The sequence below is a fragment of the Abrus precatorius genome, unplaced genomic scaffold (assembly GCF_003935025.1).
Source record: "Abrus precatorius isolate BTA unplaced genomic scaffold, Abrus_2018 Scaffold11, whole genome shotgun sequence".
NCBI lineage: Eukaryota > Viridiplantae > Streptophyta > Magnoliopsida > Fabales > Fabaceae > Abrus > Abrus precatorius.
The window spans coordinates 11,181,855-11,253,943 of record NW_020874303.1 but is presented as its reverse complement, the minus strand read 5'-3'; the positions used below and the strand labels follow the sequence as shown (position 1 = coordinate 11,253,943).

The following is a 72,089-nucleotide window of genomic DNA, read 5'->3' as shown; positions in this document are numbered from 1 at the left end:
CTCCAAACGTGATTCCAACCTTCAATCTCGCTCACAACGGCTTTGAAGGCAGTTTAATAGGTGAAAACGGGTCAAAAGTTGAGAGAATTGAAGAGATTTCCAAGAGAAAAAAATGAAAAATGAATTTTTCAAACTCTAAACCCCTCAAATACCTTTCTGGTCGCGACCATCTCGCTACATTGAGTCATCTGTCGCTGCAGCGACACCTCCTCTCGCTACAGCGAAAATCTCAGAGGAAATTGCACACTAGTTTTTGCAGAATCTTTGTACAGCGAGATTGCAACCAAAAAATGCACCCCTCTCTCTCCGAGGACCTTCTCACTATAGCGAAAACACCCTGCAACACACACTTAGCCAATATTTTCAATCAATCCAACCACATCTAATCTCCTAATATACAACCAACATCCATAATTATACATATATATATATATATATATATATATTCATGTACACGTATTCACACATATACACATACATTCACATTATCATACTCATCAAATACCCATTCAAATGAAAATTCACAATTTATATTAATATACGAAATATTATTACAAAATTCGAGGCATTACATGATGAATCTGTTCAATGTAATCTTATTGTTGGTGGTTTTGTTGGGTTAATTTGAGACTATTTTGACCCATGAATTTGTTTCTTATGTTATCAATTAAAAATTATAACATTTTTGCAAATTTATTTGTATGTTAAATGACTTGAGTTTGAGAGTGTAGGCTATAGAAAGATTCATTATTTGACAAATCATGTATAAGCAACTCATCTACTTGATGGTAATGGTGTTACATTTCACATGTATAGTTGAAAATTAAAATTTTATTTAATATTAAATAAAAAAATCTAAAAATTACTTCAAATGCTGAAAATCTAAAGTAATTAAAATATAAAAATTAATTAAAAAAAATTCTTAAATTAAAAATAAATTATTTTGTAACTATCCAGTTAATTTTAAAACTTTTAAATTGGTTAACAAATGATTAAAAAAGAATTTGCATCTTTTATTGATGTTTAGTTTGATTTTTAAATTCTATTATTAAAATGAAATCAAATCAAACCTTATATGTAATATATTTATATTTTTTTTATGCTTTGATATAAAATAAAATATTAGACATAAATTAAAATAAGAGGAATTGATGATAAAAAAATAAAAAAATAAAAATTAGACATAAATTAAAATATAGAGATTAAAAATATAATTAAGTATTGATTTTTGTTATTAATTCAGTGTTATTGACTTTATTGGTTAATTACATGATTAAAAAAATTAGAATCATCTTAAAAGTAGGTAAGAAATAAATAAAAGTTTGATCTAAATTGTAACTTTGTTGCATAAAACCAACGCTATTAAATTTATATGAAGTTATGAGCAAAAGAAAGCCCTTTTAATAGAAAATAGAAGGGTTCATTTACATTTGAAACTGTATAAGGTCGTTTTTTTATAAGCTACGTTGCATTCTAATAGATGCAACAACTAGGCAGTTACACAAATTTAATTTTGTTACAGTTATACTAAAGCGTTATTAAATGCTTATTACAAAATACTAAATGCTAGAACGTCATTAAAGTCGATTTACACTTTAATCTTAGAACGTCACAGTTTATATTAGTTCATACCTTCACCCATGTAAAAATATTTACTTTTCAGACCGAACTAACAATTGATATAAGAAAATAGACTTTTGAAACCAGTTACACGAACAATAAGTATTGTAGAAAATGCTTTTAACTAATCGTATCACATGATGTCTTGGTCATTACAAATAAAGTTGGTCAAACTTAATCTCCAAATTCGAAAACTATTTGATAAAGTGATCACGAGCATCTATATCCTCTCTCGAATCCGAAAAGGAAAGAAGATGCCTATGCTCGTGGTGGTCGCTGGTCTCCAACCACATACACGGCATATATTATATATCATTTGATTTATCTTTCAATTTCTCTTGTTTATGGTGATTTTTTTTTACCAAATAAATAAATTTAAAAATAATTTGGAATTGACTTCTATATCTTCTTAATAGGTTTTTTATAATCGATTTTTGAATAGAATTAACTAATAACGTCGCAAAGAGAAGATAAAATAAAAAGAAAAAGAAAAAAAAAGGAGAACTGGGGAGAAATAATAAAAACAAATATAGATTAAAGGAACATGATATATAAAAGCAATAAAAGACTAAAGGAAATAATTGAATTGAAAGTAAATTGCAATTAAAACAAATGGACATCTTTCAATGATCAACAATAGGGTCAAGCATTCATAAGTGTTTTAGTAAAAAACTCATAACTCTTCAGCTATGTTTTGAAATCTTATTCATAGACAAATACAATGTAACTGCATAAAACACATATTTTATAATGTAACTGTCTACAATGTTTACTTGTAACTGCTACCACATACTATTCATGATCTTGACCACATATTTTCATATATAATTGCTCCTAATGTATTTGTATTTTTTTTCACAAATTTTCTATCTTCTCTAAAGCCTTTATATTTGATAATTTTTATTTAGATATATCTAGATTCAATTTCTTTGATGAAGTAATCTTCAACCAATTCTTGACCATAATAAATGAAAGTAATGTTTTCTAAAAACATCTCGAAACATCTTTTTTTTTTTTTTTACTAACTTTTTGACATTTTATACCTTGCAATTTTATCTACAAACCATTCATAAATTTATCAAAAATTTGTCAAAATGTCACTTTTTGACTAAAAATCATATTTCTTTAGTCAAAAGTTTCTTGTGAAAAAATAGTAAAAAATATCCCTATACTAAAATTCCATATTTTTCACTTTGACTAAAATTTCATGTTTACTTTGACAATCATCTTTTCATGAAAATTTGTTGAAAAAAAGTCAATTCCTTTTATACTAATAAGTGTTTCTTTGACCATCATAATTTCATAAAACTTGTGGAAGAGTGAAAACCTTTATAAAAGTGATGTTATACAAATTCTATATACTTAAGTTTTATATAATATATACATCATTTGTTAATAATGTGTAATACATTTTATACCTTATATTTTTTTTTTATCTAAATAATTCAAACATACTTCAATCAAATTGAAAACTTTATTTCAAGCAAATCATTATAACTTGGAAAGTTTTTATTTCTCCCATGTTAACTTTTTTAACTATTTTATTTTATTTTTTTAACAATATAATCCTTTTGAATGTATAAAAGTAAAAGTACTAGCAGAATTTTAAATTTTCTTTAAGTTTGTATTGAGGTTTGGAGACCCTTGTTATTCAATCTTTTTAATAAAAATTACTTATTGATAAAATAAAATCTTTAGACAACTATATATACATCCATAATGTGCACATATTTTCTATTCCTTATTAAGAGTGAAGTAAATATGGCTCACTCTCAACTTCAAAAAGTGGAAATTAAGGCGCATGTCAAGGCTACTGCTCAGCAGTGCTATGATGTTTTATGGCTTAGTGTCTTTAGTTGTATGTTGTGTCTTTTTGGCTTCTTTGTTAGCTAGAAAACTCGGAATGCCTTAGTGTATGTTTTGGCTTAAATATTCGATATTGATATTATAATATCATATTTTAATTAATATAAAAGTTTTATAACAATTTTTCCTTAAAATTTATTACAATTATATTTTTATTTCTGAAACTAAAATTACACCACTTTTATTTAATATAATAATTAAAGATGAAATATTTTTTATAAAGAATAAACAAGTAGTGTTTTTATAAATAAAAATATATTAGTATTTTTTTCAAAAGAAATAATATTAAAAAGAATATTTTCTTATAAAATAAAATAAATAACAATTAATTGAGTATAAATTGTGAATATTTTATAGTGTTGATCAATTCAAAATAGAAATAGCCATATGCAATAATGCAAAGTGGTTAGTTATATCATTATAACCTTTTTAAAATCAAATTTCAATTCAAAATAGAAATAGCCATACACAATAATGCAAAGTGGTTAGTTATATCATTATAACCTTTTTAAAATTAAATTATTCTCTTTGTATATATAAAGAACATAGTTTCACTTTATGTTAGCTACGTTTATTGGAGCTTGCCCAAATGGTTCATTTAATCTTACTTTTGAAGTAACGATGAATAATAGGATATATATATTTTATTGTTTCAAAACAAAATCACAATATTTCTGATTTTCACTTTTATTTGCATATCGCAGTTAAGATGAGCAAAGACATGAATCTTAATCCTCTTTTAAGTTTTGGCGCGAGTTTGACCCTTTAGTTCAATTTTATTTAAATAGATTTTACCTTGCTTAAATGAAATGGAGCAATATTTGCTTAAGCAAAGCTTCATTTAAGCAACTACAAATTCGTCTAATAATGTGTAAAGCTCGCCTAAGCGAGACAAAAGTAGGCATAAGATTTTCTCACTTAAGTGATCTCTAGTTTGCCTAAGAAATGATATTTGCTTAAGTGCTGCTAAGTGAATTTATTTATTTTTAAGTGAATTTGGAACAAAGAGCAATGGATGTAATTCCTATCATTCATTTAAGCGAACAATGATCCGCTTAAGCGAGGCAAAGCAAAAATAAAATAAAATTTAAACTTAAGCAAATTTAGGACAAAGAGCAATGAATGAACTTTCTATCATTCACTAACGTGAATAATGATTCACTTAAGCAAAATCAGTATTAGATCGCTTAAGCCAAATTAGATAAAATGCAGCGAATAGGGATCTGCAAGCATATTTTATGTTGCTTAAGTGAATAATGGAGAAAATATGATTATTATGCAAAAATAGATAATATACAAGATCGGGCCAAATAATTTGATGACAGAGTATTTCAACTTACATTTTATATAGAAAATGACTTGATACACACACACACACACACACACACACACACACACATATATATATATATATATATATATATATAATTAAGAAACAAAAGAAGTTTTGGTAGTTGTGCAATCAATTTTGATTAAGGAATGAACCATAGGTATCATGAAGTTGTTCCTACAAAATAAGAATAGAAATAACAAAAATGAATAAGAAAAAAAAGAAGAGAATTTAATTTGTGTAATATTTAAGTTGACAATTATTGTTAAAAAAATTATGAAACTGAGTTGATTGACTAACGTGTGAAGGAGATCATAACATGGAAGTGTTGAACAATGTACTTCAAATTGATTACAAAGTATTGGTTGATATTCCTAACATATTTACGTAAAATACATATATGGTTATGATAAACAAGTTAAAATACATCTATTTATTGATATTAAAAATTATTACAAAAAAGTACTTGAGATGCCGATTGCCAAAAATTGGAATTTTTTTTTTGTAACTCAGCCCAACTTTTTAATCGTTTATACCTATTCTTCTTGATATTTTAACGTTGCTTGAATCTCTTAGGTTGTGTAACATCATTATTGACTATATTCATTGAAAACTAACTCGTAATAGTATTCTTGTGAAATAGATGCCTTATACGCCAACATAATCATTTTACATGCAAGGTGATAGTATCAACATGTGGTACTAGATTTAGGATTTCCTTCCACCTCTATTCCTTTTATGTTGCAAATAATCTTCAAACACTTCCAATGCATGAGAACAAAGTATGTCAAATATTTAAAACTTTTTACAAGTGTAAGATATAGCAGTTCAGGAATGATCAAATGTAAATTATCCATAATCTTTGTTGGGTGACTTTAGTATTGACATATTCAATAAAAGAAGAGTTTCAATCCTTTCTAATATACAATAAGCCAAGAATTAAACAAATTCTTATTGGAATAAGTTAAACAATATGTGTGTAAACCTTGGCCATTTGTTTTAGTATTAGGGACAACTCATATTGTAACATGGTTAGTTTATGGCAGGAATCATACTCATAAAGTAGCCCGTTGTAATACTTGTCTTCAACAACCTATTCAGAGTGTTTGATAAATTGCTTTATATCAACATCAAGTTTCATACAAACTTTGAAATTAAAATTTAAGCGTTAACTTAGTTGAGCATTCCAAGTGTGAACATATCCTTGAGGTAATACACACTTATCCCTTATAGAAAATAAATGTGCACCTTTATGCTCACATTGCAGTTGTAAGGGTAGAATTAGATTCTAACTTTGAAGAAGTTATTTGCCATGAAGTTACTTAGGGTATATTCTAAGGCATGGTGTCAAATAGGTTCTTTCCTTACCCAATCTTCTAGAAATATATATTAGTTTAGTGTTTCATAAAATAGGAGCTTCCAAATGCATATTTCTACACTAATACATCAATACACTTAGCTTTCACACTAAAACATCACATCATTTGCTTAAGCAAGATATTATTGCTTAAGTGCATTTAAAAAAATTATTCACTTAAGTAAGATAATCTTCGTTCAAGCAAAAATTGTGATAATTAGAATTTTTAAAAGGAAACTACAGAAGGAACAATTTCACTTCTTCATTTATTCCATAAACTCTCCTTTCAAAACATGTTCCTCCCAACCATAACCCTAAACTAGAATCACATCAAAGCCAAGTTGCATCCTCAGGCACTTCCTCTCAAACACAGTCTTTTCTTAGTTGTTGTTATCTCTTATGATATATAATTGCTTTCAAAATATAATAAAACTTTGTTTTATTTGGATTTTATGTCTTTCATGTCTTTTCATTTTTAATTGATTCCATTGAAATGATTGAAATAGGTTATTTAGATTTTATATGCATGTTTCTTTGTTCCTTGCATGCTTGGTCTCTGCACTGACAAATTTGCTTAATTGCAATGAGCTCGCTTAACCAAATTTTGAATAGAAGGGAAACCATTGAAGGAGTCATTTTTGCTTAAGTAAATAATTTTTGCTTAAACGGATTGATTCGCTAAAGCAAACCTTTGGCGCGTAAGTGAATATATCAAAAATATTTCAAGCTTAAGAAATCTATTCCTTAAAGAAGAAAGCAAAGGCCTAAAGTTAGCCAAGGTTCCCCCCAACATGAGGAAGGAGTAATGACCAATAACAACCATCACCATCACCAACATCTACATTAACATAAACACTAACAATTGCCACAACTATGCATGCATCATGGGATAAGTCTAGGTTAAAAAACAAGAGAAAAGCTAAGTGATATATTGATTTGGAGCCAAGCAAACTGTACTAGCTTAAGTAGATTTTGCATATTCTCCCTACAATGGAAGGAGAGAGGGGCTATGTATGGGGAAAAGGGGGCTGAGATGGAGAAAGTGGTTGTATAGGAGTGGGGATGGGAGGAGAGGCCGTGGGAAAGTTGGGTATGGAGATAAGAGGGAGTGGGGATAAGAAGAGAAGCAATGGAAAATTTGGGTACGAGGAGTATAGGGGGAAGATGGGTATGGGGTGAGAGTGAGAGTGAGGGTGAGGGTGAGGGTATGGAGTAAAGAGTGGAAGAAGAGGAAGTTAGGGCAAGAAGAAAGAAGTTGGGTATGGAAAGAGATGAAAGAGGTTAGATATGGAGGTTGAGAAGAGAGTGTTAAGCATAGGGAGAGAGAGATCAAAAAATTGCAAGGAGAAGGCGCAAAATTTGTTTAAACTAATTTAATTTATTTAAGCAAATTTTGCATAATTTTTTTTTTTATCGTTTTTCTCATTTCACTTTAGAAAAAATGAAATTGAATGTCAACTTCCCTTGTTAACAGGAGAGAATCTAGATCCGTAAATATATGCAGTAGCCTATCTTGCATAGAACAAAAATTAAGGATCAATATTTAAATAAATTTAAACATGGATATGAATATAGATATAGGTGTTGTATATTTACATTTTCACCTTTTTATTTTTAACGTTTAATATAAGTTAGTCATTCAACTCTCTACTTCATTTTAAATCCTAGTTATTCATATACCACTTCATTAACTTAATGAGCACAAGTAATCTACCACTTTACTTTTTGAAATGATAAGAAAGATGATAGAATCTACCGTTTCTTATGACTAATGTAGTAGCTTTAGGAAAAATTCAGCATCAACTTTGGAATGACTATTTCGATTTTGCATTTCTTTATTAACAAAGAGAAAAAAGAGTCAAATATAAAGTAGAAGGTAACAGAGAAGATAAGAATATGATGAAAAAATTTTCAAGAAAAAAATTTAGATGTAGTTGCTTAGATGTTAATTGTTATTGAGTTTGTCAATTAAATTTAATTTTTTATAATAATAATAATAATAATAATAATAATAATTAAATATTATTTCATTAAGTAAAGTCAGATCTCGTAACTCTATTGAATTTTTAAAATATACAATAATATTAAATATAAATATTTTACCAAAATAAAAGTTTAAATTTAATCAATAAATAATACTAATAGTATTTAGAAAATAACACTTAAAATTTTCTCCTCTGGTCAACTCGTCAAAACTTCTCAATAAACTTATGTTTTTAATTTCTAATGAATTATTTAATTATAACTCTTTTTATTCAAATAAAACTTTTAGAAATTCAAGGATAACTAGTTTAAGTGGTTTGTCAGAAATTTTTGAAGTTCTGCACGCAATAATCTCATATAAAGTTAGGTCCTATTTTGCTAGTTTGAAGTTTGTGGATGAGAAGGTAAATTATCAAGAGACCTAACACGTTGAGAGGGTTTGTTGTCTTATATATATTGTATTAAAATGATAAATAAATATAAACATTAAAAACATAAAAGAGAAAATAAAGAAAATTGATTATTTTACCGGTACAAGAAATACTTTATACATTAAGATTTTACATTAGTTTTTTTGGAAACGATGTAGAAAAAGATATGGTAGCATTTTTTAAATTTATGCAAACATTTTTATATTGATTGTCAAAAGAACTAATGTGAAAAATACTTTCTACATCAGTTTTAAAAACAATCAATATAGAAAAAAATATGGTGGCATTTTTGAAATTTGTCCAAACGTTTTTACATCGACTGTTAAAAAAACTAATGTAGAAAGTACTTTTTACATCAATTCTTTTAACAACCGATGTAAAAAAAAATTCTTTTTACATTGGTTATAAAAACAACTAATATAGAAAGTCCTACAATTCTACAATTTTTCGTGTTTATAGTTATAAACTTTGAATGGACATAATTTTTAGTACAAGACTGTTTGAATGAACTATTTTTCCAAAACTTCAAATGTTTTCTCTCCCATTTTTCTATTTTTCAATGTTTTTTCAATTTCTTATAATTCCAGAACTTTCTACATTAGTTCAAAAAAATTGATGTAAAAAGTACTTTCTGTATCAATTATTTTTGGAAATAAATGTAAAACAATTCAAATATAAAATTTTAAGATACGCACCAATGAAAACCTGTGAAGTAGCATAAATTAGAGACGAACAAAGATTTTTCAAAGTTTCTAAAGCTTCTATTAGCTAGAAACATGTGGACAGTGAACACAATAATGGTTTTCCAGGTTCATCAATGGTTTTATCTTCTTCATTTTGTGTATTATTTTCCTTATTAAACAATTTGATGAACACTACATATTCTTTATGTACAGATTCAAACAAAGACGAACCTAATGAAAACGATGAATGCAATGAATACAACGAACTTTAATTTAAACAATGTTTTAAATCCTGAGAAAATATATTGATAACATAACAAACGCAAACATTAAAACTGTCAGAGAAAAGAAACACCGAAGCCATTGATGAAGAAGAACATGAACAGGAAGAACATTTTCGACATTGGTTATTATGAACAACTGATGTAGAAAGTAGTAGAAAGTGATATTTTCTACATTAGTAATTAACAATTAACAACTGATGTGAACTTTTTACATCGCCTATATGTACATCAGTTGCAGAATCGATGTAAAAGCCTTTTTTAATCAATGTCAAAAGTCTTTTTTCTCTAGTGTTATTTTCAAATGTTTCTCATGGGAGATGGGTTCTCTACCCTAGCGAGGATGGAGCAAAAGAAGTTTTGAGAATTTAAAAGAAAGTAATAGCGAGATAAGCCATTTCTCATTAACGATAGGTGTTAGGTGGAAGTAGTTTGACCCTTTAGGCCTAGGGAAACGTCTACTTAAGCTGTTGTGCAATCTTTGTAGTGAATTGTGTATAGGAAATTACCATGATTTAACATCAATGATGATTTCCTGATAACTTAGTCAAATTTGATTCGATGAATAGGAAACAATGGCAGAACGAGGTGGTCGATTGGCTTCTTCAGTGGAGAGAGCTGCAATGGAACAGGACCGACAAGCTTGGATGCAACAGGACCATGTACCTCAAGGTGCTGATGCCTTGATAAGATTGGACTTATTCGAGAAAAGGAACCCTCCTCGATTCAAGGGAGGATGAAGGTGCACAAGTTTGACTTAGAGAAATGGAGAAGATCTTTCGTGCCCTACGATGCACAAAGAATAACAAGGTTGTGTTTGCTGCTTATGCACTAACGGAAGATGCTGAGTATTGGTGGGACGGAGTGAGACAAAGACTGGAGAGGGAAGGTGTAATGATTACTCAGACCTAATTTCATAAGATATTTTTAGAGAAGTACTTTCCAGAAGATGTTTAAGAGAAGAAAGAGATGAATTTCTTGGCACTGACGCAAAGATCTATGAAGTTTATTAATGGACTTCACCCTGAAATCATGGAAGTCATAAGAATGCAAGAGATTCAGGAGTTTTCTACATTAGTAAACAAATGTAGGATTTTTGAAGATCATAAAGCAAAGATTGCCAAGTTCAGAGAACATCATTCTAAGTCTTCAGGAACGAAGAACTATGGGCCTCAACAAAATTAAAGGAGAGGGTTTGGAAGATGACAACCATATCAGAGGCAACAACGTCAAAGGGGACCCACAATTGAGCTTCCTTAGAACCGTGGTAATAGTGAAAACTATATGTTGGTCTCACCTAAAGGAAGATGTTTTGTTTGTGGAAGAGAATACTACAGGAAAGATTGCCCAGTATAACCGTTAATATGCTTTAGTTGTAACAAATCTGGGCATATGTCCCGTGACTGCCCGATGGTGAAGAAGGAAAGAGATAGAGGCAATGAAAACTATCACAACTGAAATCCTAGTGAAGTGTAGCTAGCAGGCCAAAGGCTAATGGTAAAGTTTTTGCAATGAGCGAAAAAGAAGTATATCTCACTCTGACATGATGATTGGAGGTACGTGTATCATCTGAGACACCCCTTTATCTGTGGTGTTTGATTCAGGCGCATCGCATTCATTTATTTCTAGTAGTTGTATGGAACGTTTGAGATTGCCTACCATAGCATTACCATTTGATTTATCTGTTCATATCTCGAGTAATGACCCTGTTATCACTGCTAAAGCATATTGGGAGTGTCATATTAGTATAGATGGTAGAAACTTTATAGTGAATCTCTTCTGTATTCCTTTAAAAGGATTGAAGGTTATTTTGGAATTGGAACGATTATCTGACAACCATGTCATCATAGACTATTATAGGAAGACTGTTGTGTTTAGAGATTTTCAACACAACAATTCTGAGCAATCAAGGATTCAAAGAGTCAAATACGAAAATGTTCCTTTAAAGGAAGAAGTTTGGGGATTTGTAATGTCCTTATTGGTAGAAGGAAAGGAAAAAAAGTAAGATGATTTGCCAATAGTGAGAGAATTTCCTAATGTTTTTCCTAATGATATTCCAGGGTTACCCCCAAAACAAGAATTAGAATTCAGCATTGATTTGGTACCAGGAGTGAGACCTATTTCTATAGCCCCATATAGAATGTTCTCGTTGGAACTATTAGAACTTAAAAAGCAACTAGAAGAACTCTTAGAGAAGCAATTTGTTAGGCTAAGTGTATCACTATGGGGAGCACCAGTACTGTTGGTAAAAAAGAAGGATGGGAGCATGCGACTATGTGTTGACTACAGACAAGTAAATAAAGTGATGATTAAGGATAAATATCAATTACTAAGAATAGATGATTTGATGGATCAATTAGGCAACAGTATTTTTAAAGATCGATTTAAGATCGGGGTATCATCAGATCATAGTACAATATGAGGATATACCAAAGACTGCTTTTAGAACACGCTATGGATACTACGAGTATTTGGTTATACTTTTGGAGTGACCAATGCCCCAGCTGTGTTCATAGATTATATGACTAAGATTTTTCATCCTTTTTTGGATAAGTTTGTGGTTGTATTCATTGATGACATCCTTATATACTCTAAGAGCAAAGAGGAGCATGTTGAGCACTTAAGAATTGTGCTACAACTCTTGAAGGAAAAGCAATTGTATGCAAATTGTCCAAGTGTGAGTTTTGGCTAAATAAAGTGAATTTTCTTGGACATGTCATTAATGAAGGAGGAATAGTTGTTGATCCATCTAAGGTTAAGGCAGTTTTGAAGTGGGAACAACCAAAGACAGTCATTGAAATAAGGAGTTTTCTGGGATTAGCAGGATACTATCAAAGGTTTATTGAAGGTTTTTCTCGATTGGCCTATCCGTTGACCAAGTTGACACGAAAGGGACAACCTTTTTTGTGGACCCCATAATGTGAGTTTAGCTTTCAAGAATTGAAGAGTCGTCTTACTTCCTCACCGGTGTTAATTTTTCCAGAACTTAATAAGAACTTTGAACTGTATTGTGATGCATCTAAGTTGGGATTGGGTTGTGTATTGATGCAAGATAGAAAAGTAGTTGCGTATGCCTCTCAACAACTACGATCGCATGAGATAAATTATCCCACCTATGATTTAGAATTAGCTGCAGTAGTGTTTGCTCTGAAGATTTAGAAACACTATTTGTATGGAGCACGATTCATAGTGTATAGTGACCACAAGAGCTTGAAATATCTCTTTGATCAAAAGGAATTGAATATGCGTTAAAGACGGTGGATGAAATTCTTGAAGGACTATGAGTTTGAATTGTAGTGTCATCCCAGAAAAGGGAATGTAGTTGCGGATGCACTTAGTAGGAAATCTTTACATGCATCATTTATGATGAAATGAGAAATGAAATTGATAGAAGAATTACAAAGTCTGAATTTATCAATGGAGTTCTGTCCCAAAAGTGTTGTGTGTGGTACTCTCATTATCACTAATGATTTTCTATAGCAAGTACAAGAAGCTCAATCTAAGGACATTTTTCTCTATGAGAAAAAAAAAACTAAACAAAGGAAAGAAATAAAGTTTATGGAAGGAATAGATAGAATTTTGCGTTTTAAAGGAAGAATCTGTATCCCTTCTCGTCAGAAATTGTGAAAGACCATTTTGGAGGAAGCACATAAAAGTAACATGAGCATTCATTCTAGAACAACAAAAATGTATCAAGATTTGAAGAAACTATTCTGGTGGCCTGGAATGAAAAAGGAAGTGCTAGAGTATGTCACAGCTTACTTGGTGTGTTAGAAAGCCAAAGTAGAACATCAAAGACCTTTAGGAATGTTAGGGTGTGCCAGAATCAAAATGGGATAGCATAGCTATGGGCTTTGTAACTTCATTTCCTCGAAAACCAACTGGTCACAATTCTGTGTGGGTAATAATTGACAAATTGACGAAGTCTGCTCATTTTATTCCCATCAACATTCGTTATTCCTTGGAGAAGCTAACTCAGTTGTACATTAAGCAAGTGGTAAGATTGCATGGCATACGTGCTAATATTGTATCAGATAGAGACCCTCGTTTTACCTCAAGGTTATGGACAAGTTTACATCAAGCCCTTGGAACAAAGCTTCGGCTAAGCTTTGCTTATCATCCTCAAACTGATAGACAATCAGAACGGACCATCCAGTCTTTGGAGGACTTACTGCGGGCTTGTGTGTTGGATCACAAAGGAAGCTGGGATAAGTTCTTGCCACTAATTGAATTTACATACAACAATAGTTTTCATGCTAGCATTGGGATGACCCCATTTGAAGCTCTTTATGGGAGGAAATATTAGACACCATTGTGTTGGTTTGAGACAGGTGAAAACTTACTTATAGATCTAGAATTTTGGTACAACAGACCACAGAGAAGATTAAATTAGTTCAAGAGAAAATCAAAGCAACTTAAAGTTGACAGAAAACTACTATGACAAAAGGAGAAAGCCTCTGGAATTCCAAGAAGGAGATCACGTGTTCTTGCGAATCAAACCTTACGATTGGAGTTGGATGGGCAATAAAGTCAAGAAAACTCATGCCCAAGTTCATTGGCCCCTACCAAATATTGAAGCGGATTGGTCCAATAACTTACCAAGTGGCTCTACCCCCTTTTCTTTCCAACATCTATAATGTTGTCCATGTGTCACAGTTACGAAAATACATTTTGAACCCTTCTCATATACTTGAGCCAGACATCGTACAAATTAGAGACAATCGTACTTATGAAGCACCACCTACCCACATCGATGATCGAAGAATTAAACAACTCCACAGAAAAGAAATTGCTTTCGTTAAGGTTATTTGGAGTGGAGCGGGAGATGGGAATGCTACTTGGGAGTTAGAGGAAAAGATGAAGGAATATCATCCTCAGTTGTTTACATCAGGTATGTAAATTTCGAGGGCAAAATTTATTTGAGGGGGGAGAGTTGTAACATCCTAATTTTCAATACCTCTGATCTGCTGAATTTTGACAAAACCTTTGTCAAAATTTTTAAAAAATTAAATTATTAGAAATTATTTAAAGTGACTTTAGAGTTTTATATTCATTAGATAATTTGTGATTTTCTGAAATTTTTAGGAAATACTCAAAATTGGCCTATTTTGTGGGCGTCTTAGAAAAAAAAAATCAAATTGAATCTAATTATATAGCAAACAAAGCCGTAAAGAGAGAGAAGATGCATGAAAAATAACTTTATTCTTCAACAAGCTTCTCGTAAGTTCTTTCCTCTATTTTTCTCTCAAATACTCTCACTTTCAAGCTTGATTTTCAGGGCCAAACTTTGATTTTTTTGAGAAGCTTCAAGAGGTAAATTTGTTACCCTCATCCTACTCTACACTTGTATAGTTTTATTTTTCAAAATGGTGCTTATTTAATTTTTTCTTTTTACTTGGATGAACTTGAATAGGAATGGGAAGGGTGTTATCTTGCTTTTATTGTTGTGGTTTTACACCTAGGATACTAGAATCATGCTTGAAATGGAGGATTAGAAGTGGTTGAGCTAAAAACCTAAGAACCCAAATTTGCAAGTCACTGTTCACTAAGTTCTGGGACTTGTATGGACTGAATTGGGAGTTTATGTCTTAATAAAAGTTATATCCCTTTTAATACTTGAAATTTAGCCACTGGTTTCACCTCAAACAGATATTTATAACTCAAGTTATGTCTATTTTACTAACAGGTGTTTTAGCTGTCACCTTAGGAGGTTGTCCTGATCTAACAACCACGAATTTTGATCTACTGAGACTGATGAATGTAAAATTAGGACTTGACTCCTTCATGGACGTTGTAGGAAATTGTATGCCTGAAAAGAAATTGGTTTCATGTCAATAGCTTATGTGTAGCATGAGATATGGTCAAATTACTAAGGTATGTTCAGAGTGTTAGTGTAGTTGAGCCTTGTAATAAACAGCCACTGAAAACTGGCACTATTCTGTAGGGTATTTGAAGTTAATTCCTTCATAAAATTTGTAGATAAATGAATCCTTAAAATTTAGAAACTGGTCTCATGTTAAAATATTAAGTATATCTTGAGTTATGGCAAAAACACTGAACCTTGTGCACTCTACTCAAAAATTTCCCTGTCATGAATTTGACCAACTTTATTGTACAATCTATATCGAATTATACTTTGACCTCTCATCAATATTGTAGATAATTACATTATTGAAATTTAGGCTTTGACCTCATGCCAAAACAGTCTATATAACTCTAGAAAATTCCAAAATACTGAACCTTGTTCATGTTCACCATTAGGATTCTTCCTACTCTAAGTGTGTACCAACTACGATGATTTTTTTAAGTGTAAGGTGAATGTGAGCTTAACATATTACCAAAAATGGATAAACAAAACAAAATGAGTTTAAATTCTTACGAGATAAAATCAAAGAATTATAAGGTTCTGACTAGCGTTTCATTACATATATAGATTTCGTCAAAAATCAACTTCAAGCGTTGGAGAGAACAAACGTGGATGTAACAGGTAAGGGGTGAGTTATGTAATAAGGATTATATCATAAACTTGTTTAACCTTATTTGTTGAAATTGTCTAAATTTTGTTATGATTGATGATTGTGATTTCTTTATATGCTTAATTTTGATAATGATTTGCTTATGTGTTTGGTGGTGGAAATATATGTTTGATACTTCATTAAGACATAAATTGTGTTATATGATATGAACTGTCTTTGAGTGAGCATTTATGTGCATGGTGGCTTTTCATGGGAAAGTTTAATGAAAATAAATTGAAATGATTGAATGATGGATTGAGAACCCTTATAAATTGTATTGTGGGAAGTTTTCTGATTGTAATAGGTATTTGAAAAATTTTGGGAAGTCCATATTACATGAGAAACTTTGTCAAAATTTTGAAAAATATTTAGACTTAGAAAATTTTTAATCATTCTCAAACAAATTTAGTAATTTGGGAATATGGGACTTTTCTAAGAAAAACCACTTAGGAACTCATACATTAGTCATCCAAAAATGGTATTTTGTGCAAAATAGGGAATCAGAGACTATGGACTCTGGGAATACGATAGGGAGGCCCTGAGGGAGGACTTGGGAATAGGAAGGGTAGTGGTTGGAAGCCCTAAAAGACTTAGGCTCGCTATCTGTTGTCGGGGATCCCACTGTACAAACTCTCTTGTACTTGACTATACTCTTGCCGTATATTATGGTCAGTGAGCTACTAGGTTCATATTTGAGCATGAGTTTTAACAATCCCATGGGTAGATTTTCATACCTAGTAGTGTCAACTCCTGGCTACCCCAACACTGATTTAAGAAATGATTTGGGCCCGCATGCATGGACATTTTAGAAAAACAAACTAGGATCATGCACCATCATCATCATTCATTTGAAATGCAATTGATCTGTGAATATTTATGATGTTTGATTTTAACATGATGTATGAACTATGGCTCACCTTATTATTTTTCTATTTTATTTATTTTCTCTGAACCTGCGGTAGTCATTGGACCTGATCGGTTACCACTTGTAGTAGAGGGAGATGGCACAAATTCCACATCAAATGAATATAACGATCAGGCTCATTAGCCCAGAGCCAAATCGATGGCAGCACGATTGAGATAGACATACCCATACTTTTGTGGGCAAACTTACTATATTTTTTAGGAGAGCGGCACTAGGACCCAGAGGTGGTGTCCCTATTACCATAAGGACTAGAGTAACCTTTGACTTAGATAAAAATAATAATCCTTTTCAGCCCATACCACAACTAATTCCCTCTCCAGTTGAGGAAGAGGAAATGAATATTGATATTCCAGAGGATTATGATTTTTTAAACACTGATGAGTCTAGCGACTCAAAGATGGACTCAGATGAGGGAGATTCATCTCTTAAGTCTGAAGATATAGATTCAGAGTAGGACTGATACTACTTTGTATTTTTTTTTTTTTGATATAGTGGCAAAGGTTAGTTATAGACATTCTTTTGTTGTACATAAGCCTTTATGGTACCGAGTAGAAGCCACTCTTTTTGTTTAGTTGTGCTACTTTGTAGGAAGTCATTTCCAGTATTGCTCTTATTATTTTGAAGAACTATAACTAATATTTTATCTGTATGTAATTATGTTGCTAGGTGAAATGGTAATTGAGTTCTCCAGTATACAGTATTGTGTAATACAGGGAACTTATTGACCATTTTGCCCTTTGTATTATTGTAAAAGGATATCTAAATACTTATGAAAGTTTACCTTAAGTACTTTATGCAACGATGAAATTCTGAAATGTATTATTGAAAATTTGCATGTTAAAGTTTATTTTTGTGATTAATGGTTTAATACATCGACATTATGTATGAGGGGAAGATTATTAGTATAAAAAAAAATTTCTGCTAAAAAAAATTACTAATTCTCTAATTGAGAGTTTATAAAGTAGGATGTTGTAACACCTTAAATTTAATTTTCAATAAATAAGAAATTTCACAAATTTTTAAAATAATAAAATTTTTATTTTAATTCAAGTTTCATCAACCATTTCAAATAAAGAAAAGGGTTACAAATTATATCAAATAGTGGCTACATGACTTATTCTAATACAACAAATTTTCAAAATAATGTCCTAAGTTCTATAACAATTCCATCCACTCCTGAGCCTAGTGCTAATCGTCTTGATTACTTAAAAAATGAATGTAAGGGTGAATACTCTACAATACCCAAAACACATAGTCAACATAGAGTTTCACCTTCAGAACCTTCCCAATACATTCAACAAACACAATCATAGGCAGCAATTCACATCCATAAGTCCAAAACACAAATCCATACATACGCATACCAGTCACACTCACTATAGTACTGTGATAACAGATTTACACTATGAATGGCCGCCGGTTACTCCCGCCTCACGGATACCACGTGGGCAGTCACAGGTCGCTCAGTAAAGATAGCGGTCAGAGGTCTAGTCAGGAAGAGAGTGTGTGGCCCGTGGTGCATTCGTTCCACAGTCAGTGTCACCACCACTCTTCCTTCCCCAAGGTATTTTTACTGTTCTCATCTTCTACATCCCCAGTGTATCATTGAACCATTCACAGCGACAGCGCTAACACGCCCATTTACACATATTCCATTTACGCATGCAATAATCATGCTTACACATGACACACAACCCACATTACATTCAAATACATGGCACTAGGCCCACATCCATTTCACAATATACGGCGCATAGCCTTTATTTATTCATAACAACATTAATTCACCAATCAAAGGCATTTCATCACACACAATCACCCACACGAGGTCTAACTATTCCAGCACACATCACATTGCACACTAATTTCCATCAAACACACAATTTCTACTCTCTATTTCAACCACATTGCATGATTCATTGAAATACACAGAAATTACAATACATTGAGATAGGGTAGAGTCTTCCCTTACTTCGGATTGAAGACCCACACTCGGATTTGACCACGGACATGCTCCCTACACAGATTTCGGCCTAAAACACACGGAAGAACTCCATGAGAACTCCAAGAAACTGAGAAACAGAGAAATAAGGATGAGAAACGGAACCCTAACAATTAAAACTCACCTCCAAGCGTTCCCCACACAGATTCAACCTTCAATTAAGCTCCCGAACGGCTTTGGAGATAATTAATCAGTAGAATAGGGCTTTGGGAAGAGAGGATCAAAGGAATTTCGAAGGGAGAGGGAGAAATAACTCTCCCTGAACCCTAACCCCTTTTAAATCCCTTTCCGGTTGCGAAACTCTCGCTGCAGCAAGATTTTCTCGTTGCAGCAACACGCCCTCTCGCTACAGCGAAAAAACCAGAAAAAACTGCACTCTGGTTTTTGTAGAATCTTGCTACAACGAGACTGCACCCAAAAATGCACCCCAAATTGTCATTCTATCGCTAAAGCGAAAAGGCGACAGTTTTGGTCCTTCCTCCCAGGGCCCTTTCGCTACAGCGAGAACAACCAGTGTTACGCCCTACATTTAGGCACTTAGCCCATTTTCAGCCTATCCAGTCATACATACACATATATACACACATCCATGTACTTAATACACATAAAACATCATTTTCAAATAAACCAACACACACACACACACACACATATATATATATATATATAAGAATAATAATAATTAATATTACCAAAATTCGAGGCGTTACAGGTGTTACAATTTCAACTTGATTGTCTAAATCATCAATATCTGTTTTTATATTTCCACATCTTAAAAATATACTCTAAATATAAAGAAAACATCTAAAGGTGTATCCTCCAAGAAAAAATAACTTTTCTATGTATGAATAAAAAAGGAATTGAAATTAAAGTCATACGTTATAAAGTTATTTGCAATGCTAGTTGGTAGTCAATGAAAAGGTGATAATGAACCAACGGAGGTTGGTCTAAGTGGTAAGTAGCTTAGTATCGTTTAAACAAAGTCTCAGGTTGAACACCTTGCGAATGTTAAGAAAAAAATTCAGTAGTAGATTCACCCATCACATCTAGGTGCGTGATCTTAGTCAGATTTATATTAAACTAGATGGAAAAAAAAAGGTGATAATGAAATATATTTGGATACATCAATTTATTTGCATTAATATTGATACAATATTCGATACAACACATTTTTGTCACCACCTATGAGCAAATTTTTGTTTGTAAAAAACAAAGTATTTTAATTTACCACTTGCTTTTGTCCCCGAGCTTTTATTTGTTAGAGACAGAGTGTTCTAATTTTTCATGCAACTTGTGGAATTCATATCCCAACTTAAATAATGAACTAAAAAAATTTTGATTCACAAAAACAAACAATTGCTTACAGGTAGTGGCAAAATGCAAATAAGGATTAAAAATAAAAATACGGATAAATATAAGAATCACTTTGATATTTAAGAAGAGGAACCAAATTAAAAATTTTGGAAAATTTATGAATATAAAATTTTAAAATTTTTTATATGGAATAAAAACAAAAATACAAATAAATGTAGGAGTTACTTAGCCTTAAAAATCTTTATATATATATATATATATATATATATATACTTAATTATATTTTTAGCCTTTATAAATATAATATTTTTTAAAATTAACCTTTAAAAGTAATTATTAAAATTTAATTTCTAATATTTTCAAAATATTTAAAATTAGTCCCTATTATTAATAATCTTGTATTAAGTAATGATTAGATTATAAACTTCAGTTTATCACAACTATATTACTCTTATTTTTAATATTTTACTATTTAAATATTAATATTTATAAAAAATTTCTTAAAATATTTTCTTTTACAATTTCTTTTTTTCTATAAAACCCTTTCATGAACTATTTGATTTCACGTTTTTTTAATTCTTAAAATTAATATTTTTATAATTTTTAATAAAGTTTTGTTAATAATGTGTTAAAAAGAATATATTAATGAGTGTCTTCTAAGCTTTATTGTTAATAATAAATATTTTATTTTTTAATAAAGATATTTTTTATATGTCTAAAACAAAAATTATAAAATAATATACTTTTTAATAAAAAAGTATTATTTTTAAAATTTATATCAAATCGAAAAAATATTAAAAACATCTTTTTGTTGTTTTTGTTCTCAGGTAATCCGTGCAAATTGCTGGATTAAGTTAGTTCTACAGTGCATAGTCGTGGATGAAAATGAGTCGGGTTCTGCATGTTCGCAATCCTCTGCTCGCTCTCTCTGCTTCGAACGCTAAACTACCAGTGTCGTCCTTTTTCCAAGCCTATTCATACACTCGGAAACGGTAATTTCTCCTAAATCTATTGTTGCCTCATTCACTCTAGGTGAAAAAATCCTCCATTTTCGGATGATTCATAAAATGTCTCACTATTTTTGGAAGACCCACAAAATGATGTGTTCTTACCCCCTCCACGATTCTAACCCTTCATTCTGTTACTCTTAGAATGAGTTGTGATATGCGTAAGGATCAAACTGGAGTCTTTTCATTTGCAACATTTTGCACTACAAACAAAGGTGCGTTACCTACATTTTTCTGTGTGTTATTGTGTTTGATTTTTGTCTATTCATTTTAGAAGCTACCCTAGTTTGATAACACGTGTTCATGGTATCAATTTGATTTTTTTTATTTTATATACTTTAGATCTGTCAAATAAGAAGTGTGTGCCATGCAATACAAAGGATTTGCGACCCATGGCTGAGGACGCAGCATGCGCTCTGATTCCAGAGGTTTTTTTTGTCTATAAAATATTCAACTTGTGACAATTTAAGTGTCAATATCTTTGTTACTCATCTTTCAGGATTGGAGTTTGGTGAAAGAGGATGGTGCATTGAAGCTGAGGAGATCATGGAAAGTAAAGACTTTTACCAAAGGATTGGAATTTTTCAGGATAATAGCTGATCTTGCTGAAGCTGAAGGTATGATTACATTCTCTGCTTCGGCACCAAGTGTCTATTGATGTTATTGGAAAACTAGAAAGTGTAACGATGATGTGTATAATGTAGGTCATCATCCTGATCTTCACCTTGTTGGTTGGAATAATGTTACAATTGAGATTTGGACTCATTCAGTAGGTATGAATATGAATTACTCATTATTGAAATTATTTACTCAAAGTTGGTTTCAGAATTATAAAAATATCCAAAGATCATGACCTAGTCTGGGTAAATTTCTAGATATGTCCTAATAGGAGAAGAAAATTAATATGGAGAACAAATACAACTTATCTCATAAATTAAAAGCAGCTTATACTCCTTAAATTTTAGAGAAGTTATATGGGAGAGCTTCTAAAAAAAAAATAGAGAAGCACAAGTTGATTTTAACTTATGGGAGGAGTTTGATTCATTTAACTACTTACTTTTTTACTCTTACAAGTACTTATTTATAAGTTTATCCAAATTGGGCCCATGTTTAGTCATCATTGGCCTGTCATGAAAAGCTCGGTATTTTAAAAAAACTGTGCTATGCTCTGTTCATTCTTTTGGTTTTATAGCAGCCAAGAGTTACACTTTCTTTTTCATCTATTTCATCTCTACGTCCACTACACTCTTCTTGTCTTTTTTGACAACACTATCATCACAGCTTCATTCCAAATTTGCATTAAAAGACCTTGAACCTCTGCACTATTTCGTAGGTATTGAGGTAATACCTACATCTACTAGTGGTCTACTACTACCTCAGGTCAAATACATTCATGAATTGCTTCTAACTCCCTGCCTACCCCAATGATTGCCAATCTAAAGCTATTAGCTTAGGGCACAACTTTAGTTCCTGATCCTTCTCTTCACAGATCTACTGGTGGTGCTCTACAATATGACATCTTCAGTTCCTGATTTATCCTTCTTTGTTAATAAAGAATGCCAATTCCTGCATGCTCCTGAAGGTTATGGTCTTCCTCTTCACAAATCCATGACCTACAGCTTGAAGCGTTCTGTGATTCTTAATGGGGTTCCAATCCTATTGATCAGAAATCCACTACAGGCTCTACTATGTTTTGTTTGGCTCAAATCTAGTATCCTAGTCATTTAAGAAGCAATCTATTGTTTCTCACAGCAACACTGAGGCTGAATATAGAGGACTGCTGTAACTGCTGACCTATTGTGGATTGAACTCAGAACTATGATAGAGATAGACCTTGAAAATATTATGTGGCAAGGCATAAGAAGCTAATCAACTCACAGGGGCTCAGATTATTTGTGTTTATGTAGTAATTGTGTCCTTAAGCAGTTATTTAGGTAGCCTTGTGATTAGCTAGAACATGTCATATGAGTTCCTTTCCTTACTATTAGGCCTTTTTTTGGCAATTGCGATATTTTTATTGAAAAGCCTCTGTACAAAGGAAATATATATAAAAGTAATACTCCAGTAATAACTAGGCCTGTTGATTTTGAACTGGATTGCTAAATCTAATCCACATTAAAATTACCAGATTTTTAGAACTGGATTGCTACTACATTGGCCCAAGAAGGATGGATCTGATTTTTATTTTTGTTTTGTTTTCAAGTTGATGGATGTCTGTGAATCTTGTCCAAGGAGAATGGTTAAATCAACATCCAATTCTATGTTATGCCTGTGTGTCATGGAATGGTAGCGTATCAGTGGCAGTGCAGAAAAGTGAGGGAGTTTTCATTGGGACTGTAAAAGCCTTTGTTTGCAGCAGTGCCTTACAAGAAATCCCGCCCCACTCTTTTTGGGTAACCAAAGTTTGTATTTTTCTTTCTATGTGTGCAATTTATTGTGTCTTCTAATAAAACTGTTTTTGATCCAAAAATGTTTAAAATCCAGTTTTGAATTGGTTTTGAGAAAAATAAAAATAAAAATGGTGAACTGGTTCAAAATCCAATCTATATAATTGGTTTCTTAGTAGATCACGTTTGGTTTTATGATATTCTTGTCTATGCACAGCCCTAGTAATAATCAATAAATAAATAATGATATGATAAAATAAGATGGAATATTAGGTAATGTTATAAAGTGATATGTGTGCAACTTGCTATAAATTCATGTATATACCAGGTTGCAAAACAGAAGAATGCTTAGGGGTGGTGTTGATGGGGGTAGAAATGTGAGTTTGGGTATTCTCTGTTAATTTGTTGATTATATTATAAAGTTGATGTTCAAGTGTGGTACTGAAATATGAAATTAAATCAATCATAATTATTGATCATTTTTGTCCTCTATGATCAGGGATTTTGTGTATACTTGCATGCATTGAGAGTGTGCTACATCTATATTAATTGGGTGTGTGGGTCAATATTTATGAATTCTGTCTACTTGATCAATTAAATGAATGTGTGAATTGATGAAATATGTGGATGCTCATATTTATCATATTTGATAATTGCCCCCAGATTCACATGAAATCTTGAAGTTGTTTGATTACATAAATTTGAATGTCAGTTATTTGACAAATTGATAAGGGGTGAAGTCATGCGTCACCAGAATTGGGGAGGGCAAACTTTCTTGGTTTTCTACGGGTTGGAACACCAATGCTCAATCTCTATGATCTTATGAGCATTTGAATTTATATGGCGGGGTATGATAGAGGTGTAGGATGTGGCTAATGCTCGGAGGCAAAGCTATCCTGAGTAGAGCTTACTGAGCAATGGAGAATGTTCTCCCATCATATTCTCAACCAGACAGACAATGAACTCTACATGCAGTAGATATGATTAGAGGATTGATTATTGTATTGACTAGTGGGTCCATATGACATGTTCCCTATTGTCTCATGAATTAGTTGAAATGATTTAATTTTAGTTTAAATGAAAATAGAATGCTACTTCTAATGAGATATTTGTGGTGGTTGAAAATTTTCCTGCTTGGATTATTGATGTTGAGATTCTGAATATATTTAGCATATATTCTGTTAAGATATTAAAGTTTGATATTCTTATGATTTGTTGTATAGTTTCCTTAGATAGATTGATTCTAATCCCAAAACTCTAGGGATAGAATCTGTTACAGTTGTATGTAAATACTGTACTCATTATTCATGAAATATAACAAATATATTCCCCATTCAGTTTCAAGTATTTAAATATGTGTGTTTGGATATTTACTTTGTTATAAACTTTTCATTTTTTTAGAACTCGATGCATTCTCTCCTCTATGTGTTGTGTGTATTTTGCTATTTACGATGTACTACAGTAGATTCTGATCATACAGTAGGTGGACAGGAGGCCCTAACTACCAGGCATATGCACTTATAATGAGGCATTAAGAGACAAACCTGGTCAACATGATATTGTTTTGTGATTTGTAGTAATAAATAGCATCACTAGGAAACCGTACATGATACTTGCAGATGATCTAAGGGCTATTCAACTCAAACTGCCAATATTGTTGAAAGATCTTAGTATAAAATTGAATTTTATGAGGCGGGGTAGAAGTGAGGATATCTGGAGTTAGAAAGCTCTTTGGTCTTGTAAAAAGTCAAGGTTACCTCATACTAAGTTCGTAGTAGTTTGAAATAGGTTAGTCTTACTGTGAACCTTCAATAGAATCCAGTTTATTCATAATTAACCTAACCATGGCTAGCAAATTTGAGAAGTTGGTTGGATTTTCTGTACATCAATCTGTTATAGCTAGACTCAAACAGGTCTTGAGCTGTAGGAACGCTTTTTGTATAAAACTGTTTTCATTTAAAATATAAACCATATTAGCGTGATTTCTTCAAAATTTCAGAATTGTTACTGAAATAAACTGTTCTCAGAAAGCCAAAGAAGTCGACTGTTCTTTCTCAGACACCAATATGAATCAGCTGATTTAGATGTGCATAACTTGACCTAGAAATTTCATTTCCAATGAAACCAGTTTGATTTGAAAGAAAATAAGCGGTAGTTTCATAACATTAAGTTTTAGAATTTTGTAACTAAAGGATTGATTCTTTGGAATTATGTAGTTATAGTAATATTATAAATAGAAAAATTAGTATCTTGTGTAATTATAGTAACTTCTTAGTTTGTATTAATAGTTCCTATTATAAATATATGTTCTGGTGTGTAGTCAAAACACACGGATTCATCCTATGTTTCTTGTTATCTTTTCTCATCATGTTATTAAGAGCCTAACAAGGAGGAGACCCTAATATGTCCTTTTTTGTGGCCTCATTGCTCATAGGTGTAATTTTTTTCAGAAACCGTATGTGTCTCCGGTTTTTGATTTTTTTCTAGCTGCCACTGTTCATTCCACCCGGTGAATATTCTGGCTGCACTGTTCACTCTGCCGATGACTTTTCCGGCCACACTGTTCACTCTGCCAACTACTTTCTGGCTGCATTGTTCACACCGCTGTCAACTTTCCAGCGTGCTTTTTTTGGCTGGCTTTCTCTCCTTCCCTAGTGCATCCAACCCTGTCTTCGGCTACCGCTTGTTTTGTCGGAGTCGCTGCAGGCTGCTGTCCTCCGATTTATCCTTTATTCTTTGATCCAGGTTACAAGTCCTTGAATTTTTTTTTTTTTTGGCATATCTTGCCCTGTTTGGTACTGTTCATGTTGTGCCATGGCCACCTCTATCCCTTCCTACATCAAAATTCAGCAACCACCAGCACATGTTCCTTCACCCACACATACAGTGACTTTCTTCAATGGTTTGAGGAGCGTCAGGCCTTTGGTCCCACTGCTTCTGTTGTGCAAATAGGTAATTCTTTTGTTGATGTCTCTCCCTCTTCCTCCCTTGGACCATGGGTCCTTGATTCTGCAGCTACTAATCACATCATTGGTAATAAATCCTTTTTTTCCATTATTTCTACATTTGATTATCTACCCTGTCACAGTGGCTTGGTCTCAAACACAATTTCAGGGTATTGGTACTGTCCACCCTTTTTCCTCCCTCTCTATTGAAAATGTTCTTTACGTTCCTGAATCCCCTTTTAACATTCCATTAGTCGTCTCACTTGTTCCCTTGATTGTATTATTTCTTTCACAAAAGGTTCTGTTTACCTGTAGGATCATGAGTCCTTGATTCTACAGCTACTAACCACATCACTGGTAATAAATCCCTTTTTTCCATTATTTCTACATCTGATTATTTATCCTGTCACAATGGCTTGGTCTCAAACACAATTTCAGGGTATTGGTACTGTCCACCCTTTTCGCTCCCTCTCTATTGATAATGTTCTTTATGTTCCTGGATCCCCTTTTAACATTGCATTAGTCGTCTCACTCGTTCCCTTCCCTTGATTGTATTATCTCTTTCACAAAAGATTCTGTTTAACTATAGGATCAGAGTTTAGGGAGGATGATTGGCACCAGATGTGAGTTTCATTGTCTCTATCATTTGAATGCTTCTACTCATGCTGGTTTGGTAATTGATTCACCTCTTCTTATTCATGCTCAGTTAGGACATCTTAGTTTAACCAAGTTACAACATTTAGTACCAAGTCTTTCCAAGTTATCTACTTTGTCCTGTGAGTCAATACAATTAGAAAAACATACTCGTCGTTCTTTTACTAGTTGTGTCCATCATTGTTCTTACTTCTCCCTTTTCTGTAGTTCGCACTGACGTGTGAAGTTCAAGTCGTACTATAATTATTTTAGGTTCAAAATATTTTATTACTTTTATTGATGATTATTCTAAATGTACTTGGTTATTTTTAATGAAAAATCGTTCTGAGTTATTTTCTATTTTTAAAACTTTCTTTTTGAAATTAAAACTTAATTTGGGGTTCCAATTTGTACTTTACAAAGTGATAATGCTCGTGAGTACTTATCTAATAAATTTCAAAATTTTATGTCTTCTAATGGTATCGTTCATCAGACCGCTTGTGCCTATACTCATCGTTTTTGGAGTGATGCTATTCTTACTGCTTATTAATAGAATGCCATCTTCAGGTTTTCAAAACCAAGTCCCTCACTTTATCTTATACTCTCACTAGTCCCTTCACCTTTTACCCTCTTGTGTCTTTGGGTCCACTTGCTTTGTTCATGACCTTAGTCTGGGACTTGATAAACTCTAATCACGCTCTCACAAATGTGTTTTTCTAGGTTACACTAGGTCTCAGAAAGGTTATAAGTATTACTCTCCAGCTCTTCGACGCCACTTGGTTTCGGCTGATGTCACCTTCTTTGAATCTATTTTTTTCTTTACACCCAATCCTCCTGCTTCAGTCTCTGAGTCTCCTCCTTCCCCTCTAGCTTTCGTGCCTTTCCATTATGTTCCACCACAACCATCTCATGCTTCTGCCACACCACCTCCTTTGCACCCTTTGCAGGTATATCACTGTCGTCAGCCCCTCTATGTACCACCGTGCCACTCAACATCTCTCCTTCGGGCTTGCCTTCTGAGATTGAACTTCCCATTGCTCTTTGTAAAGGTATAAGCTCTACTCGTAATCCCTGTCCTGATTATGTTTCTTTGAATTATCATTGATTGTCCTATTCCCATTATACTTGTTTGTCTTGTCCTCTATTTCTATTCCTCAGTCCACAAGTGATGCTCTCTCACATCCCAGTTGCAAACAAGCGATGATTGATGAAATGTGTGTTTTTCAGAATAGTGGTACTTGGGACCTTATTCCTCTTCCTCCTAGGAAGTCTCTTGTTGGTTGTAGGTGGATCTATACAGTCAAAGTTGGTCTTGATGGTAAGATTGATCGCCTTAGGGCTCGTTTGGTGGCCAAAGGTTATATATAGATATTTGGTTTGGACTACAGTGATATTTTATCCCCAGTAGTCAAAATGACATCTGTCTGGCTAGTCATATCAATGGTTGCTATTTGTCACTGGCCTCTTTTTTAGCTTGATATAAAAAATGCTTTCCTTCATGGTTGTCTTGAAGAAGAAGTCTATATGAAGCAACCTCTTAGAGTCTTCAAGATTTGTTTGTCATCTCCCAAAATCCCTTTATGGTCTCAAACAATCTCCAAGGGCATGGTTTGTTAGATTCAGCATGGTGGTTCAACAATCTGGCATGACTCGAAGTGAAGTAGATCACTCCATTTTTTATCGTCATTCAACCTCAGGTTGTATTTACTTAATTGTGTATGTACATGACATTGTCATTATAGGAAGTGGTCATCATGGCATTGAATAGATAAAGCAACAACTTTGTCAGCACTTTCAAACAAAAGATCTTGGTAGACTTTGATACCTTTTGGGGATTAAGGTGGCACAATCCAAGAATGGTGTTATGATTTCTCAAAGTAAGTATGCAATGAATATCCTAGAGGAAAGAAGATTGATGGGGGCAAAAACTGATGATACTCCTATGGATCATAATAAGAAACTTCTGCCAAATCAGGGGGAGTCACTTTTAGATCCAGAAAGATATAGGAGACTTGTTGGAAAATTAAACTATCTGACAATTACTCGCCCAAATATCTTTTTTGCAATCAGTGGGGCGACTCAGTTTCTTAACTGTCCTTGTGATGGATATTAGGATGCAGTAATCCGCATTTTGAAATATATTAAAGGAGCTCTAGGAAAAAGTCTTTTATATGAACACAAAGGACATACTTAGGTTGTGGGATATTTAGATGTAGATTGGGTAGGATCACCTAGTAATAGGAGGTCTACATTTGGCTATAGCATCCATATTGGTGGAAATCTAATTTCCTAGAAAAGCAAGAAGCAAAGTATAGTTACAAGATCTAGTGCAGAAGCAGTGTATTGAGCCATGATTTTAGCTACTTGTGAACTTAAATGACTTAACAACTATTCAGAATTGAGATTTGGAGAAGTTAGAAAGATGACACTTATTTGCTATAATCAGGCAGCCTTACATATTGCGTCAAGTCCAATTTTCCATGAGAGGACTAAACACATTGAGATAGACTGTCACTTCATTAGAGAGAAGATTTTATCTAGAGACATCACTACTAGCTTTGTAAATTCTCATCATAATTGACAGATATCTATACCAAGTCTTTAAGAGGTCCTCGAATTAATTATATATGCAACAAACATGGTGCATATAATTTATATGCTCGTGCATGAGGAGTGTTGAAATTATGTAATTATAGTAATATTATAAATAAAAAAATTAGTATCTTTGTAATTACAGTAACTTCTTATTTTGTATCAATAGTTTCTGTTATAAATATATGTTCCTGTTTGTAGTCAAAACACACAGATTCATCCTATATTTCTTGTTCTCCTTTCTCAACAATGGCATTCCCACATACATAATTTCTCCCACAGGGCCTCACTATTCCAGCACACATCACATTGCACATCAATTTCTATCAAACACACAATTTCTACTTCCTATCTCAGTCACATTGCATTAATCAATAAAACACACAAGAATTATAATACATTGAGATAGGGTAGAGTCTTCCCTTATCTCGAATTGAAGATCCACATGCTAAATCCACAAAGAAGTGTTCCCCATTCACGGATTTCATCCTAAACACATGGAGAAACTCCATGAGAACCCAGGGAAACCACGAGAATAGAGAAAGGGATGAAAAACCGAAACCCTAATCATTAAAACTCACCTCCAAGTATTCCCCACACGGATTCAACCTTTAATCAAGCTCCTGAACGGCTTTGGAGGCAATGTAATTGGTAGAAAAGGGTTTGGGAATGAAAGGATAGAAGAGATTTCGAAGGGAGAGGGAGAAATAACTCTCCCCGAATCCTAACCTCCTTTAAATTCCTTTTCTGATCGCGACACTCTTGCTACAGCGAGATATTCTCACTGCAGCGAGGTCCCCTCGCTGCAGTGATACGCCCTCACACTGCAGTGACAAGAACAGACGAAACTGCACACTGGTTTCTGCAGAATCTCGCTACAGCGAGACCCTCTCGCCATAGCGAGATTGCACCCAAACTGTCGCTCTTTCGTTACAGCGAGAAAGTGACAGTTTCAGTGCTTCTTTCCAGGGCCCTCTCACTACAGCGAGAATCCTCTCGCTGCAGCGAGAACAGCCCAGTATTTCTCTCAGCACTTAGGTACTTAGCCCATTTCAGTCCTATCCAATCATGCATACACATATTCATATACTTAATACACATAAACATCATTATCAAGTAAATCAACACACGTATATATATATATCTATATATATATATATATAGATTTATATAAATAACACTAATTAATATTACTGAAATTCGGGGCGTTACAATTCTCAGTCAAAACTTTTATCTTTTTTGACTATTTCTCTATTCCCGACTATGGCCTGAAAGCTAATACTTCTAAAAATTGGAGCCCAGCATAATGATAACATCGATGGAACCAGTATTACATTTCTGTGTATCATTGATGTGATATATGTCCAGATTGATTCCATTTATCTGTCATTATGCGGGGCATTAAATTAACTTCAATATATAGTATGTTCTATGTTTTATCCCAAATATTTAAGGGGTAAAGTTAAAAAAAACACTTAAGGAGTTCAGATGTTACTATTTTCTTTCTCTGAAATGCTGTAAGAATTTTATTTTCTTCCTGTTTAGAGAGAAAAGAAAAGCTACAGCCTACATGCTCTGTGGCTTTTATACAGATTGCCTATGGATTTAGTAACTTTGGTACAAGGACTATTTTAGCTGTTTATCACATTGAAAGGAAAAGGAGTGCAGAATAGGATTGGTTGTCTGAGGTTTCAGTTTTTATCCATTAAAATGTGGTTGACCGGAGAGAAACTATGAAGAAAGAAATTGTATGTATGTATGTACGTATTTGTTTAGCCTCGCCTTTTTATTGAACAGTCAATTAGTTAATCATGAACCCTTGCTATTGCTTTCACTTAGTCGCTTGTATTTATGTGTATCTTAAAAAAATTGGGCATAGTCATGTATTCAACTTATTTACATCTGTAATAAGCCGTAGCATCTGTATAGTACATTTACTAAGATAGGTTAACCACACTATTTCGTGATTAACTGTGATTTGCTGGCTCAGTCTAGCTTAACAACATCATTGTATCTTAATTTTTTCCAACCCTGTTAAACTTCATTCCAAATTTTCCCTTTGCTGTTATTTAATTTCATTTTTCAGGATTTTTCCCCCTAATACTTCACTTGTTTATATCTAAAGTGATCCATGATATGTAGGTGGGCTGACAGAGAATGACTTCATACTTGCTGCTAAGATCAATGGGCTTAATTTGCATGAGTTACTAAGACGGAAAGCTTCTGACTGAATTATCAAAGAGGCAGTTGAAGAGATCCAAGTTGCTAGTAATGTTTTTCTTCTTTTTTATAGCAAGTGCTGGCAAGATTTGTGGTACATTTATGTTGTTTTTTCACCAAGGTAAGGATGGAAAAAGTTTCTTGTGTTTATATTTTCACCTTTACGTAAGTGGAAGACATTTATGTGTAGTATCCCACTGCTCGCCAGTTTTAGCACCAGCAAATTGATAGAGAACCAAGGATTTGTTTGGGTAATTCTGCTATGCACCTTAATGATTGATTTATCCATGTTCCATTGCATTTTAGTCCTTCAAATATGTTTTTTTAGCCTCTTGCTTTTGATTTTCGTATTTTTAGTACATTATTCACCCTTCTTTCCTTCCTCTTATCTATCTATCTATCTGACACCGCAGTGTCTAATACAACATCCCTTTCCTCTAAACAAAGAAGATAAAACCCTCCACCAACTCCTCATAATCTTTCTCAGCAGTAGCTGCTACTTCTAATATCATCTTCGATTTGAAGGATGGTATGTCTCAACCACATCCAGGTTGGACTGGAAACTGGTGTATCTCCTTTCAATGTCATAATTGGAGAAACAAATGGTACCCAGTGTGATGAACTTAATGCAAAGGATCATTCGATTGTTAATTTACTTCACATAATCATTAATTTTATCACAAAATTTTTGTTTAAATCCTTAGAATAAATAACAAAATTGGTTGAAGTTGCATGCCCATGCCAATATGTGGCCCCGTGGAGCCATATTATTGCCAGCATCTTTATCCCAGCCGAAATCTGTAAAGGAAAGATGTTACCTCTGCTAGTGGGGGTTATGGTAACATCACCAAGCACATATTCCCTTCACAACTGACCAATAAAATATATTAAAATTAAAATACATCTTAATGGGATGCTGCCATAATTGTTTTTATGCATTATTTGATTAATCTTTAGATCTCTTTAACTTTTTCAAAACTATATATACAGTTAGTGTGCACATTTTTTTCTATACCATCTTAAGAGAGAAGAAATATTATTTTCTACACCATCTTAAGAGAAGAAATTATGGCAAACTCTCAAGTTCAGAAGGTGGAAACTAAAGTGCATATCAAGGCTTCTGCTGAGAAGTTCTATGATGTTATGTGCAACAGAACACACCACATTGCCAAAATTTGTCCTGAAAAAGTACAGGCTGTTAAAATCCATAAAGGTGAATGGGGTGACGAAGGATCTATCGTCTCCTGGAATTATTTACTTGGTATGGCAACTTCGACTTCATTATTTTATCAACAAACAGCTAGGTTCCGCTTGCATGTATTGCACTTTTGCAAATTATTTTACATCCATGATACATATACTTTTATCTTACATTAAACATATTTAATATTTTTAAACCTTTTGCAAAATACTAAAAAAAGAAGAAAGATTATGTTCTTATATTAAAATAAGCTAAATCAAACTTATTAAACCAAATGGTACTCTTTTACACTGTTTAATTCAAAATAAAAAATCTCAATAAGCAAATTAGTTTATTGTATTAACTTACAGCCCTCTTAATTCAAATTATTGTGTTAGAAGATACCCAAAAAAATTTTTACTACTATATATTAGTTATGTCTATTGCAGTTCATAAATGTTCATTCTATCTTGACTTTAAAGTGATGATTATTACTAAGATCAAATTTTTGTTTTTATTTTTGGTTTTGGACAACAATAGATGGGAAAGCATGGGTTGCTAAGGAGGTGGTTGAAGGCATAGACAGAGAGAATAATAAAATGACCTTCAAGGTTATAGAGGGAGACATATTTGGATACTACAAGAGCTTCAAGTTTATAAATCAAGCTACTCCAAAGATAAAAGGCAGTGAAGTGCATTGGGTTATGGAATATGAGAAACAAAATCACGACATTCCCGATCCTCACACCTTGTTACAATTTGCAGTTGAGGTGAGCAAAGACATTGATGCTTACCTTACCCAAGACCAAAAATAAATCAACATCAATATAAAGCTCATTTTGGGGCTATATTATGTGTACTGTGTGACTTAATGTTAAACAATAATAAATTGCATCAGCCTCTACTAAGCGTGAGCTGGGCAAGGAAAAATAAGTTATGGTGCTGTATTATGCTGTACCGTGTGACTTAATGCTCATCAAAGTCGTTTCCTGTTTTAGTCTCAATTTTATTTATCAGTTTTACTCTCTTTTTCTCTTTATCATTTTTCGTTGTGGTTAGTAATTTTAAATTACAACATCGATCGATTCAAGATAATTTATAAATATCAAAATAGACACTAAATTAAATTAATCCTTTCCATGATACGTGTGTATGCGTGTTTAAATCTATTGCTTTCATTTTGGTTTTCAATCATGTAGTTTTTATCCTTACAGCTTAAAAAATGTTAATATCGATCCCCATAACCAGTGAATACCAAAATGTGTGAACTTTTTAAATAATGACAATACTAAAAAAATATAATTAACATATTACTAAATTAACATTAATAAATTGAGCAAAAACAAACAAAATAATATTTATTTTATCAATTTCATACATTTCATCACAATATAAATATTTGATAAACATCTTTTAAAATTTTATAAAGCAAATATCAAAGTATTCAAGGACAAACTTCATAATTTATGAATCGTGTTAAATGCTTGTATGAAAATTGTAAATTAATAAAATTGAATTATGAACAAAATAAAATTGAGTAAAAATAAATTAAAAAATATCAATACACAGAATACTAAATGCGTGTAACTCTGTCTATCACAGTATCTAAAGATTTAAATATGCGTTTGGACAATCACTCAATTCAATTATTAATTCAATTGAATAATCTAATTGAACAGAGTTACGAATTAAATCAAATAATCATTTAACCTAATCTGCATTAATTATCAAATCAGAGCATCGAGTCTTAATTTGAATTCTAACAATAGAAAAGTTAATCATGATCGCAATATATAATTCTGAGATTAGAGAGAAAAAGAGAACAAACTCGGAGCAATTTCGCACAGAACTCAAGTTGAAATTACAACGTTTAGATTCTGCGGATTGAACGAGAGGTTTAGTCTTCTATCGAAGCACTTAACCCACATAAGAATGAGAAAAGAACGAGATAGTTGGAGAGAAAGTAAAAAATAAGGATTCTTATTTCGGCCAAGTCTCAAAATTTCAAAGTGTTTAATCACTCCCTTCCTAAATCAAAACCTTATTAGCCTATTTATAAGCTCTGATCAAGGTAAACTAAATGGCAAAATTTGGGTCTTAATTATAACTACAAGCCCAAATACAATTATCTAATAACAAAGGATCCAAATGCAATTTGGCAATAATATTCAACAAATCTGCCTCAACTTTAAAAAAAAATAAAAAAAAATTGAAATCAACTCCAAATCTAGCGATCCATATATGCATTTTAAAGCCCTAGATGTGTTGCAACTGGAATGAGCCAAAAATGATATCTATAAAAAAAAGCTATGGCCGAAAGAGTAGTCAGAAGTTAGAATTACCGAAAAATATAAAATTAAAACATTTATTTGTAATAGGCCCAATTTATTTCAATAAGTAGAAAATAGTAAAAACTCTAAAAGCAAAGCATATTAAAAGTGTTTATAAATTAAAATAAAATTATAAATATAAACCTAAAATATGTCACATCAATCTAATTCATATTAGCCTAATTATATTAGAATTAGACATCATATGCAAAATTAAAGGGAGAAACACACTTAGCAAAATTGACAAAAAAAATAGGATAATTTAAGGAAGAATTGGACAATGCAAGTAAGGTATGACTAAAAATTTTAGTAGAGATTAATTGTTTAAACCAATCCAAGTGATTCTAAACTATCTAAATTAAGGATTACAAGAATTAAAATAAGTTGGGGAAGAAACAAAAATGGGAAACTAAATACCAGTTGCAAAATTGGTTAAAATAATAAAAAAGATATACCTAAAATAGGCTTAGAATGTTGGCTCATTTTGAGCAAGATGATCATGAAAACATCTAAAATTTTAATGGCAATTTGTTAGACCAAATAGAGTCATTGTCATTTAAGAACCAAGTCCAAAACTTGAGTATAAAATTCAAATCAAATTCTACAAAAACAATGCCTACATGGAAAAGGCTAGAATTTTGGGTAAAAATTTACAAAATTCTCCATTGTATCTAATCCAACTCATTTGTATTGTTTGTAGTCTAAAAGTGAAGTCAAATTGGCAATAATTGAGCAAGAAATTAGCTAATTGGGATAAGTCATTGGGAGAGGAAGCTTGGTCTACCAAAACTCTATGAAAAAGACACTTGAGTCACAAGATTCTTATCCAATTAGTCTAACTAAATTGTAACTAAAATCTACTCAAATTGACCAATAATTGATGATAATTAGAGAAAGAAAATTAGACTTGATTAGCAAGAGAATTAAAACCAACAAGCAAACACAGAGACAAACCAAATGACATCATGAAGGCCAAATTTTTCCACTTTGTGCAAACTTTTGGAGGCCACTTTACACATGGAAGGAGGCTAAATGGGGCCAATTTCATGAGAAAAAATGTTGGAGTAATAACCCACTATATAGCCATAAAAACCTCATCACACAAGAAGCTAAGAAAAAGTTTGAAAAATTTCATGCAAGTTGAAAGCCAAGTTCACATAAAAGTCAAGGAGCAACTTTGAACACTTTGCTAAAATTTTCTTATTTTAGCAAATTCAAATCCTTTCAACCATTTGACAATAACAAACACATACAAAAGAAATCCCACACTATCAACCATGACCTATTCCGTAACCAATACTTGAAAATTTCAAAGAAAAACTAGACAAAAGACTAATACCCCACCAAACAATTAAGTAGAAAAACTCCAATTCCTTAGTAGCTCTTTTTCAACGTTAGATAGCTGACTTCAAGGAGTAAGGAGGAAACTCAAAACATACCACATAGTAATAAGAAAGAGAGAGAAGGCAACCACCCACTTTCAACTTCACAAAAATCAAGTAAAGGAGGAAAGTGTGGTTCATAAATTAAGGGCTACTTTTGCTAAATGATTTGAACTCAAGGGTAACCCTTATTCTTTTTTATTTGATGAAAATTTTATGGTCCTAGTTGATATATGATATTAAAATTGGTTGGACAAAAAAATCTAAGAAAATCCCTAAAAACAATAAAAATAGAAAATTCTACAGAAAAACCCTAACAAACTGTAAAGGGGTGTTTGGGGAAAATCTTATTGATGAATTTGCTTATCATGTGCTATGTTCATGATATTATGATGAACATATGTGATTCTATGCTTTGAAATTGAAATCATTTTTAGAAATTTTCTACGAATTTGAGTTTTTTTTTTTTTTGTCTTAGATTATGTTGTTTTTTGCAAATATCATTTTAAATGTATGAACTAAATTTTTAACCTATGTTTGATTTTTGTATGACTTGATTATAGTATTATTGAAATAAAATTCGTGATTTCCTCTTTGTTTGGGTATAAGTCAAAATTTTCACAAATTTTAAAGATAATTGGCAGTTTTAATTAGTATAGAATTGTTTTACATTATTTTTTATTTTAAAAAATTCCTAAAATCATGAAAATTATTCTCATAGGTCAAATACTTGATTGTGTTATTATGGAGTTTTCAGCAATATTTTGAATTTAAATGTTAACTTAAATGTATTTTCAAAATATTTGGTGGAAAATAACCCAAAAATAGAAAGTAACTAAGAAAAAAACTCAAAGCTGACTTGGAAGGGCAATAAAGAGGCTTAAACTAGACCAAGAAAAGAGGAAGAAGAGGAGATCAACACACCTGTGCAACCTCACCCAAAAAGGCAAAGACAAAATCAAGTAAGGGAGGGGAGTATAGTTCATAAATTGGGGGAATACTTTTGCTAATTAATTTTGAGTCAAGGGGAACCCTTAAGCCTTTATATTGAATGAAAATTTCATGGGTCTATTTACTATATGAAAACAAAATTTACTTGCACAAGAAAATCCAAGAAAATTGTTAAGAATAGCGAAATAGAAAAATCTTAACCAACTATAAGTGGGTATTTTGAGGGAATTTTATTGATAACTTTGCTTGTTATGTGTTATTGTTATGATATTATGCTGATTATATGTAAATCCATGCCTTGAAATTGATTGAGGCTTTTGTTAAAGTTTTCTATAAATAATCAGGAGTTTTCTATTAGAAATTATCTACTATTTCTGTAAATATTCTTTTGATGCATGATATGAGTTCTAAGTTTTTGTTTGACTTTTATATGGCATAAACACTCTTAACTTAGTAAAAATTTCGTGATTATGCTTTGGTAGAACATAAAAAGGAATTTTTTTTTGTGTTGATTTTTATTTTTAAAATTTTTTAAAAATCATAAAAATTTTCCTAAGATATTGTCTTATATTATTATAATATTCTTGATATTTTAGATTTATTTTGACTTGAAATAATAATTTAAATGTATTTTTAAAGATTTTGAATGAAAGGGTAAAAGGAAAATGATTTAAAAATAAAAAAATTACTAAGAAATAAATTCTGGACTCTTGGACAGTTTTTGAAACCTCTGAAGTATAAGAGTCATATAAATTTAACCAAGATATGAAATTAAATTTGAAGGATTGAACTTTTAAATGAGAAAATACTATGATTGGACCATAAATAGATTTCAAAAAGTTTAAAATAATTAATCATATGAGTAGTAGGACCAAAGGAATGTTTTTGACCATATTGAGACTTGGACAATGACTTAGAGGCAAGGAAAAAACATGCTGGACAACCTGACTTCTTCAAGTTTTGGAAAAAGGACCTAATTGCAATTAGCATAAAGAAAAAGGACTGAATCTCAAATAATGTAAAATATAAGACAAACTTAGAATTTTTTTTGTATTTTATTCATGTATACAGTTAAATTTTGAAAATTTTCCACTGGTTTTACTTTATTTTGATTTAAATTGAATTAGTTATGATTTTTCTAATTTCTACTACATGAAAACAATATTCTAGGATCAGTATGTCTTGATTCAATTTTGTTTTGATATTTGTTTGTGGAGTTATTTTATATTATAAAAATAGACTTCTTATTGGAATATTTCTCACTGGTTTCACTTGATTTGGATTTAAAACAAAATAGATATGAATTTTTGAATATCATGATGTGTGTAAATGATTCTTGAGAACAACTCACTTTAAGTTACTTTCTTCTTAAAATTCATGCATGACGTGATTATAGTTATATTTTTATACAAAACTATACTTCATAAGGAAACCATACTCACTAAGTTTACTTAAATTGAAGTTAAAACAAAATACTTATGATTTTCTAAAGTTGTTGTTTTATGAAATTAATGGTTTGTACATATTGCTGAGAACTTGAGCTTTGGTTTTAAGGATATATATGGCGTTATTTTATTCATATTTTTACATGAAAATAGATAATATAGGAAAAATATCCTCACTGGTTTGATTAATTTTGGACTTCAAATAAAATATTTATAATTTTTATATTTAACTGATTCTGAGAAGTGAGTTAATGTGAGCAATAGAGAATAATTAGGACAAGTTCTGAGATATGAAAGTGATAATTTTCTACTTGTAATTTTTTGTGAAACTATATAAGCAAAGTGAAAGAATGCCACTGATTTCATCAATTTTGGTGGTGACTTGAATAACTTATGATTTCTTTTAATATGCAATTGCAGAATTTTACTAACATGTGACATGTATTGATAAATTAAAGCACGAATTAATGTATGTAAACATTTTGAATTTGAAAGTAGTTTTACATCAAAATAGACATAATACTAAGAATAATATCACTGGTCTCATGTGTTTTGGAAGAGAATTGAATTTATTACAAATTTTACAAACTGGATTCTAAAAGTGACATCATGTGAGCAGTAGAAAGAAACAAAGTTAAGTGTTACTTTATGTGTAAAATTTATTTATGTGCGTATTTTTGTTGAAAAGTAGACACATAAAAAAAAACCTAGGCAATTTCATGATTTTTGAATTTGTATTGAATTAGTTATGAATTTTACAAATTGATGCATGAAATCTGGAAAAATCTAAAAATAGTCATGTCCATAAAATGAATGATTATCTTGTTTTAAGGGATGAATGATTATGATAGGTGTGTATTCAATGAACAGATTAATGGCTAGAATTCATTTTGTGATTACGAAACAATTCATAGGGACAATGGTTGAAAACGCTATGTACAAGCGAGGGGCAAATAGTGTTGATTTTACCATAGAGGATAGTAAGATACCTAAGTCCTAGCAATAGACCAAACCAAGCTAATTTGTGTCGCAGGCAGTGAGAAATATGCTAAACAATCCTGACAGGCACTAGAACGTACCAAGATTGGTTAGAGTGTGAGCCACAATGAGTGACCATAATAGAATTTGAGTACGGTTGCTTGGTTCCCTATTTAGGATGTTGTACATATGGCACTATCTGGATTGGGGGTACAAAACTCTCAATCTTCAACCTAGAACATTAAATGGATAATTAGTTACTCCATGGAGAAAAGAAATAATACATCACGTGTCTTATGAAATAATACAAAACTCTCAATCTTCAACCTAGTAGTTATCTTTATTAAGCAATTAATATTGCCTTATGAAATAATTTATGAATAATCTACTTACCCTTTCTTTATTTGTGTCTATTAACTATGTTATGGATGCAAAATGAGTGCTGGGAGTATTCCCATTATTGAGCAAAACATGACTTTTAGTATGGGATCAAGAATGTGGAGCCATAATAATGCTAATCAAACTATTATCTTTACGGGTTATGTGATACTATTACAACTATTAACAACCCCCATATTGTTCCCATAATTATGCAGAGTCCTATTAGAGTTGAGATTCCCTACCCCATGTATTGTGCAACAGCTTACCTGGGCCTTCATGTTGATCCTTGATAAGTTTGTAATTTGGCCATTTTTTACAACCATATATTTATATCTAACCTTTACTTCATTGAGATTTTACACAAATTTATATATTGTTTGCGCAGTTTGGTAGAAAAGAGGCAGAAGTGAGTTTTGGTGCATTTTGGGCCCAAATCAACAATAAGCACGCTCAGTAAAGCACAAGGGTGCTTCGATGTAATGCACGAGGTGCACGGCCATGCTCATTTCTGGAACCCTAATCTTAGTAATTTTAAAAGGAGTTTAAATTCTATAAATAGGAGAAGAGAGGATCGTCAGAGGTATCTTTTAGACACAAGTTTACACACAACCTTAGTCTTTCGAGTTTTCAATCATTTTTTGCCTCTCTTGCATGACTTCTCAGCATACTCTTGGCAGAAACTTGCTTCAAGCGACTATACTTGAAGACCGAAGATTCATCTCATATTCTAGTTTGCTATATCTCTTCATTATGGATATGTTATTGATTATTTTAGCTCTTTCTTTCTACATGAATAACTAAATCTATAGCTAGGGCTATGAGGATTACTGTTTATGAATTTATGAGATTTTGATGTTTGAATCTTAATTCAAATTCTGTTCCGTGATTAGAATTTATCCTATCGCTCCTCACTCTTAACCCTAATTAATTACATCGTCAGGCGATCGTACCTCGATTAATTAATAGATCTATAGGATAAAACGAGATAAAATATTAGGTAGACCAAACCAATCTTCCTCTTCTAATCGTTATTGAATTAACAAATTCATAGGTTCCTTAGGCTTTCTCTAAATTGATAACTTGCATGACCATTAGGGATATTAACTTAGAGAAAAGAATATTAATATTGCATGACCAGTGAATATTAATAGTATTCGTATGAATGATTGGTAATTACAAGGAAATCGGGTTTAGATCTAAATAGCAAAATAACATAAAGGATTGAATGAGAACACCCATACGCCCTAGGTTTTTCTCTGATAAGTGTAACCAAGACGTGTTTTGTGTTCCTTACTCTTAGTTTTATAATTGATTTTATAAATTCTTGTTTTTAATTAATCTCGTATCTTTGAAGCTTAAACAATTAAATTAGAAAATTCTTAGTAATTCGAAATCAATCCTTGTAGGACGATATTTTGAGAACCCTTTATTACTTCTTGATGGGTATACTTGCCTTCCAAACAATCCTTCTCTAGATGGATTAGATGACTAGAAGAGAGTGATCTGCTTGAAAAGAAACAAAAATAGTAAAAAATGGGGTATATGTTAATTATGAGTGCATAGGATCTTTTTGCCGGACCTTCATTTTCCTTTAGTTTTGTAAAATACTAGAATAACCTAGGAAAGGTAGGAGGTCTGTATTATATTATCTACTGTTGAACAACAACTCTATATATATGTAGATGTGGATTATATGTGGGATATATGCCTTCATTTATATTTACTGAACAGGTTGAATTTATTAGAATCTCTTAAGTTGGACATAGTAACATAATAATTGGGATGAAACTGTTAATAATAATGGGGATGTCTCATGGTCCACCAAGTCAGAAAACTTGGTGATTCTAAGTGGAATCAAGATCCTTTTAATATTCGTCCTTAGCCCATCTAAAAACTTTTGGCATCTCTACTCCTTAAAAGTTGGGTGGAAATAAAATCGGTAGAGATGCTCAAATTGAATTGTGTACTCATACACAAATGAGTTCCCTTGCACCAAACTTAATAACTCTCTCTCTTTTGCAACATGAACATTGGGTGGGAAGAATTTTCCATAAAGCTACTTTTGAATACTGCCCATGTAATGGCCTCTCCTCAGGCCTCCAATATATCATGGGCTCTCTGCCACCACATCTCTGCATCCCCTGTCAACATGTACATAACATACATAACTTTTCTCTCCTCAGTACAGCCCATGGTGAGGAAGATCTTCTTAATCTCTCAGATCCAGAGCTCAGCAGAATCTAGTCCATCAACTCTGGTAAACTATTGAGGGTCGCACTTCCTACATTCGGATAGCCCCTGGTACTCAGGCAGCGGTGTTGTTATAGTAGTAGCTGCTGCTGCTGCTGCTTGAGCTGCAGCGGCTACTTGATTTGCAGCTTGCTATTGCTGAACAACTTTTAAGCTTTGCCTCACAGCCACTGCCATAACCTCTATAGCGTGAGTCATCTGATTCATATTAGGTGGAGGAGGATTTGATACATGTTTTCTTGGCAGTCTTGCCATCTTAACGCAAGGCAAAATTATCTTATAATACTAACAGCCAGCTCTATATTAAATTCAATTATTCAACTACACCAGCCATCTACCAATTACAACATATATATACAAACCAGCACATAGCAACACAACTTATACACAAATTTCGGGCACAATAGTGTTTTAAAATTGAACATATCATAACAATTCAACTTATTCAGCACAATATTAACATCTACAAGCAAACAACTAACAAACACACTATCTCAACAACACATTATTGCTCATTTCAATGGCACATTACTCAATAACATGACCCCTCTAGAGCTTACCCAAGCCTCATATGCCAAAATTTCTTACGTTTAAATGCTAGAGAACAAAGATGACCAAGCTCGTTCTACCACATAATCAACCGATTAGAAAATTTTGACTTATGATTTATTGCTGAGACTCCTTGCTCAGAATACACAACTGAAGCCTAGTAACTTCACCTGTAGGTTTACCTAGACAATGCTCTAATACCACTAAATGTCACGACCCCTTTTAATAAAGGATCAATGACATTCTGCTTTACAATTCCTAATTCAAATACTTACTCATGAGATAATGCATGCATAGAATAGGGAGTATAATTTTCCTTAGAAATTGAACTTCTGTAACACCCTCTTTTCATTATTTAGAAAATTATGTTTTGTTTGATATTAAATAGCATTGAAGATGTGTTAAAAGTGTATTATGAAGAATATTAGAAGAGGTTGGTACAAAGAATCTTCAGGGTAATTTCGCTAAAGCAAGATGATTCTCCCTCAAGCGAGATATGATAGAATTAGCTCAACCGTCACCTTGCCTAGGCGAGCAAAGATTTAGCCCAGGCGAGCTGAATCGCTCAGGCGAGGACTCATAGTAGAAATATTGCCCTCTCTAGTCACCATCTCGCTTGAGAGAGATGGAGCTCGCTTAATGAGCATACCATAAAATGTTGAGAGAACCATTGTTTGCATATCTCGCTCAGGTGATGGATTCGTCACCCAAGCGAGAGCGCGCAAGGCTGAGGGGTATTTAAGAGATTTCTAGTATGGAAATTTCATTTTACTTTCACAACTCACATTCTTCTATCATTTTTGTTTGAACTCTCTCTTCCATATCATAGATAAAAGTCTTAGAAACTCTAAAACTTCACCGAATCTGAGCTCAAACTTTGACTCTACAGAATTGTTGGTGAGTATCTTAGAGCTCGAATATCTCATTTTCACTTCAATCTTCTTTGTTTCCTCTTTACTCAAATGAATACTCTTTTATATAAGGTGTAGAACTACCTTGGTCCGTGAACCATTCTTCACTTGCTTTCTTGTCACCGAAACTAGTTTTCTAAGGTAAAGAGAGTTCTATCTTATTACTAAGAACTGTTGTGTTTGTATTTATGAAAATGTTTGATTTGAGTATGTGTTGGATGATAATATGCTTTTGTTATGTTCTGTGATGTTTGATGAAGTATGTGACTCTTATTTTGAGTATATGTATATGCATGCATGTTATGAACTGAGTCCAAGGGTGGCCTACTTACGACAATAATTGATTGATTGTATGAGGTACTAATGAATTAGAGTGAAATATAGAGAAATGAGATAGAAAATATGAAAAGAGAAATGAAATGAGAAAAGGATATGATATTCAGAGATACACTAGGAGTGTGAAAAATGAAGAAGATTGAGAAGTCTTGGAGAAATGAGAGTGGTGGATGCTCCTCTTAAATTGCATAAGACAAGTGAGAGTAGGAGCACCACATGCCTCATACTCGTTTTCTGACTAATACTCCTGACTATACTTTTGCTAAAAGGGACTAGGTTGGCACACATTGTATCCATGTAACTGCGGCTATCTAGCAACTATCTATGCTAAGGAAGACTTTGAGGGATCCCAGGGCAATGAAAGTAATAAACCTAAGTTGAATAAATTAGATGATTAATGATCTTGTTATATGATGCTTGTATGATTTTTTTTTATTTGTATCATTCAATTATTTGTGAAATATATGCTTAGTAATAAAAATAGAGACTCATCCTTACGTAAACATTTCAGGGAACCAAGATGATAACACCCACCAAGAGGATTAGTTAGTAGATGGTTCTATAGTTAATAGACTTAATTATGTATTTAATGAGTATCAGCGACTTTGTTTCTTTAGGATTGCTGTATATGTAAATGATGTACCTAGTGACATTATTATGATGGAGATGGAATTAGCTTATACTATCCTTTTGATTTTCCTACAAGTAGAATCCATCATACCCTCTGTATATATATTTTTCCCACTGTGAGGACTCTGGCAGCATTGACCTACCTGTTTACGTACCATAACCACGGTTATCTTGGGAGATAATCTCGATGGACGTTTGAACATATTACGGGTACTCAGGTTACTGAAGAACCTGGTGACTTAGATCTCGATCTCTGGAGTTGTCACTATTTGTGCTGAAAGTGGCTACTTTGGTGCGCGTGGCTACTATGAGAGCCAATAGTGGCCACGCGCAGGAATGCTTCAAAATTAGCGTCCTGGAGCTTCTGGAGTTGCCACTATTTGTGCTGAAAGTGGCTACTTTGGTGCGCGTGGCTACTATGAGAGCCAATAGTAGCTACACGCAGGAATGCTTCAAAATCAGCGTCCTAGAGCTTCTGGAGTTGCCACTTTTGGGCTTGATAGTAGCTACTTTGGAACCTTTAATGCCCAGACTTGCTGTAGTTGCCACTTTTGCTCCTAAAAGTGGCTACTTTGGGGGCAACTTTCATCCAACGGCCAAGATTTCTCAAAATTAACTTGGGGACTCTGGAAAATTATTAAGATAATTAAAATTGCAATCTATATCTATGTAATTAAATGCAAATTAACCAAAAATTAATAAACCTATGATATTTACTCAAAATGTGATTTCTATATTATTTGCACTATCTAAGTCCATTTTTTCTATTAAGGAGCACCAAAAAGGCATGTAAAAATATAATAAAAAGTGAATTCATCACAACCCCAAACTTAAACTTTTGCTTGTCCTCAAGCAAATCAAAATTCAAGCAAAGCAAATGAAGAGGGTTGGATTTATCCAAAATTTTTTTTAGAGATTTTCATTCCAACTTCATGCTTTAATTAGCACTTGCAACATCTTCACAACCATAGACTCATTCAACAGAGGAATCATATTCATGTCAAATATTCCATGCAAAGTCCCACAAAATTGAAACAAAAGAATCAAGCAAGGTTTCATGTAACTCACATAATGCAAAGAAACTATCCATCTCACAAGGTGGTGTTTCACTCATCACTCAACAACATTTCAAGCTAAGTGTTTTCCCTTAATCCATGCATTTAGCCTCACCCTACCATAGGCTTGCCCATATTCTCAATCTCCTTTGCCTAGATACAACGAACCACCTATCATGAGGGCTTTGTTAGTCACAAATGGGGTTAGGATAGGCTCAAATTTTAACCAAGGAGGGTGACAAGATCAAGTGGGTACTCAAGAGGAGGGAGTTCTTTTGAGTGATTTAGTGCAACAACTAGAGTGGAATACCTTAAATGATGTAGCTTAAGAGGTTAAAGCATTCTTTCACCACATTAATTTTCTTATTTGCCTTATGTGGAGATCCTTTTTCAACTCAAATGCCTTGCTATATTTTTCTTTCTTTCTTTTCTCCTTTTTCATTCATTCATATTTTTGTGATATCATGGACTTTGACAATCATTTTTTTTTATTTATTATTTTTTTTTGTCATGTATTATGAACATGTATGTTGTCCACCACCCCCAAACTTAAGACATTGCTTGTCCTCAAGCAACTACAAGCATAATCAACACCCTAAACTTAGTTTCTTGCACTCAATCTTGAGGCAACTCAAAAGAAATACCTCTATTAAGGAAAGGGAAGTAAATTTGTTGACTAAGTTTGGCAAAAGCAAGAAGTGGGGAACAGGGAAGTGAAGTGCAAGGGTGGGGGGAAGGGTATGTGCAAAGAAGGCCTCAATCATCTAGATGAAAAATTGCACAATGCATATTGAATTAAGAAACATGGCAAGTTCTAGAGGATGAATGCAACAATACATGTAATATGCACACAGAAAAGAAGTAAGAGGCCCAATTCACTACCATGGTAAAGGTGACAAGAACTTGCAATAATGTGAGCACAATTCACCCGGCAAGAAAATATGTTCAAAATGTTAGGAATGGAAATATGTACAAAAATGAGAATGAGTATGGGTTGGATGGGAAATGCAATCAGAGCATAAAAGCAAAATACAAAATAGAACTAGATTAAAAGGAAAAGAGAATAATAGAAATGAGGAAATGTAAGTGAGAAATAAATGCAAAACAGGGACAAAGAGTTCACCCCCCTTTTTATAGATGATGTATTCAAAGTTCCTTCTAGGATTGCTTGACATTATCTGCAGAGAAGAAAGAATATGTGAATGGGTAGTGCAGGGAAATTGGGTCAACCTTCATAGTAACACACAACAGCAAACAATCAAACCAGGGGCTGCAAAATAATTTGATACCATCCTAAGTAATTTGTGTGCAAAAGGGTGTATAGTGCTACATATGACTCAGAGGGCAACCAATTCCAATCATGGTACATAGCCTACAAACATAGAGCTCAAATGGTATAGACAAGAACAATTAAGCACAGAGAATGGTGTGGCATACGTTCACTATGTATAGCAATCCAATGGATAGTAGAAAATGGCTTTTAAGCTCAAGGATCATAATGCAACAATTAGTGAAATTAAAGTCACTTTCAAGGAAGAAAGTGGCAACTACAGTGAGGTTGTGTGTGTGGGCATATGCGCGTGGTTACTATGGGGCTTCAAAGTGGGAACTCCAGTGGGTTATTTTGTGGGACAAGTGTGCGTGGCCACTTTCAAGTGAGAAAGTGGCAACTACAGTAAGCCCAAATTCAAATTGAGTTTGCGCGTGGCTACTATGGGGCTTCAAAGTGGGAACTTCAGAGAGTTCCTCTTTGTGAGCATATGCGCGTGGCTACTTTCAACGAAGAAAGTGGTAACTACAGTGAGCCCCAAAATGCAAAGTGAATTGCGCGTGGCTACTATTGGACTAGAAAGTGTCCACGCGCAAACTATTGACCTCCTAGGTGTCAAAGTAGCCACTTTTACTCTTAAAAGTGGGAACTACAGAGAGAAATATGCTTACCTTGAGCCAAAGTGACCACTATGGCTTATGAAAGTGACCACTATCACGAAAAACAATTTGTACCAAGCATGAATAAGTACCCAAAGAGTTTGCTGCTGCCACAGTCCCTGCAAAAATTCTGAGTCCACAGAAAATAATTCACACAAAATTGAATTGTACCTACAAATGAAAACAAATAAAAACAAAAACTCAATTGAAAGAATGCAAAGGGAAAGAGCAAAAATCCTTATTCACGTGTGAGTTGCCTCTCACAGAGCGCTTCTTTAACGTCACTAGCTTGACGTGCAAAGTAATTTACTGATGACAGGGGTCTTGGTTGAAGGAAATGATGGGGGAGTACACATCCACCTCTTCAATCTCCTCCAAGAGAACTGAGTTCTCCAAAAAATGCTTCAGGCGATGTCCATTCACTATGAAACATTTGTTAGTGGAGTCACTCTTAATTTCCACTGCACCATTAGGAAATACTTGTGTAACTGTTGATGGACCAATCCACCTGGAATGCAGCCTTCCAGTCATGAACTTGAGACATGAGTTGAATAGAAGCATCGTTTGACCTACATAGGACTCTCCTCTACCTATCAATTTATCATGATACTGCTTAGTTCTCTCCTTGTAGGTTCTTAAGTCTTCATATGCTCCTAAGTGCAGCGCTTCTAGTTCTTGGAGTTTGGCTTCCTTTTCCTCTGAAGTTGCTTCACTAGTTTAGTCCCCCCTTTTAACAGAATTTTGTGCATGCACAAGAGAGGGCTAATACCAGGAATGTCAGCTAAAGTCCATCCAATAGCTCTCTTGTGCCTTTTAATTACTTCCAACAATATCTTCTCTTGATCGCCTTCAAGCTTGGTGGAAATAATGACCAGGAGCTTCTCAGAATGTTCTGGTAGGGGCTTCAACTCTAATGTGGGAGGTTGCTCCACAGAAGGAAGTGATTTGGCACTTTCATTTGACAAAGTCTCTGCAATATTCAAACCAAAGGCGTTAGATTCAACTGTACTTGTACTCAATACATCACATTCCAACCCTATGGAATTTTCAGGTTTATCAACGTTGAAAGTAGTAGAATTTGCATTCAAATAATCAGAAATCTCAGCACAAATGCCACACAGAGAAGAACTATTACACGATTCACAATTGGAAGTATCTACATAATCAGAAAAATTAAGGAGTAAGTCTCCTCCTTAAAATTCAGACAAATTATCATCTATTGATTTATCAAGATGGTTAATGTGGAAAACAGAGTGTTCTTCATAGCATCCAGTATGTTAAAGCGGACAACATTGTCTCCAAACTCCATAGTAAGTGATCCGGCATGCACATCAATCTTCGTTCTCGCAGTCTTTAAGAACGGTCTTCCCAAAATGATTGGTGCAACACTATCCATTGACTCTTTCATGTCAAGGATGTAAAAATCAGCTGGAAAAATGAGGTCATTCACCCTCACTAACACATCCTCCACAAGTCCAGCTGGATGTGTTGTGCTCCTGTTTGCTAGCTGGATGATGACACCTGTGGGCTGCAATGGTCCAAGAGACAAAGATGTGAAGATAGATAAAGGCATAACATTAATAGATGCACCTAAATCAAGCATGGCATTATCTATCCTATTGTTGCCTATAATGTAGGGAATAGTAAACGTCCCTGGATCTTTGCATTTCTCAGGCATGGAAGTTTTCTGCCTCTCAAAAAAAGCTGATACATTCCTCCCCATGTTCACTCTTTCATTACCCTTTAGCCGCCTTCTATGAGTGCACAAGTCCTTAAGGAATTTGGCGTACTTTGGGATTTGCTTGATAGCATCTAACAAGGGGATATTGACTTCAACTTTTCTGAAAGTATCCAGAATTTCTTTATCAACCTCTTCTTGCTTCTTGCTGGGCTGAACCATTCTTTGAGGGAAGGGAATAGGAATGAACCTCTCCTCTTTGTCTACCACTTTTGGTTGACATGGTGTGGGCATAGGTGCAGGCTGCTCTTGACTCTTGATCTCTCCTCCTTCACCTTCTGCAGCTAAAGCGCGACTAGGATCCTTCTTCTTAGGCATTTCTGGCTCTTGCATCACCTTACCAGATCTCAAGGTAATGGCACTCACATTCTTTGGGTTTTACAGTTTGTGCAGGGAGATTGCCTGAACCTTGAGATTGAAGTTGTTTTAGGGATGAAGCAAGTTGACCCATTTGATTCTCCAAGGTCTTGATACTTGCTTGAGTCTGTTGTTGGAAGGCCTGACTCTGTTGCTGGAAATTGAGATTACTCATGGTGAGTTGCTTCACAAGGTCTTCCAAAGATGACTCACTCTTTTGAGGTGCAGGAGCTAGTGAAGGGGATGTTTAATGGTGTTGTTGAGATGGAGATGATGGATGGTGATGTTGTTGGGCTGAATATGGCTTGCTTTGCCTAGCTTGATGCGGTTGGAAATGGTTGTTGGATGGTTGGCTAGATCCTTGATGCTGTGCATTTCCTCCCCACCTTAAGTTAGGATGGTTCCTCCAACCGGGATTATATCTATTGGAAGATAAATCCCATCTTTGTTGTTGCTGCGGCTGCTGAAAAGGGAATTTATTAGCATAAATATTAGTAGCATAAGCTTGAGAATTACCTTCTGAAGATTCAGTTTCTTGCAATGTGGGACAACTATCAGTGAAGTGATCCGTAGATGAACAAATCCCACAAAGCATTACTGGAATGGATGGAGGTGGAAGTGTATATGCAGCAAAATTCTTTTGGATGGATGCCAACTGTTTCACCATAGAAGCCAACTCATCTAGCTTATGCTCTAGCTTGTGTGAATCTGAAGTTTGAATTTCATTGACATTCCTGGACATGAGAGAATTTTGCCTTGTAGCAAACTGTTGAGAGTTAGTTGCCATATTTTCAATGAGGTTTCTAGCGGCAGCGGGAGTCTTGTCAACTAGGGCTCCCCTACTAGCTGCGTCTATCATGTTCCTATCCATTGGGTGTAAGCCCTCATAGAAGTATTGGATTAGGAGCTGGTCACTTATTTGATGATGGGGGCAGCTAGCACAAAGTCTCTTGAAACGCTCCCAATATTCATACAAACTTTTCCTTTCCAGCTGCCTAATACCACATATTTCCTTTCTTATTGAGGCAGCTCTTGAGGCAGGGAAAAATTTTTCCAGGAACAATCTCTTGAGGGTGTCCCAACTTGTAATAGAGCCAGGTGGAAGATAATACAACCAATCTTTAGCCAAATCCATAAGAGAGAATGGAAATGCCTTCAATTTGACATGCTCCTCCGGAACACCTTGAGGTCTCATAGTGGAACATACAATGTGAAACTCCTTCAAGTGTTTGTGAGGGTCTTCACCTGCAAAACCATGGAATTTAGGTAGAAGGTGAATTAATCTAGTTTTCAAAACAAAAGGGGCATCCACATCTGGATATTGGATGCACAATGTTTGGTATGTGACATCCGGTGCAGCTAGCTCCTTAAGAGTCCTCTCATCACTTGTCATTGCTCCAAAACTAGAGTCAAGTGAAAATGTAGAAGAGTAAACAGAAATTGGTGTCACAAATTGCAAAGATGCGGTAGGAGATGATGGTTTAGAGTGTTCAGAGTGATCCCTATGTGTCCTAATGTCCCTATGAAAAGTCCTATCAATCTCCTGGTCTAATGGATACAAATCTCCAGGGTTTGATCGGGTCATGCACTAGATATCAACTAACTAAATTGAAAGCAAATTGAGTCAATGAAATAACAAGAACAATTTAAAATCTCTCTGCAGTAAAAGTGCAGAAAAACAGAGAAAATGCAGCAAAATGAGTGCAGAAAATTGAAAGTGAGTAATTGATAAGTTGCAACACTTGAATGAAGGAAATGATGCAGAAAATCATGCAACAGCAATGCAGAAACAGATCACAAAATTCGTATGACTTTCAACACAACACAAAAACTCAAAATGAAACAAACACACTAATATGCAAGACACAAAAACAGAGCACTAATCATGTTCAACATAAGTTCAGCACCAATAATTCCCCGGCAACGGCGCCAATTTGATGAAACGAATTTAGCTACTCATCATGCAAAAGATTGTCATTAATCCTCATCAAATATGCAAAGAAATAAATGCAGTACTAGGGTGTTGTCCTAGGTCATCTCCAAGGAATTTTTGGTTGGGAACATACATCGAACAAGTGTGAACATATATTTTAAAGCAAGTAAATTGGGGGGAGGTTTGTTAATTTCCAGATTTTAATCAAGAGCAAAATGTAAACTAGTGAAATTCAATCAATTAAAATGAGTAATCCCTAGTCAAGCAATGAGTTCCATCATTATTCTTCCAAATGATTCAATAATCCCTTTTCTTCTCCTTGAATTAAGTTAATCTAACAAGCGAAGACTAACTTTAACATCCCAATTAAAATTAAGCATCTTAATGGGCTCCAATCTCTATTCCTAAGATTAAGCAACCTCAAGGATTAATCAAAATTAAGCAACTTTGATTTAGAATTTCGTTAGGTAAATTAGGGTTCATTAAGCAATGTTCCCTTCATGCAAATTCCATTTCATTCAGAGATTGGGGTTAATAAATTCAAGGAAAGAAAGATTTGTATTGCAATTAACTCCAAGAATTCAAGATTCATGTGCATTGACTAGGAATTACAAGAAAGTTTAGCCATCCATATGGATGGGCTTCACAAATGAGAGAAAGAAATGCAAGAACGTAAACATCATTAATGTAAATTCAAGAAAAATCAAAAGAGAAATTGGAAATTAAAACCTATAGAGGACCCTTGGCTGTCACCCAAGACTCCAATGTCGTAAGAAATTATCCCAATTTGGCAAAGAAAAATTGTGTAAAGTGTCAAAAGTCCCGTACCCTAATTCCTAAAATCTATTTATAGTGGATGACATGTCACCAAAGTGTCCACTTTTTCCTTTGAAAGTGTCCACTTTGGGCCTTGAAAGTGTCCACACGCAGGATGGAAGGGTTGCCACTTCTCTGGAGTTGTCACTATTTGTGCTGAAAGTGGCTACTTTGGTGCGCGTGGCTACTATGAGAGCCAATAGTGGCCACGCGCAGGAATGCTTCAAAATTAGCGTCTTGGAGCTTCTGGAGTTGCCACTATTTGTGCTGAAAGTGGCTACTTTGGTGCGCGTGGCTACTATGAGAGCCAATAGTAGCTACACGCAGGAATGCTTCAAAATCAGCGTCCTGGAGCTTCTGGAGTTGCCACTTTTGGGCTTGATAGTAGCTACTTTGGTGCGCGTGGCTACTATGAGAGCCAATAGTGGCCACGCGCAGGAATGCTTCAAAATTAGCGTCCCTGGAGCTTCTGGAGTTGCCACTTTTGGGCTTGATAGTAACTACTTTGAAACCTTTGATGCCCAGACTTGCTGTAGTTGCCACTTTTGCTCCTAAAAGTGGCTACTTTGGGGGCAACTTTCATCCAAGGGCCAAGATTTCTCAAAATTAACTTAGGGACTCTGCAAAATTATTAAGATAATTAAAATTGCAATCTATATCTATGTAATTAAATGCAAATTAACCAAAAATTAATAAACCTATGATATTTACTCAAAATGTAATTTCTATATTATTTGCACTATCTAAGTCCATTTTTTCTATTAAGGAGCACCAAAAAAGCAAGTGAAAATATAATAAAAAGTGAATTCATCACAACCCCAAACTTAAACTTTTGCTTGTCCTCAAGCAAAAGTGAATTCATCAATCTACTCACGTATCATCGTAGGATCATTGCACGATGCGCACACACCAACACAGATAGAATGTAACGGTGAGCTTATGAAATAACCATCATGGTTATGGAAATAAGTTGTGAATATAAACATTCATACAACTCATTATCTCCACATTTTCAGCACTCAGCACGACAATGCAACTCATATAACTCAAGAAGCAACAGCTTAGTTCCAACCGGTTCACAACCTTACTAATCCAGAAGGAACCTACAAATCTCCAATCTGGGAGCAACCCATCCTAGTATCTGGATTTAGATAGCATAGTACAACTCAACATGTTATCTGATCGATACATGCCTACCCTATCTAAATATGCAGCTAGGCACTAGAATGATAAATTTCAGCATAATAATACAACTTAGCCACAATCATGTATTTAACAACTCAGCTATGTCTGGCAATGCACATACATATACAGCAACAAATCCACATTCCTATCAGCACTCATTCATTCATTTTAGCACATAGGATTCATGCTTTATTTTAAATACTTTACCATCCCATTAAATATTTCAACCTACATGCCTTAGCATAATTTTCCTACTTTCACAGTCAATCACATAACTACTTAGTATTCTACCTTAGGGTTTGTCCCTACATTAACTCAATCTCAGCTAAAATGAACTTATACACATAAAGGTCTAAACATTTAGTGAACGAAAAGGCCAGCTTAGGTAAGCTCCCTTTACCTAGAACAAGATTTCCTTAGATCAAAATTTTGATGTGTTTCCAAGAGAGGATAACGCTCAAGGTCCTCAGATCTTCCTATTACCATAAAATAGAGACCTTTGAGAAAAAAATCAAGAAAAAAGGGATGAAACAAGGAAACCAAACCCTAAAACTCACCTAGATCCGCACTAGGTAGAGGTTCTCACTTAGATCTGGGAGAAGCTTGGCCTTGAGAAGGTTTTCTTCGAGTGAAGAGGGTGAGAGAAAAGAAGAGAAGTGAGAAGAAATAGTGGTTTGGTGAGAAATGAAAGTTTTTAGCTCAAAACCCTTTAAATACCCCTCAATTCGCGATACTCTCACTACAGCGAGATATACCAAACAATGGAACCCTTTTCTGTAAGTCATTTTCGCTGCAGCAAAAATTTTCTCGTTGCAGTGAGAGAGTTACAAAGTGCCTTGTTCTGGACGACTCATTTTTGCTACAACGAGATATCCTGCAGCTCAAGATAAACTAAAATCCTCTAACGCACACACAACATGCATAAAACCTTTACACATCAATCACACAGCTTATGCATACATAGTTTCAAGTCATTTTACACCACAACCATCATACAACATCACACCCAACAGATAGGAACGTCGTAGTTAAATGAACACATCATTAACTCTAAAGAAAATAGGTACACAACTAACATGGGCTTGAGAGTTAGGAGTTAAAATAAGAAATGAATGTGAGGCTTATAAATGCGTCAAACTATTAATTGTGTATAGATCAGTGAACAATATTTACCACTTTCATTCCCTTAGATTTTCATAATAAACTTTAGACCTTATACCCCAAGTGTATTGTTGAACTATCCATATAGTATATCAACAGTGGCACATCAAATCATACTGTTTATATTAATCAATATTGTCTTAATACATGTGTTACAATCACACTAATCAATGAATTATAACGTATGTGTTATAATCTCATCCGTCGATGTATTACCACACACATATTATAAACGTGTCAATCACTGTTTTTATGACACATGTATTAGTTACTCCTTTTTTCCTTTTCTCATATTCTTCTAAGACATTCCTAATTATTCACACCAATTCTTTTCTTTGCTTTTCACTTATAACATATTTTCCTTCTTCTCTTTCGCATCATTCTATTAAACAAAACATGTGTAAAAGTACAAACATTCAAACTTCATCCAATTCACACATAATTTAAAGATGGTTAGACTATTTGCATCAATTTTACACAATAATCAAACTTCTCAATCCAACATATTATAAAACAGGAAACATATCAATATAAACCCAATACAATCCACCAAAGGTCAGACACCACCAAATTAAGACTAGTCGCACAGTTCATAAATATTTTGTCAGAGATCATACTCTTTCGGTCTTAATAAAAATCATCTATCCTGAGGTTTAATCATTTTCCTGCCACATTTATTATCCTAAAAAATTAATTAACACCCCAAATCTGTTGATACATAATAATTACTAATAAGGTTGTAGAACTTCTAAAAAATTGGCTTTTTTCACAATTCTTATTATGAAACTTTACTTAGGTAGTAATGAAAATACCTATAGGTTTTACATGTCATCCTAAGCAAGAGACTTTGAATTTCTAAGCCAAAAATAGGTAAATAGGAGTCAGGATTTGCGATCAACTCTCCTTACCTAGAAATATGTCTTTGAGACTAAGTTATTTGTGAGCTCTGTAATGCCCTAAATTTTTTATAATATTGATTATTGATATGTGTGTGTGTGTGTGTGTGTGTGTGTGTGTGTGTATATGATGTGAATGAATATTAGAATTTGCACTTGAGTGCATGATGATGAATGTTGAATGCTGGTGTGTATAAATGCATATGGATGCGTATAAATGTATTTGTATATGATTGGATTGGACTATTTGGATGAAAAATAGGTTAAAGGTGTAATACAGGGGTATTCTCGCTGTAGCGAGAGAGCCTTGAGAGGAAGGTGTGAAACTGTCGCCTTCTTGTTGTAGCGATAAAGCGACAATTTGGGGTGCATTTCTGGGTGCAGTCTCGCTGTAGTGAGAGTGTTGCGACCAGAAGGGGATTTAAAGGGGTTTAGGTTGGGGAACCTCATTTCTTATATCTACTTTCAAAATTTCTTCGATCTTCTCCATCCCAAACCATATTCCATTGATTAAATTGCCTCCAAAGCCGTTCGTGAGTTAGATTGAAGGTTAGATTCGTGTTGGAGACGCTTGGAGGTGAGTTTTAATAGTTAGGGTTTTGGTCTTCATCCCTCTTCTTTATTTTTTGGGTTCTCTTTGAGTTCTTATGGAGTTTTCTATGTGTTCTAGGGACGAAACTTGTGTGGCGAACATTTTCTACCATTGTTGTGTGTGATTCTTCAATTTGAGGTAAGGGGGGACTCTACCCTATCTCATTGTGTTTGATTTATCGTCTATTTTGCTAAATATTGCAATGTAGTTTGATTGTAAGGTTGACATACCCATGATTGAGAATGTGAGTGAATGTGTGTGTATGTCAATGATTGAAAACGTAAATGGTTAGAAATAGGTGTAGATGGCATGTTGAATGTAAACGTAAACTTTGTTGAAATTGATGTGTGATGGAATAAGGGCATACGTGTCGAGTGTTATGAATGATTATGGGTATCGGGGCGTGTTCTATGAATGAATGTTGTATGTAATGGAAATGTGTGTGAGTGGGGTGGGGCATGTTGAATGTTATTGTAATGATGTTATGAATGGTTTAGCAATACACTGGAGGTGTAGAAGATGAGGACGGTAGAAATACCTTGGGGAAAAGAGAGTGGTGGTGACACTAACAGTGGGCATGGGTGCACCACAGGCCACACACTCTCCTCTTGACTAGACCTTTGACTACTACCTTTACTGAGTAACTCATGACTGCCCACGCGGTATCTGTGAAGAGGGGTAACCGGCGACCGTTCATGGTGTGAATCTGTGATCACAGTGTCACAATAAGCGTGGCTGCGTGCAGTGAATGCACGCATGTAAAATATTTTGGTGTTATGAGTGCATCTGTTGTGAATTGAAATGAATTGCTGAACTTTGTTGTTTGTACTTATACTTATGTAAAATGTATTATGAATAACGTGAAGTGTGTGTGAGGTAAGACTCTATGTTTAATTGTGTGTGTGTTAGGTAGTGTAGAGTACTCACCCTTACATTTATTTTTCAGGCGACCAAGATGATCAGCACTGGATTCAGTGAAGGATGGATGAAACTGCTATAGGACTTATGAATTTATTTTGAGAAATTTGATGTACTCATTAAGTCCTATAGCAACGATTTGATGCAAATTGTAACCATCCTTATTTTGAAATATTTTAATGAACTATGTATGATGAAAAATTATTTTGAATGAAATTTTATTTTTTCTCATTTTCTGAAATTTGATATTTAATGAAATTAAGACTTCATGTTTAGACCAGAGACACTACCCAAAGACCAAAGTTCTACCTAATATCACAATATAAAGTACTATTATGGAAAGAGATAATAAAGAAATAGTAATGAGATTCAAGAGCAAAACTCAATAAGCTTACTTAGATTTAAGTGAAATCGACATTTCAAGCTTAGATTTGAAAAAGATTTAGGATTAGGGGAGGCTTTCTCTGAGAAGGGAGAGGGAGAGAATGAAGAGAATAGAGAGGGAGAGGTGCTTTTGGTGTAAAATAAAATTTTTCAATGCAAACTCCCTTAAATACCTTTCTGACCCGTGCATTCTTGCTTAAGCGAGCGAGCTCTCGATTGAGCAAGTGCATTCTCGCCTAAGCGAGCTCATTCTTGCCTGAGTGAGATCCTTCTAGCCTAAATGAGAAAACCAGATAGTGATTTTCTAACCTTTTTCTAATATTCTTGCTTAGGCGAGAGGTATTCTTGCCTGAGCTAGAATAGGTTTAGAGAATTCCTAAATTTTCCTATGAGGCTGCCTAGGCGATAGCCCTTCTCACTTGAGCAAGCCACTTCTTTACTGGGCAAGAAGACAGTTAGGGTGATTTTATCCTTTCTCGCTTACTCCAAAAAGCCTAGTTCAAAAATATTTGTCTAACTTGAGCGAGATATATCTCTCTTGAGCGTGAAATGCTATGCCAAAATTCCTATTTGTCCAAAAACAAAGGAATAAAAAAGAGAGTGTTACACCAATGGGAGAGGAAGCTTAGTCTACCAAAACTCCATGAGAAATACATTTGGGTCAATGCAATATTCCTATCCAATTAGCCTAACTAAATTGTAACTAAATTTTTCTCAAATTGACCATTAATGGATGATAATTAGAGAATGGAAATCAAACTTGATTAGCAAGAGAATTAAGAGCTAACAAGCAAACATAAGAGACAAACCAAATGACATCATAAAGGCCAAATTTTTCCACCTTGTGCAAACTTTTGTAGGCCACTTTACACATTGAAGGAAGTTGAATGGAGGGCCAATTTCATGAAGAAAAATATTGGAATAATAATCCACTATATAGCCAGATACCCCATCACACAAGAAGTCAAGAAAAATTTTGAAAAAGTCTATGCAAACTGAAAGTCAAGAAAAGTTCACATAAAAGCCAAGGAGCAACTTTGAACACTTTGCCAAAATTTTCCTATTTTAGCAAATTCGAACCCTTTCAACCCTTTGATGATAACAAACACATACTAAAGGAATCTCACACCATCAACCATGACCTATTTCATAACCAAACACTTGAAAAATTCAAAGAAAGACTAGACAAAATACTAATACCCCACCAACCAATTAAGTAGAAAAACTTCAATCCCTTAGGTGCTGTTTTTAAATGTGAGATAGCTGACTTCAAGGAGTAAGGAGGAAACCCAAAATATATGAAATAGTAATAAGAAAGGGAGAGGAGGCAACCACCCACTTTCATCTTCACAAAAGCAAAACAAAAATCAAGTAAAGGAGGGCAGTTCATAAATTAAGGGCTACTTTTGCTATATGAGTTGAAGTCAAAGAAAACTCTTAGCCTTTTTTATTTGATAAAAATTTCATGGTCCTAATTGGTGTATGACATTAAAAATTGGTTTGACAAAAAATTCTAAGAAAATTCCTAAAACCAACAAAAATAGAAAATTTCATAGAAAAATCCTAACAAACTATAAAAGGGTGTTTAGGGAAAATTTTATTGATGACATTGCTTACAGGTGCTATGTTCATGATATATGAGTATATATGATTTCATGCTTTAGAATTGTTGAAATCTTTTTTAGGAATTTTCTGCAAATTTGAGTATTTTTGGTCTTAGATTATGTTGTTTTTACAAATATCATTTTAAATGCATAAACTAAATTTTTAACCTTTGGTTGATGTTTGTGTGACTTGATTATATTATTATTGAAATAAAATTTGTGATTTCCTCTTTGGTTGGATATAAATTGAATTTTTCACAAATTTTAAAGAAAATTGGAAGTTTTAAGTAGTATAGAAATGTTTTATGTTATTTTTAATTTTAGAAAATTCCTAAAATCACAAAAATTATTCTCATAGGTAAGAATACTTGATTATGTTATTATGGAGTTTTCAGTATTATTTTAAATTTAAATAACAATTTAAATGTATTTTCAAAAAAATTGGTAGAAAATAACCAGAAAATAGAAAGTAACTAAGAAAAAAAATTTTAGAACCTTACACACTTTGGGAACTTAGACCATTTCAAATATATAAAGTTGACAAACAAATTAGGATAAATTTGAAAAGATTAAATCTTTAAATAAGAAAATATCATAGTTTTGACCAAAAGTGGACTTTAAAATTTTAAAATATTTGATTACATGCGTGATAGGATCAAAGGAATATTTTTGACCATATTAAGACTTGAAAAATGACTTAGAGGTATAGGAAAACGTGCTAACCAACCTAAAAATCACCAAATTTTGGTAAAAGGTTGTTTTTGTAAATAATAAAAAATTTAGGTGTTAAATTGCAAATTTTACAAATTTCTACGACTGGTTTGGAAATATTTATAGAAATATTTTATTTAGATAAAAGACTATATTAAGATTAATTTCTCATAGGTTTCAGTAAAATTTGAATTAAAATAAATTATGATTTTTATATCAAGTTGTTAGAAAGAAGGAATCCTATGACCTGCAGAGGCAAATTGTGTATCGTATAAGACTTTGTAATTGTTTAAATTGTAATTATATTTGAAAAAGAAAGATATGAATTTTCTAACCCACTTTTATGTGAAAAGTAAAATCCTATAACTTGTAGAGGAAGTTTGTTTCTTCAGAGAGTGACTTATGAACCTCAAGTCTAAACATATATTTTTGCTTGAAAAAATAAATAAATAAATATAGGAGAACAGCTCCATTAATTTCATAACATTTGGATTTAAATGAGTAAGTTATAATTTTTCTAAGAGTTTGCTTTTGAAATAGGACAATGTGTGACATGTAAATAGAAACCACGACTTAAATCTACTACAATAGAATGTGTGACTTGCAAGCAAAAACCATTACTCAAATTGAAATTTGTAGGCATCAAATTTATGTTAGAATTTTTAGAATTATAATGAATTAATTATGAATTTTAGAAAGAGAGACGATCATCATGATGACTTTTTTTGGATGTGCCCATTCCACATGCACGCCCATGCTTGTAAGGTGCACTGCTGTGCTAACAACTGCATCTAGATTCTAGGTCTTCTTCATCTATGCACGAGTGTGCCTCCTCATCTAGCATGACCGTGCTATATGATTAGTAGTAGCTTTGATAGTTTTCTTCACGATCAGGGAGTCTCTTTCTTCTTTATTTCTCATGCCCTCTTTGCCTCCACTTTCTTTCTCATTTTCTTAAACATTACGAACAATGTTATGCTTTAAGTATGAGAAGGGGTTCCATTATTACTTGTCCCTAAGTAATCTCTTATGCTCCCTTTTTTTTGGAAAATTTGAAAATTTTATTCCAAGGAACCTAATTTTTTTTAAAAATAAAAGAACATGTTGAGTGATTTCTATTGAGTTTTGGATTAATTAGGAAATGACAAATTTGTGAAAGCTCTAACTTTTTGCTCTCTGTTAAATTTTACCACACACATGTGAGTTTTGAGCCTTTATTGAGATTTGCTTTTCCTTAAATTAATTAATGATACCCTTTTTCTTCATTATTTTGTGTGATTATCCCTTTTAGATTTGTGTTCTAGAACTTGACTTGTAACTGATTTGAGGCTACTTCGTTTGATTGTATATTTTAAATATGATTGAGACATATTAGAATTATTTTTTTCTTAGGCTTCAGCATGCTTTGAGAAACAAATACAACTAGTTACCCACTTTGAGCTTTATTAATTTTTCTTGGTCCCTTGCTTTGAAATTATAAAATTTTTAATGACTTTGAGTTTACGAATGGAGCCATTGAGTTGTTGGATTGTTTGGTAAAATTCTTCTCTATATCTCTTGTGTAGTTGCAAAAAAGAATGAAAAATTGTAAAAAGAAAGATGGATTACATATGAATGAAAGAAAAGAGGAGTAAAGAAAGTGATTGAAAGTGAAAATATAAAATTATTACTCCAAAAGCTTCATTTATAAACTTAGGGGGTGTTTGTAATTGTTTTAATTAATTAACCCTTTGTGCATCATTTCTTTTATTTATCTCACCTTAATGATTATAACCCTTTGGCCACATTACAACTTGAAAAAGACCTCATGATTTTTAATTGCATTAAATTGATTTAGTGGAGAGTCAGTTTATGGTTAAGCCTATGGTAGTATATTTCTTCTTAGAGGGGCTAAGCATTATCTCTTTCTGTCCTTATACACTGAGAAAGAAAAGGGAGTAGAGTACCACAATTTGATGTTTGAGTAAGAAGATAGGGAATATGAAATTCTTAAAATACCTTTTGATTACCTACACTCTGTGATATTACTCTTTTGTTCTTTATGTCTCTATTATTTTGGGTTCCTTGCTGTGATGATATGTTTCAAATTGTTCCTTTATTCTTTCGTCAGGAATTTTGCTTGAGGGCAAGCAAATCTCAAGTATGAGGGGATTGATAAGTCTATAATTTCATGTACGTTAGAGTTATAATCATATACTTAAATCTTACTTTTATAGATAAAATGCTGATTATATTGTTAGTTGTTGTAGTTTAGATAAAAGAGGTTATTAGCGCATTATAGAAGCAGTCTAACAAGAGGTTATCAGTTTATGGTTAATTTTGTGCAGTAGCAGCAGATTCCCCTTCCTTTCCCATCTAGAACTCTTTCATCAAAGAAAGTAGAAATAGACCAAGAGTTGCTGGATACTTTCAAGAAGGTGGAGATTAATATTCCTTTGTTGGATGCCATTAAACAGATTCCTCGTTATGCAAAATTCTTAAAGGAGCTCTGTACTTATAAGAGGAACTTGAAGAAGAGGAAAGTCCAGATAGTTTCATCCTTGTCCCAATCTAGCCTTGCACAGAAATGTGGTGATCCAGGAACTTTCTCCATTCCCTGCACAATTGGAGAGTCCTCTTTTACTAGTGCTTTGCTGGATTTAGGAGCTTCTATCAATGTTATGTCATCAGCTGTATAGAAGATGTTGTATTTGGGAGACTTGAAACCAACTAACGTCATTATTCAGTTAGCAAACCAAAGCACAACTCAGCCCTTGGGAGTGCTTGAAGATGTGTTGGTAAAAGTTAACCAATTGATTTTTCCAACTGATTTTTACATTCTTGATATGCAGGATGAGAACTCGACTTTGATTCTGGGTATACCATTCTTGATGATTGCGAAGACCAAGATTGATGTCCATACAGGCACATTGTCCATGGAGTTTGGAGATGACACAGTTCACTTCAATATCTTTGATACCATGAGACATCCAGCTGAGAGCCATTCGATGCTTTCAGAGTGTTCTAATTTTTCTGTTTTTCTAGTTGATGTATTGGATAGAAATGTTGTTTTTGATTCTGATGTTGATGTTGATTTTGATTCTGATATTGATGTCATAGATTCTAATATTGTTGTAGATGCTGTTGATGTAGATGTAGATTTAGATTTTAATTTGTCTCAGTTTTCATATTTAGATTTAGATATTTTACCAGACTGCACCTGTGATAGTGGCATTTGTTTCATTTGTGCTGAGATTAATACTGCCATATCTTCTGTTGTTTTACTTTCCATTGCAGGTGCAGATCCAAATTCTGTGATATCCATGGTTGCTGCAGCCCAACAACCTCCATTATCAATTATTTAGCAGCCACCTTCATTGGAGTTGAGCCCTCTGCCAAAGCACCTTAAATATGCTTATCTGGACGCAGAGCAGAAGTTCCTAGTGATTATATCCAACAGCCTTCTAGAGGACCAAGAAGAGAAGCTACTGCAAGTCCTAAAGGTGCACAAGAAAGCTATCAGTTGGACATTGAATGACATTCATGGAATTAGTCCAGCTGTATATATGCACAGGATTCACTTGGAGGATGAGTCTAGGCCAGTGAGACAGCCCCAAAGAAGACTCAATCCTACCATTCTGGATGTAGTGAAGAAGGAGGTGACCAAGCTACTGATGGCTGGAATCATCTACCCCATTTCTGACAGTAAATGGGTTTCACATGTCCAAGTGGTATTGTTGTGTAGAACCAGAAAAATGAGATGGTCCTCACCCGAGTTGCTAACAAATAAAGAGTGTGTATTGACTATAGGCGACTCAATCAGGCTACTAGAAAGGACCACTTCCCTCTCCTATTTATTGATCAGGTCATTGAGAGGTTGGCAGGTAAATCCCATTATTATTTTCTAGATGGTTTTTCTGGTTACATGCAGATTCATATTGCTCCTAAGGACCAACACAAGACCACTTTCACTTGTCCTTTTGGCACTTTTCCCTATAAAAGGATGTCATTCGGCCTATGCAATGCACCTACTACTTTTCAGAGGTGTATGTTGAGTGTCTTTTCTGATTTAATTGATAATTGCATGGGGATGTTTATGGATGATTTTACTGTTTATGATTCTTCATTTGATTCATGTCTGTATAACTTAACCAGGGTACTAGAAAGATGTGTTGAAACTAACCTTGTGCTTAATTATGAGAAATGCCACTTTATGGTAAAGGAAGGTGTAGTTTTAGGACATCTTATTTCTGAGAGGGGAATACAGGTTGATAAGGTAAAAATTGATGTTATTTCCTCTCTCTCTTACCCCGTGTTTGTGCGGGAGGTGCGTTCTTTCTTTGGACATGCAGGTTTCTATAGGCGATTTATCAGAGACTTCAGTACCATTGCTCTGCCACTGTCCAGTCTTCTGCAGAAAGACGTATTGTTCTTATTCACTGATTCGTGTGAGGCATTTGAGGAGTTGAGGAGGAGACTCACCACAGCACCTATCATGTAGCCACCAGATTGGGAGCTCCCCTTTGAGTTGATATGTGACGCCTTCGACTTTGCACTAAGAGCTGTATTATCTCAGAGAATTGGTAAATTTTTGCACGTTATTGCCTATTCCTCTAGAACTCTTGATGCAGTTCAGATAAATTATACCACCACTGAGAAGGAGCTGCTGGCTATTGTATTTGCATTAGATAAATCTCGTTCTTATCTGCTTGGCTCCAAAATAATTGTCTTTACAGATCATGCTGCACTGAAATTCCTATTGAAGAAGCCGGATGTGAAACCTAGATTGATTAGATGGATGCTTCTTTTGCAGAAGTTTGATATTGAGATAAAAGACAGGAGTGGTGTGTTGAATTAGGTTGTTAATCACTTGAGTCGTATTGAAGGGATTGTTGACCCTTTACCTATTCGTGATAGTTTTCTTGATGATTATTTATTTGCTCTGAACTTTATAGATTCTATTCCCTGGTTTGCTGATATTGTGAATTATTTGGTTACTTCTGTTGTACCTCCTGATGCATCTAGATCCCAGGTTGATAAATTGAAAAGTAATACTAAATATTATGTCTGGGATGATCCTTATCTGTGGAAGTTTTGTAATGACCATGTTATCCGTTGATGTGTTCCTGACTATGAATTTCAGGACATTCTGCATTTTTGTCATGGCACATTTGTAGGAGGCCATTTTCGACCGCAGAGGACAGCTAGGAGAGTATTGGACAACAAATTTTATTGTCCCACCATTTTCAGAGATGCAGCCAGATTTTTTGAGAGCTGTGTGATAACCACGTCGCAATGGTATCAAACAAGCTAGATTTTCTCAAAAATTTGTGCAATACAAGAAGCAAACCTAGGTCATCTCTCAAGGACATAAAATGCATTTTATTTTTAGTTCCATCATGCAATTTCAAATTAGATTGGGGGAAGATTTGTTTTGAATTTAAACGACAAAATAACAAAAATGAAAATTAAGGATTATGAAATTCAACCAATTCAAGATCTCAATCCCTACAATGCAATTCTTGTCGTTCACACAAATATAATCCCAACGAATTTCCAATCACACTAATTCAATGCGCATCAACAACCCTAAAATCTAAATCTAGATTATGAATTCCATCAAAACAAGAACCGCAATCGCAAACCCAATGCTTTAACAAAATTTAGAACAATTGATTGATTAAATTAGGTGAATCCAATTAATTCAAATCTGAAATTAACCTATTCTTTCTATTTAGGATGCAACGAAAATTCCATATCATGAAAAACGTAATTAACCTAATTAGAAAAGAGGAAGGAAATGAGGAATTCGATAAAACCTATTTTGAAACTCGAATGCAATGTAGTTTTTGAAACCTTGAACCAATTGATGAATTAGCCTTGCTTCATAATCATGTTGCTCGACCAATTAGAGAAGGGGATGAAGTTTTCAAAAATAAAAGAGAGGGAGACGAGAGGAATCCTTACGAAAGCTTTTATTTAAAATTCTGAAAATTAAGGCAAAAAAGAGGGAAGAAGATCCCCACGCAAAATCATAAACCCTATTTAAAGACAAAATAATTGGGCTTAATTAAGGCCCAGCTTCCTAACGAGGTTCCTAAAACCCTAATTAAGTAATGTCAACAATAAAACTAAATTCTGAAAAATTCATTGCAGGACCGCAACATTGTGACGCAGTTTTGGCCCTGAAGATGTTCTAACTGGGCTCTTCTTGCAACAGAGAAGTTGTAGATCTCTCTCTTATCTTTCCAGGGACACCAATTTTGTCCAATTCCGAGTAGTGTAGCTCCAGATATGGTCTTTTCAAGAAACTGTGTCAAAACAAGAATTTATGGCGGGAATTAAGAAAGATTTAAATTTAAATCCTAAATGACTTACCAACACAAATCTAAACTAACACATCAAAATAATATACTAAAAAGACTCAATTAAATCAAAAACATAGAGAAAAAGATGTATTAAAATATGACTATCACTGTGAGATATGTCAGAAGGCGGTAGGGACTATTATCAGGAGACATGAGATGCGTCAGCAGCCCATTATTTTCTGTGAGGTCTTTGATGTTTGGGGCATCAATTTTATAGGTCCTTTTTCAAACACAGAATGCAAAAAACACAATGCACCATTGAATCAAAACAATACAAAATGCATCTCCGACAACGGCACCAATTTTGATATCCATGTCGCAGTGGTATCAAAAGTAACTAGATTCCTCTTAAAAACATGCAGTTTAGGGAGCAACCTAGGTCATCTCTCACAAGGATGCAAATGCATATTGTTTCAATATCAATTATGCTGTATGTTTGGGGGGGGGGGAGTTTTGTGATTAAATGTAGAGAATTAAATTGCAGAGAAAGAATTAAATCGCAGAAAAAGAATTAAATCGCAGAGAAATTAAAACATAAATTGCAATGTAGGTAATCAATTACAATCAAACCAAAATCAAGAATAAAAACTGAGATCTAGAATACATAAAACACAAACGTAAGTGATTATACCGAATTTGTTTAAATCTTTTCTGTACAACAATCAATTAATCAATTGCTTGTCGATCAAGAACGAGGCACAATTCAATCGAATCATACTTTCTATGCAATTGCAAAATTGTAAGATCAGAAAACAAACTCAGAGCAATCATAAACGTCTTGAACAAATGCGATCTGGACTTTGGCAACGTAATTGAAGGAGAAACGTAGAAGAAAACATCTTGAAATTGCAGAAACTTAATCGCCTTTCAATTGTAGAGGAATATGAATCCAGAATGTAAAGGTGCAAGAGAAGAAGAAGAATGAGTAAAAATATGAGAGGTTTATTGGAAGCGGGAAAGTTCTACAAAACTGGAAAAATGAAAAAATGAATTAGAGGTGCTTCTAAATCAGCCCCTGGCCTCTATAAATACTACTCCTAAAAGAATAAGATAAATGGGCCAAGGCTGGCCGAAAATAAATTCAACAAAACCGGAAAAAGAAAGACAAAACAAAATCAATACAAAAAGTCAAACTAAAAGTCTAAATTTCTAAAAATCGTAGAAAATATCTCCAAACTCCAAACAGCATGATCCAAATGTCCAAATTGAAGCCCCAGATGTAAGGAATCCAATGCAAAAAGAATCAGCCAAAAAGGATATCTACAGAAAAAGTTATGGCCAAATTAGTGAACAAAGGTTAGAAAAGAAAAATATGAGTATTTACAAGAAATTTCTAATTAAAGTGCAAAATGCAAAAACACACTAAATGGAAGAAATAAGGGAATGAAAAGACATGTGAAGGATGCACTAAGACTATAAATGTGGGAACAAAATATGAGCCATCACATATCACATTCAATTAAATTTTCTAAAGGATCAGATGCCTAATTATTGATGCTTCATTTTCTATTTCCTTTTTCATCCATTAGTGAAGTATCTTGTAAACTAATTATCCAATTTTTTTGCTTTTCGATTAATTGTTTTAACTAAAATTATAGATTAGGGTAATGAAACTTATTAGCATGATTTAAAATCATGGGACTTGGTGGTTCATTGGATTGCCAAAGCAACAGTTTAATCATGAGGTCATATCCTTTTCTAAGTTATCAAGAATCAAGTGCTTAGGTGTACTTAGTATAGTGTTGTAAAACAAAATTTCACACACATATGTGCACCATATCAATCTTATTTTCAAATACATATCTATAAAATCAACATTGTGAGGAATTCTCAAAATCTTTCCACCATACACAACATTCACAATTTTACCAAATATATTCTTATCCATTCTCTTAACTTTTAACCTGAGTCATATGAAAGTTTTCTCCTCCCCCTCACCTTAAAGAGTAACTCATTTTGATGAGAAAAAAAGACTCCACTCATGTTAGAGAGGCTGACAATTGTCTTTGTCAAATAGTTCTTGCAATTGCTCTCGTAACTCAAGCGCTTGGATTCAAATAAAGCATGTGAGGTACAAATATGTTCCAAATTGGGCATAATTGAGTCATACAGTGTCCAACTGAACTTAAGATAACTATTTGGAAAGATAATACAACAAGAAATAGTTTTAATTAGTTACCATGCAGTTAGGAGATTTAAAGTTTTCCAGAGAACAAGAGTAAGACTAATGTATTACAATAAAGTCCAAAACTGAAGCACTTACATGATTGGAGTATAAGTTGATAATTTAGCATCCAAATTAAGTCAAACTAGTTTTGTTTGAAAGATAAATCATCAAGGATTCTAAAAATGAGCCTCCATATTAAATTTCATGCTCATTATTTCCAATACTCATTATGCTGATCTAGTCTAGTCAGGATTTTAGGAAGAAATACTTACTTAGTTCAGTCTTTTGAAGGTGCAATTGTAGTTCAAAACAAGCTTGTGATAGCTTGTTAGAAAGCTAATATGACCTAGAACATAGAAACATGACTAAGAAAGGATTTTTCACATATAGATTTTTCCATAAATTAAGAGAAAGTTGTTGCAACATGCAATTTCAGAAAGAAAAAAATTCTACAGAATTTTTTATTGAACAGCTTGTGAGATTTGAATCAAAAGTAGGGAAATGACTTCCAAATTGAGTTTCACAAAAAGAATTTGAAAGGTAAAATCCTAAGAATTATGGGGATGTGCTTAAAAAAAAATTTCATTCATGCTAGAGGTACAAAATATGATTTTACACCATTTAATATATCTTTTTATTGTTAATTTATTATAAAGATATAATTTTCACCTACACAAAAGGATTGAAATGAAATTAAACAATTTATTATTATTATTATTAATTTAAAAGCATAAGGGGTGTATTTATCTTTAGATCACCATGATTCCCACTTGTTTGTTATGTGGCCCCCGTAGAGCCATATCATTGCCAGCACCTTTATCCCAGCCGGAATCCGTAAAGGAAAGATGTTACTTCCGCTAGTGGTGGTTATGGTAACATCACCAAGCACATATTCCCTTCACAACTGACCAATAAAATATGTTAAAATTAAAATACATCTTAATGGGATGCTGCCATAACTGTGCACTGAATAATTAATACGTTTTTATGCATTATTTGATTTATCTTTTGATTTCTGTTAACTTTTTCAAGACTATAAATACAGCTATTGTGCACATTATTTTGTATACCATCTTGAGAGAGAAGAAATAGTTATTTTCTATATCATCTTAAGAGAGAAGAAATAATGGCAAACTCTCAACTTCAGAAGATGGAAACTAAAGTGCATATCAAGGCTTCTGCTGAGAAGTTCTATGATGTTATGTGCAACAGGACACACCATATTGCCAAAATTTGCCCTGAAAAAGTACAGGCTGTTAACATCCATAAGGGTGAATGGGGTAACGAAGGATCTATCATCACCTGGAATTATTTACTTGGTATGAGAACTATGACTTCATAATTTTATCGATGAACAGATAGGTTCCTCTTGCATGTTTTGCACTTTTACACATTATTTTACATCCATCATACAAATAATTTTATCTCACATTAATATTTCGCCCTTCTTTTATTAAGCTACTTTAATTTCTCTGGAGAAATGAAGGATACATCACAAGTAATTGTTATTAGTAAATTCTATATGTTAGTTATGTCTATTGCAGTTCATAAATGTTCATTCTATCTTGACTTTAAAGTGATGATGATTACTAAGACCAAATTTTTATTTTTATTTTTATTTTTGGTTTTGGACAACAATAGATGGGAAAGCTTGTGTTGCTAAGGAGGTGGTTGAAGGCATAGACAGGGAGAATAATAAAATGACCTTCAAGGTTATAGAGGGAGACATACTTGGGTACTACAAGAGCTTCAAGTTCAGAATCGAAGCCACTCCAAAGGTAAAAGGCAGTGAAGTGAATTGGGTTATGGAATATGAGAAACAAAATCACGACATTTCCGATCCTCACACCTTGTTACAATTTGCCATTGAGATGAGCAAAGGCATTGATGCTTACCTTACCCAAGACCAAAAATAAATCAGCATAATATAAAGCTCATAGTAATGTTCTATGCTATAGCAATTAAATAAAAAGCGATGTTATGTGGAGCTTAATTGCTCTTTAATACTATCAATTATATATGTTAAACGATTAATAAATTGCATCAGCCTCAACTAAGCGTGAGCTGGGCAAAGAAAAATAAGTTATGTTGCTATAATATGTGTACTCTGTGACTTAATGGTTATCAAAGTCTTTTCCTGTATTAGTCTCAATCTTATTTGTCAGTTTTACTCTCTTTTTCTCTTGATCATTTTAATTTTAAACATTGATTGATTCAAGATTATTTATTAATTCTTTCCATGTTTGATACTTCTTGTATGACATAAAATCAATTGAACAGGAAATGAAAGAAATTCTACGCATGTATGTGTGTATAAATCATTGCTTCCATTTTGATTTTCAACCATATATTGTACTATTTATTCGTACAGCTTTAAATTTTTTATTATCGGACTCTAAAACCTGTAATTTACAAAAAATGCATGTTCTGTAAAACTTTTTAAAACATGATAATACTAAAAAAGTATAATTAACATATTACTAAATTAATATTAATAAATTGTGCAAAAACAAAATATTATTTATTTTATCAATTTCATATATTTCATCATAACATAAATATTTAATTGACACTAATTTTAACTTAAAATTACGTGTGAAATTATATGATTATCTCAAATACTGTAAAACAAAAAACAAGTAGTTCTTCAGTATAACATTTTTATTTGATACAAAAATATTTAGAGGGTAAAATCATTTGTACAAACAAAAACAAGAATTTTTAATTGCAGAATAGCCACCGCATTATCACCAAATTTTTTAGTGCTACTTTGGGTCACCAAGTCATTTGTACAAATATTTCGTGACCGAACAAAAATTTGCAAAAGAAATTGTTGGACGCTGACTTCAAATTTTTGTGGTTTGCGATTAAAGTTTTAGCCA

At 33.4% G+C, this 72,089-nt stretch overlaps 4 protein-coding genes and 1 non-coding gene across 8 annotated transcripts; all 5 read left to right on the top strand.

Annotated features, from left to right (window-relative positions):
* Positions 1–21,153: 21,153 nt before the first annotated feature.
* LOC113854119 (pterin-4-alpha-carbinolamine dehydratase 2, mitochondrial-like) lies at positions 21,154–33,501 on the top strand. Of its 4 annotated transcripts, none has more exons than XR_003502736.1 (7): positions 21,154–21,299; positions 21,459–21,529; positions 21,657–21,742; positions 21,814–21,931; positions 22,019–22,087; positions 23,518–23,707; positions 32,014–33,501. XR_003502736.1 is itself a non-coding variant. In XM_027484978.1 (6 exons), the coding sequence occupies exons 1-6, from the start codon at positions 21,187–21,189 to the stop codon at positions 32,100–32,102; spliced, it is 567 nt and encodes a 188-aa protein (XP_027340779.1). In that variant the 5' UTR covers positions 21,171–21,186; the 3' UTR covers positions 32,103–32,354. The 4 variants fall into 4 exon arrangements, 2 of the variants coding, with proteins under 2 accessions (XP_027340779.1, XP_027340780.1); XR_003502735.1 differs by lacking the exon at positions 23,518–23,707 and adding an exon at positions 25,279–25,489 and having other exon boundaries at positions 21,171–21,299; positions 21,459–21,550; positions 32,014–32,354; XM_027484978.1 differs by lacking the exon at positions 23,518–23,707 and having other exon boundaries at positions 21,171–21,299; positions 21,459–21,550; positions 32,014–32,354.
* On the top strand, positions 33,160–34,099 carry LOC113854121 (MLP-like protein 43). Its single transcript, XM_027484981.1, has 2 exons — positions 33,160–33,352; positions 33,812–34,099. Exons 1-2 carry the CDS (start codon positions 33,160–33,162, stop codon positions 34,084–34,086), a joined length of 468 nt encoding a protein of 155 aa, XP_027340782.1. The 3' UTR covers positions 34,087–34,099.
* Positions 34,100–51,410: 17,311 nt separating this feature from the next.
* On the top strand, positions 51,411–51,515 carry LOC113856697. Its single transcript, XR_003502928.1, has one exon. It is a non-coding gene; the product is annotated as a small nucleolar RNA R71 (small nucleolar RNA).
* Positions 51,516–63,374: 11,859 nt separating this feature from the next.
* LOC113855618 lies at positions 63,375–65,954 on the top strand. The gene is made up of 6 exons (XM_027487250.1): positions 63,375–63,969; positions 64,102–64,403; positions 64,604–65,169; positions 65,290–65,516; positions 65,628–65,704; positions 65,850–65,954. The coding sequence occupies exons 1-6, from the start codon at positions 63,375–63,377 to the stop codon at positions 65,952–65,954; spliced, it is 1,872 nt and encodes a 623-aa protein (XP_027343051.1).
* Positions 65,955–70,273: 4,319 nt separating this feature from the next.
* Positions 70,274–71,504, top strand: LOC113854120 (MLP-like protein 43). The gene is made up of 2 exons (XM_027484980.1): positions 70,274–70,526; positions 70,849–71,504. The coding sequence occupies exons 1-2, from the start codon at positions 70,334–70,336 to the stop codon at positions 71,121–71,123; spliced, it is 468 nt and encodes a 155-aa protein (XP_027340781.1). The 5' UTR covers positions 70,274–70,333; the 3' UTR covers positions 71,124–71,504.
* Positions 71,505–72,089: the final 585 nt, after the last annotated feature.

Excerpts from the sequence above, each read along its gene's own strand:
- LOC113854119 (XM_027484979.1), top strand. The coding sequence starts at position 21,187 with ATGAAAATGAGTCGGGTTCTGCATGTTCGCAATCCTCTGCTCGCTCTC. Across the intron at positions 21,551-21,656 it reads TGCGTTACCTACATTTTTCT|ATCTGTCAAATAAGAAGTGT; the intron begins GTGTGTTATTGT and ends TATATACTTTAG. Across the intron at positions 21,932-22,018 it reads TGATCTTGCTGAAGCTGAAG|GTCATCATCCTGATCTTCAC; the intron begins GTATGATTACAT and ends TGTATAATGTAG.
- LOC113854121 (XM_027484981.1), top strand. The coding sequence starts at position 33,160 with ATGGCAAACTCTCAAGTTCAGAAGGTGGAAACTAAAGTGCATATCAAG. Across the intron at positions 33,353-33,811 it reads CTCCTGGAATTATTTACTTG|ATGGGAAAGCATGGGTTGCT; the intron begins GTATGGCAACTT and ends GGACAACAATAG.
- LOC113855618 (XM_027487250.1), top strand. The coding sequence starts at position 63,375 with ATGTTGTATTTGGGAGACTTGAAACCAACTAACGTCATTATTCAGTTA. Across the intron at positions 63,970-64,101 it reads TGTTTTACTTTCCATTGCAG|AGCAGAAGTTCCTAGTGATT; the intron begins GTGCAGATCCAA and ends ATCTGGACGCAG. Across the intron at positions 64,404-64,603 it reads GGGTTTCACATGTCCAAGTG|ATTCATATTGCTCCTAAGGA; the intron begins GTATTGTTGTGT and ends GGTTACATGCAG.
- LOC113854120 (XM_027484980.1), top strand. The coding sequence starts at position 70,334 with ATGGCAAACTCTCAACTTCAGAAGATGGAAACTAAAGTGCATATCAAG. Across the intron at positions 70,527-70,848 it reads CACCTGGAATTATTTACTTG|ATGGGAAAGCTTGTGTTGCT; the intron begins GTATGAGAACTA and ends GGACAACAATAG.